Source organism: Cupressus sempervirens, chromosome 3, assembly GCF_028749045.1.
Source record: "Cupressus sempervirens isolate cs-2001-9-10 chromosome 3, ASM2874904v1, whole genome shotgun sequence".
Classification (NCBI taxonomy): Eukaryota; Viridiplantae; Streptophyta; class Pinopsida; order Cupressales; family Cupressaceae; genus Cupressus; species Cupressus sempervirens.
In genome coordinates this window covers 977,388,651-977,460,739 of record NC_143120.1, presented here as the reverse complement: position 1 = coordinate 977,460,739, position 72,089 = coordinate 977,388,651, and the positions used below count along the sequence as shown (strand labels likewise).

Here is a 72,089-nt window from a genome sequence, read left to right as displayed (position 1 = left end):
TCCATTGAATTTTGCTTTCCCATTGCTCCAACATTTGTTTGATGTATGACCTATCTTACCATAGGGACTGCAAGTAGATTTATTCTTTTGAGCTCCTTGCTTAGATGATTCACCTTCTTCTGTATATCCAATTCCTACATTCCCCTTTTGTTTGTAATGGCTTTTCTCATTCAACTGATTCATGTTTGCTTGAGATCATCATTCTTTCATTGATTTACTTTTCTGTGTTTAGATCATTCTACAATCTTTCATTCTCTGATCTTAGATTCATGATTTCTTCATTTGTTGAGCATATCAATGAAGTCTATTTGTTGAAGGGGCAGGTGTTGAATTTCATTGTTCTTTCCTTCTATCTCTTATCTTATCTTATTTTTATTTTCCATTCCTTCACACAATCTTACTAAATAAATTTCTTGCTCTCTTCTTAGTTTTCTTACTTCTTCTTGAAGAGTACCATTCTTTTCTAGTAGTTCTTTGATTGCTTCATCAACTTCATCTGAATTACTTGAATAGATGTCTTCAATTCTTTCTGCAATGTAGATTGGATCATTCATTTGGAATATAAGATTTTTCTTCTCTTTAGGGATTGAGAGAGTTGGTCTTTTGCTTTCTTGAGTTGTAAAATAGCAAATTCGAAATCTAACTTCTCATTGTCAATTGCCTTGTCAAGTCTGAATACCTCCATTGCCTTTGATCTTTGCTCAATCTATTAAACTTTTCTCTAAGAACCACAAAACTTTGATACTAATTGTTGGAAATATTATGAAAGGCTAAGTTACTGAGAGGGGAGGTTGTGAATCAGTAATTTTTAAAACTTTATCCTTAATTAGCAATTAATCCTTCATGTGAATTTTGGTCTAATTTCATGTATGAGAAACTAAAAACATTAAAGCATACATAACACTTTTGACACTCAATACCCACAAGCTTTAGTACTGCAATTTAAAGTTGGCCTGTTAAGGCTTACAAAGATCACTTCTGATGATATGCCTTATTAAGGACTACTAAGTCCACCTTGCAAAAGGATTTACAAACATACAATGAACTATGCACTCAGTAAAGAGATTTACACAAGACTGTTAGGTCTACCTTGTTAAAGGATTTGATTGGTCCACCTATTAGGATGAAATAGTAGCTGATCTCTTATCTACAACTTGGTTTGCTAAATGAGATTCCTCTGACTGTACAAATCACCTTGTTGTGATAGATAAACCTTTGTTGTTCCTTATACTATTGCAACCTTTGAAATTCGCTCTTCTACTCTTCTCTTCTTATTTCATTACTTTTGTTTGATGCTTTGGATGAGATACAATACATTACATATATACCAATCCAATTACAAAATTACAAAGTCAGCCACAATACAAGTTTACACAAATATTAAAAAGTTGGCCAAAGTGTAGAAACTCAGGTTCTGAAGATTGACTCAGTGAGGTTTTGGTACTTGACATCCACTGTCAATGCTCGGCATCATCATGCACTTAGTAGATGTAGAAGCTTGGTCCATATTGATTACTTCCAAGTAGTCTTGAACTCGGTATGCACTGGTGACTCAGCAAATACTATGAAACTAGGCATATAAACTAAATCACTTGATTCACACTACATAGCTCGATTAATGCTATCACTATGAGCTCGGTATAAACTGAGTCACTTGGTTAAGACTGAGTAGCTCGATTAACACTAGACTCTCATCACATCAACTACAAACTCGGTTTGCACTGGTAAACTCGGCATACATTGAGATGCTAGGTTTACCCTATTGATCATCACCTTAGCAGTAACTGCTCGTCATAAACTAGAATCTGTCCAAAGGACTCGGTAGCAACTGAATTGCTTGGTTACCACTGTTAACTATACAATAAACTTGGTAGATGTTTATAATCTAAATAAGTGTATGTCACTAATAAAAAACATGATTGGAATGTAAACACCTTGATGATAGAAAAGAATGTTGCTATCAAATACTAGAAGGAAGCAATCAACACTGTTCATACCTTGAATCGAGTTTAGTTAATGAAGGATTCAAATCAAACACCTTTTGAACTATGATATGGCTATAAACCTAAAGTATGTTATTTCAAAGTATTTGGCAGTAAATTTTATATTATGAAGGAGTCAAGAAAAGGAAATTTTGATTTAAAAAGTGACGAAGGCATATTTCTAGGATACTCTAATAAGAGCAAAGCATATAAATGTGTAAATCGATCTACTCATAAAGTTATAGAAAGTGTACATGTAAAGATTGATGAGTTTGTAAAAAAGAGTGAAGAACAAACCAATAAGGAACTTGATGACTACAAAAAGTTTGTTTACTATGAGCTTAATAGTATACCTAAAGTTCAAGCAAGTGACAATCAACAATCTTCACCACTCGAGTTCGCAAAGTCCCTAGTTCAACTCGAGTTGCAGCTAGTGCAACCCAAGTCATCAAAAGGACCTCAGTTTTAGCTAGTGGAAACTGAGTCATAGTCTGATGGACTCGAGTAATAGCCAATGGGACCTGAGCATGATTGAGAAGATCATGGTGAACCTAGTAATTTTAGAAAGGAGCGCAGACTTGTTGGATATGTCAGAAGGCATCATGCACTTGAGAAAATAATTGGAGATCAGTCAAAAGGTACAATGAAAAGAAAAAAATTGAAAGGTACATGTTTGTTTACTGAATTTGAACCTAATTTTGTAGAAGAATGGAATCTGGATTGAAGGAATGAATGAAGAAATTGATCAGATACAAAGGAACAAAACTTGGACTATTGTTCCTAGACCCAAGGATAAGAATGTAATTGCTAAGATATGGGTATTGAGAAATAAGTCGAATGAGAATGGAAAAGTTTCAAGAAATAAGGCAAGATTAGTTTGCAAGGGTTATGCTCAAGAGGAAGGTATTGACTATGGAGAAACTTATGCTCATGTTGCTAGACTTGAAGGTGTTAGAACAATCCTTGCATATGTAGCTCATAAAGAATTCAAAGTATATCAGATGGATGTGAAATCAATATTTTTGAATGGAATCTTAGAAGAGGAAGTCTACATTGAGAAACTAGAAGTTTTTGTTGATCCTAGCAAAAGGGACATTGTTTGTAGATTACACAAAGCTTTGTATGGTCTCAAACAAGCCCCCAGAGCATGGTATGAAAGGTTACATAATTATCTCATAAAGATTGGTTTTCAAAGAACTAATGATAACAACAACCTATACATCAAAGAAGGAACAGATAAGAAGATTACGTTGTCATTAATCTTTGTGGATGATACATTATGTTGGTCATGTTTTTGCCTCATGTTTTTATGAATTTTTCATTCTATGATTTTTCATGGTTTTATGAATAAATTAGGGTTTGGTCTTTTCAAAACCTAGTTAGCCCTAGGAAAAACCCTAATTAAAACAAATTTTTGTGCCCTAAGTGAGCCCTTTAGGTCATATGCCTTTACTTTGAAGATTGAAATATTATATATTTTTGGGAACTTTTAAAACAATTTTTATTGTTGCTTCATAATTCCCCGAAATGTCCCTCATCGTCAAATCTTTGTAGGATCTATAGTAGTCATCATGTCGCCATAAAAACTTGTGCCCTTTTTAATCCATGCAACATAGAGACTAATTAAGTATTATGCCTAGGACCCAATCAAATAAGCATGACTTTAATGTGTATTGCCCACGCCATGAGATCTTTTTAGATCAATGGTGGTCACTATGTCGCCACAAAAAAAAAATGCAAGGTTTTTATCGATCACGACATGGTAACCTCCTGCAAAAGGGAAAACACAGTTGGACCTGTGTCTAAAAGATGGCACTACGAATTCTATCTATCATAAATAAGTCATGTCAATACTATGGATTGTCAGATATGTCAGGCATAGTAAAGGAGGTGTTGGGGAAGGAACATGTCATTTTTTCTTTTCATGATGTCGGATCTCTGCAAAATCATAGTGGTTGCTATGTCACTACCAAAACCTGTGAGAACTTCATTGATAGTAATATGGTGACCTCCTATGAAAGGGAAACATGGTGGAGCCAACACTAAAGACAAGCACCATAAAGTTTTTTTGTCATTAATAAGCTATGTCATCATTATGGAGAGTCAAATGTGTAGTAAATAAAGTATTGTAACAAGAACGTGTTGATTTCATGAGGCCAAATTTCTTTGAAGTATACGGTGGTCACCATGTTGCCACTAAAAAATGTGAGGTCTTCATCAGTAGCAACATGGTGACTTCTTGTGAATTAAAAACATAGTGGGACATTATTTCAAAAAGCAACGCCAAAAGGGTTGATAGTTATAAATGACTATGTCAGCATGTCAAGGTGGTTTGATGTCACATACCACGTGGATCTACACTCAGAAAAGGATACATGTTGATTGGAGTTGTTAGATCAAAGATGCATCAATGATGGGCATCATGTCACTTTGGAGACTTGCTTGATTTTTAGTGCATGCAACATGACGACCAAAGGAAAAACAAAAGGACTTGCAACAATTGTATTAAAATGTTTGTAAAATATGCATCGTCAAATTAAGATAAATCAATGATGGTCACTATGTCACATGCAGAAGTTTCTTAATGTTTATGCATAATGGCATGGCCAGAGTGTGACACGTGTCGGCGAGCACCAATGGGTCCAGAATAAGTTGCCAGTAGTGGATGAAAAAGCTTACATGGAGGAATTTTATTGGATTGACTACCAACCTAGCACTTTGAAAGTGAGTCATTTGCAATTTCATTCCTAGATTTCAAAATTAGAAAGTGATGCCACCCTATTTCTCCTTACAATTCATTTATGAAAATTGAAAGCTCCTCGTGCGAACTAGAACCAAAGATATATTGCAAATATTTTGCCATTTCTTCCCTACACAAATGAATTTTAGGATTTTAGAGAGCTAAGAGCCATTAAAGAACTTCTCCTTATGTAATTAAAGTGTGAAAAAATTTCTAGTATCCACAACGTGTTGCAGAATTGCAGTGAAATAATAACAAATAGACAAGTAAGTATCCTAATCCATTAGACAATAAAGATTTATGGTATTCTGTGTCACTAATAAACATGCCTCCAAAGAAAGTTTTCTCAGGAAAGGTAGATTATGTAAGTAGAAATATACATGGTGACCTTCTTGAATTATTGCCTGAGTCTACAAATGAGTCTGTCTAGATGAAAAAGCTAATTTTTGTAAACCCTAGGCTCAAGATTGTGGATTGCTTATATGATAGAGGGAATTGGGTTAGTGATGCTGCTACTACTAAAACAAGGCTCCATATTTTTAAGAAGTGGTTCTTAGAAAGAAAATTGTTGGCTCCCCATGGAAAAATTTGGAATTTTGATTTGGGAAAACCAATGGTCCCTAGTGTTTTTATGGATTCTAACCTACTCATGGCCATTGCCAAAAATTATGACCCAACAACTAGAATAGTGAGAAGAATGGATGGGGAATGCCTGGTAAGAATAAATCCTGAAGAAATTTGAGAAGTTTTTGGTTTAGAACCATTTTCAGATTATCATGTAACCATTGACCTACCAAGACTAGAGAAAGAATACTTATCTAAAAAGGATAAGATCAAGTAGGGTGCAATAAGGGCACACATAGGTTCAATTGGAAATTTTCCAATGGTCACAACATCTACTAAATAGCCTTTTAAAAAGGAATTTTTTTTACTTCTAGAGCCATAGAAATATATATGGCTTTGTGTAGGGTTTTTGGGGAGTATGAGCAAAATTTTGTGCCAATAAAATTTATGTATATGTTGACTCAAATCTCCTTTTTTGGTGTTGATATTATTATTTATTTTCTATCATATATAGCAGAGGAAATCCATCTAGGGTTAGTTGGAATTGCGAAGAGCAAGGTGGAAAAAACTTTTGGCCATTATTCATTGCTAATGTACATGTTTCTATTTAAAGGGGTTACATATTTTGAAAAGGAGATGGTCCTAAACCAAAAGTATGGAGAAGAGGCTCTTCCAGTCCAGTTGTGGAGTGCATACATGACCTAGGATGCAGAGGAGGCTAGTTTTTTCAGGTTTGATAGGTACTTTGCATCTAGGTTAAGATGCCTCGTATTAAGGGACGATCCCAGAATCCCCAAGGCACTAATGGATTTTATCAGACCCATGGATAATCCTTCTAATTTGAAAGTATCATATAATTGGGTAGATATCATACCATACCATATTTCAACCATTTTTAGGGATTATGGTTTCCAAGGAACTCCTCATGTATTGCCCTACCAGGTGGCTTTAAAGATAAAGATAGCTGAGATGTTGTGGTAGCTAGGAGGATTGAAGGAAGCACAAATGGCTAGAAGAGGCAGAGCTTAATTTTTGCCACTTGTACCTGTGGCTCATCATTTCATAATAACAAAGGGTGGTTGGTTATTCTTGTATAAATTCTTGGACCAGTACAAGATGGATGTGTCTCATCCTCATTTTTGTGATACTGAGGGATTTTTTGATGTCTTCAAAAGAAGGGCTAAGGTAGGTGCAAAATGCCACCAATTCTATTTCCCTGAAGATATAATAAGGAACGAGTTCTCTCTGCAAGAGCAAGAGATCAAAAAGGAAAAATGGAGGGTTTATTCTAGGGTTTTAGAATTCATTCATTGTTCTGATAATAATTATAAGCCTCTAGCTAATGCAAAACATAGGCAGACAGATTGAATAAACCCATGACTACTTTTTCTGAAATCATGGAAGTCATGAATGAGAAGAAATTATTCTTTATCAATTCTTTTCCAGAAAAGGCCAAAGAGGTTATGAGGAGGTTATATTTTACTACTATAGTAGGATTAGGGCAGTTAATTGTTCAAAGGAGACATGGCTATAGTATAATTAAAAATAAAAGAGCCACTGTACATAAAGGTAAGAAAATAATGGGATCAACTAGTGTTGTTCTTGAGGAAAGACCTGATGAGCCCTCGCCCAAGAGGCAGAAAATAGAAAAGGAACAAACAACTCAAATTGAGGAATATTCACCTGCTCAATCCCCATTACAAATTAGAGATGAACAACTCACTAGGGAGTAGGTGGAGCAGGTGGGATCCCAAGGGGAAGTATTCATTACTCAAGTAGAATTAGAAGAGGGAAATCCTCAAGAACCTCCAATTCCAAGCCTTGAGTTAACAATAGTAGACTACACAGGAAAGGAGTTGGACCCTATAATGGAATAGGCTATACATGAATTCATCTTTGATGATAATTTTGTCAAATCTAGAGCCTTCTACCAATTTTCTTGGAGCACAAACATGGGAATGTTTGAAGAAAGACGCAATAAGCTATAAATAGAGTATCTAGAAATGGAGGAGGCAAATGTGCAAAATCAAATAAAGGAATATATGATGCAAGAATTCAAGAGCTTGACCCCTAAAGAAGGGAGACAAATGATAAAAGCATCTGGTGTTTTGCTGCTACCTAATTGGGATATTGCAGATGCTTTGGTTTTTAATTCTATTACATATAAAATGAGTATAGAGGATCAGGGGAAGAAAGAAATGAAAGGTGCCAAATTTAGTGACGACCAAGCTGCATTGGTTAGTGATGAAAGGATCTAGGACTAGCTCTTCCTAACCTGATGATATTGGGTTGATAGGCAGCCTATTTATGAAAAGAGTTGAAGAAACTGCTAGTGTAGAAGCTGCACATCTAGGTGTTGAATCAACCCACTTTACCTTAGCCACAACTCAAAGAGATGAAAGGGAAAGGTTGGAATTACAAGACAAGTATAAGAAAGTTCTAGCTGCATACAATAAAGAAGTTCAAAAAAGAATTAAACTTGAAAATAAAGTGATGGGACAATCCAATAGGCCAAGAATCACCTACCCTCACCCACCAGTGGAGCCTGTTAAATCCACTCCCCTCATTGAGATTCTAGATACACCATAAAGGCCACAATATTATACGACGATTTTGAAGAAGAAAAGAGAAAATTAAGCGCATTACATGTAGAACTGAATGTGCAATATGAGGATAAGCTAGGAAAAGCCCTCATGTTTTTAGTAGATATAATTGATTGGCCCTCATTTTATGAGAAACTAGCAAAGATAGTAAATTTATGGGATGAAATAAAGGCAAATGATGAAGCTTTAAAGCCAATTGTCAACAAATGGAGTAAGAAGAGTAGAGAGGTTACTCTTTTATGTTTTTTTGTCATCAATTTATCACATGAAAATATAGAAAAGACGTATGATATGGCCAATGATCTTTTAGAATTTCATTAAAAGTTGAGCTACAGAGGAGAATTGTCAGTTATCTGGACAAGTACAAGAGTGTTAAATTTGATTTGTTCCCACATGCTTTAGATAAAAAGACTAAATTGAAAAATAAGGAGGAATGGGCCCAAGTATTAGATGACCTATTTTGTCTAAGAATAAATAGAGTCATAAATGCAAAAGGAAATGCATGCTGGGCAGTTACTACTGAAGAAATTGTAAAAGTTCAGTTATTCTTTGATTCTTTAAGACAAGATTGTAGTCAAAATAAATAAATGTTATGTTAGTACTTGTTATTGTTAGTCAGGTTGGGTAGTTAGGCGGTAAGGAAATGTGTTGTTTGGTTTCCAACTAACTGAATCTTTATAAATATGTGGAACATTGGTATTGTACATGTATGATTTTGATATCAATAAAACAAACTATTTCCTTGCCTCCTGGTATGTCTTCTAGTGTCATGGTATAAATGGTATGTTCAATATTTCAATTCTGTATATTTATAAGAAAGGGTGATATTCATGTTTACATTTTTGGCGTCGTTGCCTAAGTTTGGATCTAAAGGTACCGTAGTGGTAGAATGGACTAATGGGAAGAATGTTTACACCTTGCATCCAAATTGTTAATAGTGATGGAGAGGAGGAAGAAATAACTAGGGAGGATTAGTTGACACGTGACCTAGTGACAGTGTGAGAAGTTGTGGTTGGGTAGTACATGCAAAAGGAAGCCCATGAGAGGACGATTCCTGAGAGCACGGTACGTGACAAACTCTCTGTGCCATTGGCAGTGTACAATCTCCCAGGATAGATTCCTCAGCTATTGGCAAGGAGCCTCCTAAATATTGAGGAGGAAAGAGCATAAATTGAGAGGGAAAGAAGAAGGCAACAAGTACTTCAATGGTTTAGAGAGGAGGCACAAAATTCTAGTACTAAGGAACCCAACAAGAAGCCAAAAGAGGGAGATAGGTCTTGAATTGCTTCATGCCCTTAATTCCAAATATATACTAGAGGATAGTTTCAGAGGATGAAACTGAGGAGGAAGTCACTCTAAGAACCCTATGTCTCTAGCAACAACAAGAGAGGCATCATAACTGGAGAACACGAAGATTCTCATCAAAATCAGGAAGGGTGGATTGAGCATACTATCAAGGAACTAGCCAATTTGGTTATTTCAGACACATCGAAAAGGCAGTCCACATGCGGGAAACTCGAAACTCCTAAATGAAAAGAACTCATAAGGGGTTAGGAGCCTAGTCCATTGAGAAGTAGTATTCCATTCGGAGGTAAACTTCCATCATGAAGTAGTGTTCCATCTATTCCATCTGATGGGGGTGTTCCATCTGGCACGGGCATTCCATCTGGCAGGGGTATTCCATCTTGAGGGGGTATTCCATCTGGAGGGGGAGTTCCATTAGGAAGTAGTGTTCCATCTAGTGGTGGTGTTTCCTCGAGCGGAGGGGTTCCCTTGGGAAGGTGACAACAAGCAAAGAAAATGGTTGTTGATAAACAAAAGTTGCCCAAATTTACAAGAGATGGATCAAAGGATCCGACTCGCCATTGCAAAACCTGTATAACTATATGGTAAGCCAATGAGGAGAATGATAGTAATGAATGGTTGAAGGCTTTCCCTACCACATTAAGAGGGATCTCCATAGATTGGTATGCAGACTTGGAGACCGATAAGAAAAACACATGGGATAACCTACATAAAACATTTGAAGAAGAATTCAAACTGTTAAGAGATGATGATGAAATTGTCACTGAAATCTATAATACTAGGCAAGACAAGAAAGAATTAGTAAAGGACTATACCAGGCAATTGAAGGAAGTCATCAACAAATTGGATAATAAGCTTGCGGATGGGCTAAAGAAAAGATGGTTTATTGAAGGACTCACCCTGTCCTTAAGAAAAAAAATGAAGATAGTTCCACCATCCACCTTTGGGTACAAGTGAAACCAAAACATCAAAGAGGAGACAATATGGAAGCTCTAGTGAGAGCTTTGTGGAGAGTGAGGAAGAATCCAAAACAATCCAAGCCTTGAGAAAGGGACCTCAAATGGCTAATGAAGGAGGTAGCTGACAATAAGGATGAAAGGAAGGAAGGTAAAGACCTTTGGTGTACAAATTGCCAAAAAGAAGGTCATACCAAAGGAACATGTCCGAGGAAGATGTTTTGTGAGATTTGTCAGGTAGGGGGTCATGCTATCAAGGACTGCCCTTATAACTTAAAAACCAAGAATGCCCAAGTATTGTTCGTAGGAGAACAATCAACACCACCAACAACTTCCCTAAAGAACAATAATACAGAAGCGTCCCTAGGGGGATACAAGAGTAACCAGAGAGGAAGTGCCAATAATAGTAATAACAATAGTAACACCAACACACCTCGAAGGGCAATCCAATATGATTCTAGAGGACGGCCCATGATCCAATGCCAGAGATGTAATGAATGGGGCCATTTTGCTCGAGAATGTCAAAATGGAGAGGGGTAGAATGAGAGATACTCTGCAAGTGGTGTGGATTGGGTAACCATGAGGATAAAAATTGCCCAAGGAAAAAAGGTGTAAATATGCTGGATATTGAAGGATTAGAAGAGGAGATACTTGCAATAACAAGGATGCAAGCCAAGAAAGCCATATACCCGGAGGCCACGGTGGAAAAAGCAAGATTCGAGGAGGCAAAAAAAAACATCCAAAATGAGTTTAGGGGGGAAACAATAGCTAAGCTAGCTAAGAGACCTAAGGAAAGAGGGGTACCGAACATTATAAAGAAAGTATTAGAAACTACCATTCTCATCTCCATTGGGGAATTACTCGATACACTACCCCAGTTACAAGTTGCCTTGACACAAGGAACGCGACCAATTGAGCAAGATTCCCAAAAGGAACCAGAAACAATAGAACAGGTGGACCCAGTGGAACCAGAAGAAGTAAAGGGGGTAGAGTAAGAAGAAACTTTAGTGGGAAAGGAAGAAAATACTTTCTTTACAAGAGGCTTGGGGAGAACGCCAAAAGTGGTGGAGATGGAAATAATGGGGTACAAACTTTCAAACACAATAATTGATAGAGGATGCAGGGTAAATGTTTTACTCGAAGATACTTAGAAGGCAATTGGAAAACCTACCTTGTGGCCGCCCAAATTCCAACTTGTGGGAGCAGATCAACATGGCATCAAACCGATTGGCACCTTGATAGGGCAAAAGGTAATAATAGGAACCCAATAGTTTATTTTGGATTTTGTGGTTATTACCTTCGTAAAGAAAGGATATGATGCTTTATTAGGGAGGGGATGGTTGGTGGCAAAAAAATATAATCACAACTAGAAAAGAAATACCCTCTCTATTGAATCAAAAGGAAGGAAGTACATTATTGATCTAAAAAACTAGTCAATGAGTCAGGACTTGGCATCTGATTCTAAAGAAGAAGAATACGAAGGAATGGAACCGACGAGGAAAGAGTACTCAGGTTGGGGGAGTACTTGGAGGATGACACTGACTCCCTGAAGGGCTTATTTCACTAGCAAATGGGCGATTATGAAGTCTTCCAAGCAGATTGCAACATGTTAGAAGAGGCAAAGGAACAATATCCAAAGGCATACACAGAGTACAAAGAAGGTGGAACCACTTTGGATACCACACTGGCCCACATCTTTGACCAAAAAGTGGAATACAAAGAGGCTAATCTTTAGGCCTTGAACCTAGGAGAAGAAGGGCAAACCAAAGAAATCTTCATAGGTGAGGATTGAGACCCTGTGCTCAAAGCCACAACCCTCAGAATCTTTATGGAATACAGAGATGTTTTTGCATGGACATACAAAGACTTGAAAGGCATACCATCAAAGGTGTGTGTCCACCAGATTCCACTCGTACCTAGAGCAAGGCCAATACAAAAATGACCTTATAGAATGAATAGAAATTATGCAAAGCGGGTAGAAGGAGAAATCACAAAGCTGTTGGATGCAGGGATAATATTTAAAGTTCAAACAAGAAAATGGGTTTCCCCTATTATGATATCACTCAAGAAGGATGGTACTCAGATTTGAATATGTGTAGATTTCATAAGCCTAAATGTTGTAACCATAAAAGACCCATTTCCCATTCCGTTTACAAATAGCATTTTAGAAGAAGTTGCCGGCCATGAGATGTACTCTTTTATGGATAGATTTTTCGGATATAACCAGATTAGCATTGTAGAGGAGGATAAGTTAAAAACTACATTTGTAATGGAAGATGGTGTGTATGCTTACAATAGGATGCCCTTCGGACTATGCAATGCACCAGCTACCTTTCGGCGGATTATACTACACATTTTTCATGGTATGTCAGTAGGAAACTTTAAAGCATTTCTTGATGATTGGTCAGTTTATAGTAGTAAAGAGAACCACCTTAGAATTATTGGAGAATGTTTGGAGAAATGTCGAAGAGTGAGACTTGCACTCAATCCTAAGAAATGTCGGTTCATGGTCCCACACGGTAGACTCCTAGGACATATAGTATGTAAAGAAGGCTTAAAGACAGATCCAGACAAAATAAAGGTAATTTTGGAAATGGAAGCTCCTGAGAATGTGATGGGTATCAAATCCTTTCTAGGCCATGTAGGGTATTATCGAAAATTCATCAAAGGATTCATTGAAGTATCGCTTCCATTGGAGAAGTTAACTAGGAAGGGGGAATGGTTTGAATGGAAGGAGGAGGAGGAAGACACTTTTCAAGAACTCAAAAGAAGACTTGTGGAAGCACTTATCCTCATCTATCCTAATTGGGACAAAGAGTTCCAGGTCCATGTAGATGCTTCCAATTATTCTATAGGAGCTACCTTGGCTCAAATAAGGAAGGAAGGGTTGGACCACCCTATATACTTTGCAAGCAAACTTCTGTCAAAGGCATAATATAACTATAGCACCATAGAGAGAGAAGCACTAGGTATGGTCTATACGGTACAAAAATTCAAACACTATCTCCTTGCTACACCCTTCACATTTTTTGTTGATCATCAAGCACTAATGTATTTGGTGAATAAACTAGTAATTCAAGGAAGAGTAAGTCGATGGCTGATTTTGTTACAAGAATTTACATTCAAAATTGTAGTGAAACTTGGGAAGAATCATGTGATTGTTGATCAATTGTCTCGCATCAAATCAGGTGAAACAGTTGGAAATGGGATAAATGAGGATTTTCTAGATACTTACATTTTCCAGATCGTGGTATTACCTAGATGGTACAAATAGATTGGCCAGTACCTATCCACAACTACATTTCCTCACAACATGCCTCAAGCAAAATGAAGAAAAATTGCCTTAAAAAGCTATACATTTCAATTAATTGAAGGGTTGTTATACAAATTGGGAGCTGATGGAATCCTCTAATGATGTGTGATGGAGGAAGAAATCCCTGGCATTTTGAGAGAGTCCCACGAAGGAGTGGCAGGAGGCCATATGAGACTAGATACCACTGCACAAAAAGTGCTCTTTGCAAGATTATGTTGGCCCACATTGTATGCGGATGCTGAGGAATGGATAGGAAGTTGTAATACATGCCAACAAGTAGGAAAGATGCTCAAAAGGGATTTCATGTCGTTGTTTCCATCTCAACCACAAGAATTATTTGAAAGGTGGGGACTGGACTTTGTGGGTCCTTTACCAACTAGCAAAAATCATCAATACAAATATATAGTGGTGGCCATGGAATACCTTACAAAATGGATAGAGGTACGGACCTTGCCAGATAATATAACTAGTAGTATCGCTAGATTCCTCTATGAATAGATAGTTACCCAATTCGGGATCCCACTATGGCTCATCGGTGATCGAGGGGTGCATTTTGTGAATCACATTATTTGAATGACGACCATTGAATAGAAAATATTTCATTCTTTCTCTAGTCCCTATTATCCAAGGGTGAATGGTCAGATAGAAGCCACGAATAAAGTATTGGTTGCTATCCTCTACAAAACTTGTGGTGTTGAAGGTCAGGACTAGGAAGAGCGAATTCCAGCAATAGTATGGGCATATAGAACAACCTACAAAGGTACTACGGGACATACCCCCTTCTAGCTTATGTATGGGCAAGAAGTGGTACTGCCAGTAGAATATGTGGTTCTGAGCTTAAGAATAGCCATTCAGAATAGACTAAGTGATGAGGAGAGTCTCAAGGAGCACCTACACTAGTTGCTCTAGTTGGAAGAAACAAGAATAATGGCCCAATGGTATACAGAGGTGGTTCAGAAGTGACACAAATTCTGGCATGACAAGCATCTCAAAATGATGAATTTTCACCCCGAACAGCTTGTATTACGGTACAATGGAAAGAATGAAATAAAGCCTGGTAAGTATCAAATTTGTTGGTTGGGGCCTTACAAAATAATAGAAATAAAAGGAAATGGAGCCATAAAATTAGCCACCCTTGATAACCAACCAATTAAAGAATTAGTGAATGGGTCCAAATTGAAAATATATAAGGAACGAAAAGTTCATGCCTACTTTATAAGCATAGAGGACTTCAACCAAAATCATTCTTTCATGAGGTAAAACAGAGGAAGGTGAATCTAGCCTGAAGGATTCCACAACATGTCTAGACAAAGGCAAAAGGCAATGTACGACCAATCATACCGTATGATGGAGAGAGGATTGCAATCGTACTTATCCACCATACAAAGGGCAGAGTACAACATTACCATTCCAATCCACATCATCCTTCCAATCATCTTCATACAGACATATTTTTGCCAAGAATAATTCATTGTATGACTTCATCTTCCAATGTACGGACAAGTCTTCAAGCTATTGATGTATAGAAGCAAGGACTAGATCACGTATAGATAGGTGAAAGGAAGACTATCCACGTATGGCAGGGGCAAGGACTAGGTCACGTACAAATAGGTGAAAGGTAGACTATCCACGTATGACAAGGTCATGTACGGATAGGAGAAAGGAAGGCTACTGACGTACAATAGGGTCACATATGGAGGCAAAGGAAAGAAGGAGAAGTACGGCTTTGAACATACAGAAGAAAGGAAGACAAAGCGTACGGACATGCACAAGGGAATGGCCATACAGAGTAGCAACAAGAGCATCTGTATGAAAGTTTGACTGTATCGAGCAGTAATAGTATGGATGCCATACATACAAGCCACATAAAGTACTTACAAGTTGAGACTCCAAGAGTGATTTCAAGAGGTCATTGGGGGTATTGTTGTACACGTTGGCAGTTGGTAAATTGGTCTGACATGGTGAAGTTAAGCATGGGGAATCCCAGTCGGGGCCATATTGTGGAGTCCAAAGGTACTAAAGTGACGACTGGTCAGGCAAAGATAAAAACTCAAAATTTAGTCATGGCATAGGGCAAGACTAAACCAACATAGAAGATCAATGCTTCCACTATTTGTTTTGAAGGTGTGCTCGGTAGTGAGTGCAGGGCATGGTGGGAAAAATCAAACACAAATCATCCTCTCCAGAAAGATTTGGTCACAACTAAGGTGGACAAGATTATCTTTATGCCAATCTTTGATTTACATGAATTTGAACCCATTCTCTGAGACTTGATTATAGGATACGATGGAGTAGGCCATCAGTCGGTCATACAGTATGCCCAGCACTAGGTAGTGGTTTCTTATTCTTTTGAAGTACTTAGTAGGGTTTTTGCAATCCCTAATCGGGGTTAGGAGTTGAGCAAAGGCCCTATGACAAGAGAGGATAAGAAGAAATGGCTCAAACTCCTATGCCACCCGAATGTTACAAATAAAGAATGGGAAGGTAATTTGAAAAATAGTTAGGGATTGAGGAAAGTTTTCATTACAAATGAGGAATGGCATTGCATGGTGGATTTGGTAAAAAGTAATCTTATGGCGAGTAGTTGCACCTCAGATATTGCTCTTTGGCTATTGCTAGTGGTGGAGGGCCTATCCTAAGGACAAGTTTACAACTAGGCCCAACTCCTTTCTGATAAACTGCGAGAATTTCTAGAATTGTGGCATAAGGCTTTCTACATGCCCCATCATGCAATGGCTTTGTTTTTGGAGGCAGTTCAGCTACAAATTAATGATGAACATCATGGGACATTGGTACTAGCAAGTAGAGTGGAGCCGTACTACCTAATAATGACATATTGGCTACATCTTGACACTTTGGGTTGTGGTGAACCTGCCAAAAAGAAAGTACACTAGGCCATAGTAGTGGAAGAGGATGAGGATCAAGGCAGTTCTAAGGACACTATAGGTAATACAAATTCCTCATCTTTTGATTCCCAAGAAGTAGAAATTTTCCTCAGTCACTTATAGGGCACACCAAGTGAAGTAGTGTTTCTACTGCCTACAATAGGACCTCTTCCGACTGGTGTCGCAAAGGTCTCTCAGCCGGCTTCTTCACCTAATGATGTTGTGGCACTGCCAGTTCCTTCCATTGAGGATTACAACTTGAAACACCTTCTGACATGGGGGGCTTCCAAGCTATCTATTCCAAGAATCAAGCCTTTTCTCTTGCCAGACTTGCCTAGTCGCACTAAGGTGATTGATTTGAGAAGGCAACTTCATTATGGACACAAGGTACGACTACAGACACCTCTCAGGCCAGAAGTGGTCGAGCCTATGGCTCTTGTTATTAAGTCCACTACAGGAGAGAAATCTAAGGATCCTTCCTCTCCAGGTACTCAGGTGACAATGGCAAGAGTAGATACGATTTTAGAAGAGGCTGACAAGCTACTAGAAGAAGAGGGGTTGGTGTCATCCCCTGTACTCTCGAGGCCAGAAGAACTAGTGGAAATATCGAAGGACCATGAAGAACCTATGGTTCCGACTTCTTTTACAGCTCACACAGAAGGATTCCTTACAGAGTCACGTGCTATGGAGCATTCTACCTGCAAATTCCTTGAGCATGCATAGACATATAACTTGGAAGGTGTACTCACAATAGATGCAACATTAGCCTAGTTCATGTGAATTGACTACTACACAGATTGGGGTCTCTTAGAATAGAGTAATTATAGCCAAGAAGAAATTGCCTCTGCCTGGACTAGTCGTGTTGTCATTCCCTAGACCCAGGTTGCTTTTTCCCCTCTCATGGCATCTCTAGTGGCTATAGAAATAGCTTTTCAGAGTATTTTTGTGGAAGCCCAGTAGGATAAATGTCTTCATTAGCAAGCCTAGGCAAAAAAGAGTACTCTATTAGCAAGTTGGCAATTGGAATGAGCTAAGTTGGAAGGCAAGTTGGCAGCAGCTGAAGCCAAAAAGATGGATGCTTTGTGGGTCCTTTAGGGTGTTCATACCAAGCAAAAGACAACAGAGCAGGAGTTCCAACAATTGCAAGGCCCAGGGATATCATCCAATCCTTCCTCTTGAAATTGATGTTGTTTTCTTCCATGTTGCAAAGTCGTCTAGAAGATGACTATTTTTTTAAGGGGGGAATAGATGTAGTTAGAATAAATAAATGTTATGTTAGTACTTGTTATTGTTAGTCAGGTTGGGTAGTTAGGCAGTAAGGAAATGTGTTGACTGGTTTCCAACTAACTGACTCTTTATAAATATGTGGAACATTGGTATTGTACATGTATGATTTTGGTATTAATAAAATAAACTATTTCCTTGCCTCCTGGTATGTCTTCTAGTGTCATAGTATGAATGGTATGTTCAATATTTCAATTCTATATATTTATAAGAAAGGGTGATATTCCTATTTACAAAGATTTTGTTGAAATTGTCAAAATTGATGAATATGTGATTAAGAAACAACATGATATTCTACAATTTAATTGGCCAAATGACACACTTTTTGACAAGTGGATGACAAATATTTCTTATGGTGAGTAGTTAGAAGATGCTGAAACTGATGATGATGAGGAAATGGAACAAGATGAGGTACAAATAATTGACACATCAACAAGAGATAAAAAAGAAGAAGAGGACAAAGGTATGCAACCAATTGCAGTTGCTAGCACAGAAATCTAGATTGATGACTTTGCAAAAGAGAAAATAGAGATATCTATTATCTTATCAGTCCATGATGATATAAATGGAGATCCTCGAGTTGAAGTAAGTTTGCAAGAATCAAAGCTAGAAACATCACTATTAGTTCCATTAACCACATCTTCCAAGGAGCCACAACAACAATAAAGTCAATCATCATCCTTTTTCATCAACAAAGAAAATGCAACAAATGGTGTCATAGAAAATGGTCCCACCAAGAATATTATGATGTAAATTTTCTCTTGTTGCACAAATTTTGTCTTTTATGATAGTAATATTGTAAATATTTTTTTTGTCTTAAGGACAATTGTCGGTTCTCTATGCCTGAAGCTTGTTGCATCTCATACTATATAAATGAGATTCCAGGGCTAGAGAAAGGATCTGAGTTATTACATTATTTCAATTTTTACTAAGTGTTGTTCAGTCCAATCTTGATGCAAACTTTGTGATGTATTTTCTCTACAAGTATCTGAGAATACATTAATGTTATAGGATCTAGATGTCTTATCTTGAGTCATCTTGAGTTCTATTACAGTTATTATACAATCTTCAAATGAAATTAATATAAAGATGAGTTGTCCCCATATCTTTTCTTCCTGAATCTTGTCTCCAATTGTTTAGAAATTGTATAAGCAAAGCTTGTTTAATTGAATGTAGTTATGTTAAAAATGTATATCATTTTCACTATTACTTTTAATTCAATGAATTAGGTAAATTCATCAATGAAGTTGATATGATTTCCATGGTAGTAGGAAGGATGTGTATAAGTATGAGTTTCAGTGAGAATTGCTGACAATATTGATTGTAATGTAGTCAATTAGGTTTGGAAACTGGATAGACTCTAAATCCCAATGGATGAGGCACTAATCTATTAATTTAGTCTACATATGAAGAAACCATGAATAAGCATCAAGCTTAAATTCAAAATCAATTTTACTTTAATGTTTGAAGAATATCAAAGCTAATCAACACTTGTTTACATTTAATTTATGAGTTTTAGTTGGCTACTATTGCCCAGAGTTACCTGTAAATCTTAGAAGAATTATGACCAGTCTGCTATAAGGGATGTGTATTGTTGTAGAATGTCATAAAATGAGTGAAATATGTGTGTACTATCATGTTGTAAATATTTCGTCCCTCAGGCGCACCCGCCTTGGTTTTGTAGAGCCTAAAGAGAAGAATTTTTTTATGATTTTGTTGAAGTTGGGTCCAAATTTGAAGCACACATAACTGTTTATGGGAATTAGCTAATCCCTAGGTTGTTGTGATCTTTTTGTCTTGGTATCAAGTATTTTTTCTTAATAGTGTAAAGACACCAATGCATTATTTATTGGAAATGATGATCTATGCAAATATTTTTTTGATGAAATGAGAAATGAATTTGAAATGTCAATGTTTGGAGAGATCAAATTCTTTGTTGGCTTGCAAATTCAATAGAAGAAAGATGGTATCTAAATTACTCAATCTAAGTACATCAAGGAGATACTAAAGAAGTTTAGAATGGAGGATTCTAGACCAGTTGGAACACCTATGGCTACTGGACATAAGCTTTCCAAAGATGATGATTCCAAGGAAGTAGATCAAACTACATACAGATCAATGATTGGAAAACTTCGGTATATAGCACATAAAAGACTTGATAAAGCATTAGCAGTTGGAATGGTTGTTATATTCTCTACGAATCCTAAAGAAAATCATATAATGGCAATCAAAAGAATCATGAGGTATCTAAAGGGTATTGAAGATTATGGTTTGTGGTATAAGAAAGGAGGCAAATTTGAATTTTTAAGCATTCATTGATGTTGATTGGGTAGGAAGCATTGATGATAGAAAAAGCACTAGTAGTGGAGCATTCTTTATTGGAAAGAGGCTAGTATCTTGAACATGCAAAAAGCAAAATTGCATTTCTTAGTCTACAACTGAAGCAAAATTGTATATATTAGTCTACGACAAAAGCGTAATATGTTGCTATAGTAGTCAATTGTTCAAATATTGTTTGGTTCAAACAACTGTTGACAAGTATGAAGGAGGAAATCAAGGATCTGACTATTTTTGCAGTGATAACATCGGTACAATTAACATTTCTAAGAATCCTCTGATGCATACCAAAACCAAGCACATTACAATTAAGTATCATTTCTTGAGAGAATTGGTATAAGACAAGGAAGTAAGATTGGAATATGTGAATACAAAAGAACAAATTGTAAACATATTCACCAAGCCATTACCTAAGGATGCATTTCTGTATCTAAGAAGCTAGGGGTCATTCCCCTATTTGAAGCTCACTAATCAGATTTTAGTGATGCATCAACTAAGCATGTTGAAGATCAGTCAAGTTGATGTAATATTGTAAAGGGCAGATTGCATATAAATTCGTACATCAGGCACATGGAAGTTTATTGAATGCTATCTTTGGCATGAGATGTCAAAGAGGGAGTTTTTTTGTCATACATTAGATAAATTTTATGTTTGATAGGGAGAGTTTGTTGCCATATATCTAAAAACTTATATATATGTTAGAGATGTCAAAGAAGGAGAATAAACTTGAGTTGATATCAAAGAGGGATAGTTTGATATTGCAGTCATTGCAATCAGAGATTAATGATAGAGGGAGTTCATACTGATAGAGGGAGTTCTCATGGATGGGAATCAGAATAAAACTAAGGATATTATCCTTACTTTTATTTTGCTCTAAAATTTCATTGTATTATGACATGTGGTGCCATCAATGCCAAAGAGGGAGATTGTTGAAAATAATTTTTCAATTGTATATTGTCTCTGATGTTACACAAAATGTCAAGTCTTTACTAGTTAGTGTCTGTCGAGCTCACTCAGGCAATGAAGATAGTTTCTAATGTTTGTTGAGTGTTCCAAAGTTAATCAAGTTCATAGACAGTGTCTGTCGAGTTCACTCGAGCACCAAAGAGAAGTTGGCAAGGAACTAGTTTAACAGAGCTCACTTGGTTAACAAAGGGAATTTAGTTTAGGATGCAATGTTAACCGAGTTCATAGGGTTAACAAAGGAAGTCTGAAGAAAGTCTTCTTTGAGTTAGTGTTGACTGAGTTGGGTCAACTAATGAAGAATTTTCTTGAATGAACATATTTAGTTTGATAAATTTATTTGTTAAGTCTAGCCAACTTAAAGGATGGATACTGAATATTTGAAAGTGTATTCAAGTTGAATTGACAAGGTAAATGATATAAGGTCAAGTTGTGGGATTGAAAGAAAAAAAGTATAGGATTGAAAAGACAAATCAAGGAAGCGAATTGGAAGGATAATAGAGTGTCCTGAGTTGACCGAGCTACAAAGTTTTATCTGATTGAGGAGGATCAAGTATTCAAGCTAGAACAAAGATCTGAAATCAACAGTTCAGTTGTATCAACAATTAGATCATATCATTGTTACTCTTTAATAATTGTAGTAGTGTATCAAATCTCTTAACAGAGTTAGCTTAATAGCTATTTGCCAAATCCTCTAACAAGCTGGCATTGCTAGATTGAAGTGTCTAAACAAATCTAACAAGGCCACTCCTAACATGGTGATTAAATCCTTTAACATGGTCACACCTAATAGTGTGTTTTGTAACCTTTAACAAGGTTGGCTCCTAACAGGGCTCACTTCAGAAGAGTGAAAAATGGTAACTAGTTGCAATTGGTGGTTTTTCGTTAATTGGGTTTCCACGTTAAATCCTTGTATCATATGTGTTCATGCTATTTTCTTTGTTATTCTACAACTAAATTAATTAAGGTTAATCACATTAAACATCTTAAGAAGCATTTATTTCAATAATTGTCAAGTAATAGTAATTCTTAGTGTTTGTCGAGTTGATTAAGTGTTAATTGAGTTACAATAGTATTTTAGTTTCAATAGAGTTTGGTTTTGATTTGTATTGACATCTAAGGGATTTGGATTTTTTTTTTTATAGTAACTGATTCACCCCTCCCCTCTTAGTGACTCCTCTTATATTTCCAATGCATAGTTCCTCTGCCCACCGCTCTAATATGCCTCATTTCTAGGCCCTACATAGATAGTCTAGTGAGAAAAGAGATTTTAAGCATCTCTACCTAGCCTTGCCACCTAAGAGTGGCTCTATTCCTAGTTGGCCTACTGATGGTTGTTGTCCCCTCTACTCCAGGTAGTTATGTCTGATTGGGTTCCAGAGATTGTAGGTAGCCAAACTCTTTCAAATGTCTCCCTCAACTTTCTTTAGCTATCTGTCTAGCCATAAAGGAGAATGAATTTGAAGATGATACAAAGGAAGGTTATTCCCTTCTAGACCCCAATCCTAACCCTACTAATGTATGAAGAAAGAAGGATGGTTGTTACCATCCACCTTTTATGGGCACTATTCTAGTTGCTTAGAAACTTGTTTATGTATCTGAGTTGTGCCTGTGCTTCTATGTTTAGGTGGATTTCTAAGCACTTCCCCTATGACATCTGTGGTATGATTTCATATCCCACTACTTCTTTTTATGTCAATAGTGTATTTTTCCCTAATTAGTATTAATGGAAGGAACTATTTATAAAATAATATACAATATCGAATGTAAATTTTTTTTTAAAAGGTTGTTTTTTTTAAAATAATAAGGTAAAAAAGAAAGAAAAAATAATTTTAATAGTGGAGATAAGATTTTGGATAGGATCCTACTAATGAAAATAGTAATTTTTAATTAAAAAATAACACTTTACAACCTAAAAGTTGTGCCTATAATCACTATTTTTAAGCCAATAAGAATGAAGAAAAATGATTTTATAATTTTTAAAATAAAAAATGAATGGTCTATCAAAACTAAAATTAAACACACATTTTGCCCATTCCACCTCAAGATGCAGGTTTATCACTACTGGATCTATTATTATATAGCCTAAAGTGACCCATTTTGCCTAGTGTATTCTTTTCCAAGGCTTTCCTCTAGGGTTTGGTCTCAGACATTTGGTAGTGCTATATTCCCATTGCTCTTTTTGTGGCCATCTAATATCTTTTGTTCACATCTTTTGGTATTGTAAGCGAGCCCAATACTTTTGGGGTCGGGTTCATGATTTTTTTCAATCATTTAAGCTTGAACTCTTCTATTGGGATATGCTCTTATTGGAAGATTCACCCAAACTCCCTTTCAAATTCACACAGATACAACATGATTTCGAGATGAAAATTCTCTTAAGCATATGGAAGGATATAAATTCAAGTTTATTTGCTCATACTACTATTGATGTAAATACCTCTTTATATATTTAAACATGTGTTTTTAATAACATCAAGACACAATTACAAGTACAAACTAACAAGTTGTCCCACCTCTAGGAATTACATCAACATTGGGACAAAACCTTGTATAGTTGCAAGAGTGTTGAGAGATATCCTTTGTTTTGGTGAGCATTCTCTGCTTTGTGGTCCCCAATGGGGTTGCAACTCCTTTGCACTTCGCTCCCACCCACCTTGATCCTAGGCTCCTCACTCTTTCACTGGGTGAAGAGATTTTTGCTGTTGCCACTCCATTTCACCATCTCAAGGCAGTTTTGTGACTAGATGACCCATAGATGAGGTTGGTCCCTCTACTCTTAGAGCTACAAGTTGGGGCTTGAGTGGAAATTTTGGCTGGTATAATTCTCCCAAATGGATTTCATAACTATCATTGGCTATCTCTCCCACCAGGAGGGATGGAGCAAAAGAAGAAGACAGAGTTTGTTTGATCCCTTCAAGATCTTAATGCCGATCCCATTGATGTGAGGGGGAAGAAGGATGATCAAGATCCTTGTCCTTTTGTTGGCACTAGTTACTTAGCGATATTTTAGTTTTTGGCTGGTTCCAGGCATGACCTCGTTATTTGCTTTTTGTGACTTTTCAGTTCTCTCGTGTGATTCTCATAAAATGACTCTATATCATTTGTCTTTTCATTTTTGTAAATAATGGTTTATACTTTTTAATTAATGAGAACGAACTATTTATATTAAAAAACTTTACTAAAGTGAATACAATAATAGTAGCTTAATGAAAAATATTGAAAACTCCCAAACATAACAAACAATAGTTAACTGAATCTAAATAATTCTACGAGTAAAAATTTCATCAGTCTAGAGTGATCTTCCACTAGAAGAGAGTAATCAGAAGAGAAAATAGTACTTTCAAAGCTCTATCTCAACTTCTAGACAACACAAACAAGATAGTAGCTATGAATTTAGAGCTTCTCTCAGAAAAACTTTAATTCACTCATCCTAGCGTGAATCAAGTTATAGACGATCTGATTAGTGATAGAGATCATAGTGGAACCTAGAGTATTTACAACCCAAAGAGGACTAGATCTCATTTCTTGAGTTTTAAGTATTGTGATTATGTTCTTTAGCCACAGAAAGGTATCATTATAGCCCACACACCTACACAACTTCATAACTAGGATGAGCTAGATGTTTCTGAATTTGGATTGTTTACAGAGGTTCTTCGAGTGCTTATTATGGCTGAAGCTTTTGGCTTCTTCCTTGTGCAACAACACGCTATATTGAGGCTTTTTGGGCCGATTATTGGTGACGACTTATCAATGAGATTCTCTTTAATGGTTTTTTCATGCCCAAGAAATCTGTAGATAATGATGATAACATTTATAGTTCTTTTGGTTCTCTTATAATATGAAATAATACTTCTTCATAGTGTTTACTATTTTTAATTTGAGGCTAATAGATAAGCATGGCTTTACTTTGTAAAGCAACCAAAATCTTGATACTACGTAATGTAATATTAATATAATTTTAAGTCTATAACCTTTTGCTTAAAAAAACAATTTAAAAAATTTTCAATATAAAAAGTAAAAGATTACGATTATCTCTAAGATAAAATAAAACTACTATACATCATTTTAAAAAGTTCTATGAAATATACGAACAAACATTTTCCGATCAATATGTTTCAATTTTTAAATGATATACTACTTTTAAGTCAATAAGATTGAAATACAAAAGATATAAAACTAATATGGAATGTAAGTGATGAATGAGACCTAGAATTTGACGGTCGCCCCTGCCTGTCATATGATTTTTAATGATGGTTAAATTTTTTTATGCCTTTCACTTTACGTTTTAAGAAAAAAATTGATTGTCAATTTTTTTAGTTTTAAGATAATTTAAGAGGTCATTTTAAATTTAAATATTTTATTATAAATAAAAATAATAAATATTAATTAATAATATGTACAAAATTCTTAATGAAGAACTTAAAATTATAAATTAGTAATATATAAAAAATCTGAAATAAAAGAAGTTTCTAAGTTCATGTTACATTACGAGATTTTTAAATTAATAAAATTATGTAATAAGTAATATAAAAATAAGTTCTTAAAATTCATTATATTCTTATTTCAACAAAGCTTCGGAATTAATATAAATATACAATCATCAAAATAGAAACATCTTTAAATAGAAACAAACAAAAACATAGAAATATATATAAAATAAAATATAAAATAAAATAATACATATTTATCATACATATATATTATAAAATCATATATTTTTTAATATATTATTAAATATAATACTAAGTTGCCTATAACAAGTATGACGGTTTACTAATAAATTTATTTGTCATATTTACGGTTCTTAAAATTTTAGCCTATCAATTCATACACTCTTATAATTTTTCAACTTGTCATATACAATTAAAAAGTACAAATATGGCCAATACGACCATCAAATTCCAGACCTGGGATGAATGATTTGCATTTGTTATTTTTCAACCTTTTGTCGTTGTCAGCGCCGTTAGATACGGAATTTAAAAGAGAAACCGATTTATCAAAAAGCGGATTAATTTTTTAGTATTTTAACTGAGCTTTTTTGTTTTGTTTTTATTTGATTTTATCTGAATTTTTTTTGTTTTGTTTTTATTTGATTTTAACTGAACCGAGGTGAGAAATGCATGTGCATGACGCCATCAAATGGTCCTAGTTTGAAAAAAATTCAAAATATTTTATACCACGACGAATTGGCGGAAGTATAAACATCTGTTTAGAGATATGCCTAATCTTAGATAAAAGATAAGCGCCAGGCTGTGAAGGGAAAGGCTTCATTCGCCTGCAAACATTTTTACTCAAACAACCTTCCCTTCAAATCCAATTCAATCAAGTCAAATTACAAGTTTTCCGATACTTATATGATTATTTCTTCTATTCGGAGAGGAGGACAAACAGATTTATGTTTTGAAGTTAAAAGGATCCCTGCGTTCAGCCTTTCTCTGGAAGGATGTCCATTATAAGTTCAACTTTCTGAATCGGAATATTTATTGTCAAGAGCAAACGTGAGTTAGAATATCCCATCACCAGGTGGATATGTTTACGGGGACTGTTATTCTTGTTTAAATTCTAAGTAGCTCTCAGGTTGATAACTTCAGTTGGAGGTACATTGTGTAGATCTGTAGAGAGGATGAGCATGAGCATGAGGGAAGACTTTTGGTGGGCAGAAGGGGATGAGCCCCATGCGAGTCGCAGGAGGGAGATTTTGGCCGTCCATCCAGAGATCAAGGAACTCTTCGGATCCGATTTATGGGCATTCCCTAAGGTTCTTTCTGTTTCTGTTTCACATTTCATTCACATTGCTTGATTTTACCAGTTTTATAGTTTATTTGGAGTCCGATTGTTGATTTTGATCATGCTCAGTTGCCCTTTAATCACCCCTTTAAACTTTAGCACCATCCTGTCATGGAAGGTGAATTTTTCGCTTTTTCAAATAAAGACTAGAAAATCAAAATGCAATGAAAGAAAGGGCTAAGATCTGCAAAAGTTTCCAAGGATACGGGGGGACTAAGATAGATTTATCTGTAGGCGATGCTGATAAAATATAGAAGCATTTTTCAGGAAATCGGTTCCATTGTGTGGTAACAATTTAAGTAGAAGCCAAGAGTATATGTGAGAAATTATAGAAACTGTACGAATATCAGACAGTATGTTTTCTTTTTAAAATGTTATAAATTTAAGGACATGTTTGCGAATTGCCACACAGCATAGAAGTCCCTAAACTGGTGGGGGGAACTTTCAATACCCCAAGCCCAGCTTGAAGCTTATAGCTATATATGAGGATCTCCCATTGAATAGATACAGATCTATTTTAATTCAGTATCTGTACTTCCTATTTCCATGGAACTGTTCTCAGAGTAAAAGTAAGAGTCCAAGCTCCTTTCACGGAACCTACTACCACAAATCCAATTAGTTGAACTTCTGAATTTTTTACAGTAAGTTTTTTCATATAAAGTACTATCTTTTACTTTTTGAATGAGAGTAGCCACCCTGGCCAAATGGTGAGACAAAACATTTACCAGTACTATGACCCAGGTTAAGCCCCACTGAATATGTTCCCCATGCTAAACTTATCACACCATACGGACAAGGACTGTGCATGTCCTAAGTGAATTTTGGAAGAAGAGAGACCCCTCAGATGGGAATTTAGCAACTGATGGGTGAGTATTAAGACATTCACCTATCCTCCAGAAAATCTATTCTTAGGTGATGAGAACTCAAGCCAGTTTAACCTAGGAGATACTTGAAATAAATACGCTAGGAACAAATCTTTTTCTAAGTCAGGGCATCCCAATGTCAAGGAGGTAACATTTACGGAGATTGTTCTCCTCGACATTTTTAGCAGCTATTAAATTTGTTAGCTTCTATTTATATTATATTAGGGTCGCTGAAACATTGGGTAATAGATGTGGATGCAAGTATGATCGCTGCATCAGGGTAAGTGCTTCACACTAATCAAGGGTCCATGGTTGGCTATTTTGTAGGATTGGTGATCTTGTTTGAAACTAGTTATAGGGAAGATTCACTTTTCTTAATGTGCTTGCTACATTTCATGTTATCTATTTTTTCACAAACATGATGTACTTACTGGTTTGCACAGCATGGGCTTTTCCTCAAAAAACACCTATGACTTGTGGCTAATTATTTGTGTTTTGAGGTTACGAAAGCTGTCTATGCCCATCAATTCATATGCTCCTTATTAGACTTTTTTTGATTATTTCATTTCTTAACTCTGAATTTACATTCCGATGAGAATAGATGATAATGTTCCTTTAATGGGTTTGGCCTTTTAACAATATCCGGAGAAGCATCGTCAATTTTTGGGCTCATAAGGTGCTTAGCAAATGACTGTACTTTATTGTGTGAGAAAATAGGCTTCAACCTGTCTTCTAGCAGGTAGATCTTTTGTCCTGAAAACAACCCTTCTTTATATATAGAGGAGTCTGGACTTTGGTTCAAATGATATGCACAAAAGAAACACTCAAACATCTTGGAAACCCACCTATTGTAAGTCAGAGCTTGGTCTATATGTACCTGGTCAGGTTGCTGTGATCCTGAAGTTATGCTGCTATAGGATATTGTAGTAGTTCAGTTTAATTTTTGGCCTACTATCTAATTCGGTGTGAAGGGTTGAAATTGCCAACTACCCAGCCTTGTTTAAAGGCTTTTTAAGTAATTACAGACTTCTTTTTGCTTATAATTTCCTTCTTGACTGAGTAGACTCAGCAATGCCATTACTAAATAGTAAATTGGCTATCAGTATTACTGACTTGAGCACCCTTGGTCTTAGGCTAATTACACAGAGTTCTTTTTGTCTATAAGTTCCTTCTTGAATGTTTAGATTCAGCAATGCCATTACTAAATTGGCTACCAGTTTTATTGAGTTGATCATACAGGCAGACAACTATGGTAAACCTTGTGTCTCCCTAGCAGATTTGTGACCTCTTGTTCTTGACAAGAGAAAGTTGACTATACCATGGAACTTAATATTGAAGTGCCTGATGGGATATGTTACCCAAGTACTCTGTCAGCGTTATAGATACCAGTCTGAACCTTTGTACCACAAAGACTTAATGGACCCCTGGAATTATTAATCTAATATTTTGCATAAGTTACTAATTAGCCATACTTATGAAAGATAAAACTCAGGTCAACTGTTTTAAGCTCAGTTTCTAATGCCTCTACAGTTCAAAAGAGGTCTAGGCTTGTAAAAGGGAAGAGTGCTCGTGATTGGAGATGGTTGATTGATTCAGTAATATTTCCAACAACTAATTCTAATAACATTCTTACCCACCGAATGTTCACTTTGCTGCAGAAAATAACATTCATAGATTTTCTACTAGATTCTGCAACGACTATAGAGACCCTAGAGCATCTTTTTTTCTTTTTAACTGACCACTGTTAGAAATATTACCAATCACTAACAAATATTCAGTTTATTTAGCGAATGGTTGGTATCTTATAAAACACTGTTAGGGTATAGATGTTTGTGTTACTGACCATATTGAAACTTTTATGTATATTTATAAACCTTTGTGCTGAAGTACACACAAAACATTCTCTCTCGAAGCTTGTGTATTTGTTTTAATGATATCTATCTTTTGGTATTAGAGCCATCTCCAGTCTTGGTGATGAAGATGACCATGTAAATTGAGGAGCTTTTAGTGTGCAAAAATGTTGGTAAACAGATTGTTCTTTTTCACTTAACTCTTTAAATACCCAGTACCTATGAACAATGACTGATTACAACAGTTGGGAAACCGTAACTAACTGACTAATTTCCCTCTGAATTTATAGGTACAGCTCCCTTGAGTTTATGATTCACAATGAATTTCTTTGTTTCTAATTCTAAGATGGGGTTTGTTCTTGACTAGAGAACAGGAGAGGAAAACCAAGTTAGGCCTAGACAAGAACTAACTCAGGCTAGAATTTGGGTCTTAATACTAACCAAACTTGTGAATCCAAATCTTATGAACTCGCAAAATCTGGTGATGCAATAGTGAATTCTATTTATTTGAATAAGATGATTAATAGAATGATTTTAACTCTAAAATGTAAGAAACTAACTTAAGAAATAATACAGGGAAAAGTCTCTTTTAACTCCTAGCAATACTACCATTATCTTCAGTTTTGCTGTATTAAAATAGGGGAACAAAGCTCTGTTTGTTCATTAGTTTCATTCAACTCAAAGAGATGTTTCTAACTAAGACATGCAATGGAGCAGTAAATAATTAATACAAAGCACATTCAAGTTGTCTCTGCAATCTGAAGCATTTCACACCAAAATTTAGCCGACCTTTCATTAATTTTTCAATTGAGTACATATAGGATTCCGAGATGAACTGTTACAAAAAGTAACCAAATTGGTTCATCTTCTCAAAAATGACAAATGACAAGAAGCCAATTATCAATTACAAAGTCATATCAAAATACAAAACAAGTGGGAGTGAAATCATTTTCACTTTCTTTCCCTTTTCCAATTTTGCTTTATAGGCCTTGGTAACAACGATGATTGGAATGAGCTCCTTGTGTTTGTTGATGTGGAAATTGGTGTATCTAATAAGCCACTTGGAGTGTTCCCTGGCCAAGTCTTTGATTGCGCTCAACCGCTCTTGCATTTCTTCTGTTGCTACGTGTATGCATCCGTTGAGCTGTTGGAGATCTGACACTCTGTCTTGATGGCTAGAAGATCTCTCTATTAATTTATCTAAGTAGCTGGAGAAAACCTTTTGTGTAATGGCAACTCCTACTACTCCTTTTCCTTGTCCACTTGTTTGGGATTCAGTGTGTAGGCCTTCATCAACTCGTAATTCTTGTCTTGCTCCTCTTTAACTTTGCTTTCTGTCTTCTGCAATCCTTCTTTTGCTGAAGAGATCATGTTAGCTTTGAATTGCAAGCTTTGTTGCCATTCAAACAAAGGCTCGTCTCCTTTCTGTAAAATCTTGGCTTCAACTGCTTTTTTGGCCTTCATTTGGATGATCATGTAGGAGAGAGATGTAATCTTCACATTTTGCCTTTTTCTATTGACAGAGTTGCCCAATTAGCTAGGATGTTATCCTTTTCTATCTTGAGCCTCAACATTGTATTGCCAAGTTGTTCTATAACTACAAGTCCTTCAAACTTGATTTTTTCACTCCAGTTTCCGCCAATTTGCCCAAAATGTTTGTCCTTCTGTAGCTGAGAGATGATGGCTTGAATATTTATAGCTGTGGGATCACTGGTAGACAGTATCCCCGATACGCTTGCTAACAAGGCAACTAATTGCTTGATGAAGTAGTTGAGCTCATGGATCTCCACCTTAAACCTAACCTTGGCAAGCTTGAGGTCTTCAAGTTCTTCTTCTATCACTTTGGTGGTTGCTTTCCATAAGCCCACTTTGGTGGCATGCCTAATCGCTCCTAGATCCAGAGACTGTAATTTGAAGTCGGCTGTTGTAAAATCCTCAATCCTACCTTCTTTGGTGGGCTTGGTGATCTCCATAGTGAGGTGTCCTGTGTTTGGATCTTGGCTAAGGATAGACAAAGTCTACAACTTCTTCACTTTGCTTAATGCCGACCTAGAGCGGATGGCCAAAGATAGAGTCTCTTTGTTCAGAGCCCCATCTTCTATCTTCTTCCTCTTCCTGTCCAAAGTGTTTTCGAGTCATGACTTGGTGCCGATTACTTTGGATGCAGTTCCTAGTGTATCCACATTGAACATCTTTCTCCTAATAGGAGTGAAGACCTTCGAAGATGAGGAGAAAGGATTTCCCGGAACAAGGGAAATGAATTTCGGAACCTCACTAATCTTCTCTACTTCGGATGTTTTCTTCATCGCTTCATCCAACTCTGTGGATTCACTTTTGCTGCTCCCACCATCTCCAAGGTCAACTACCTGTATCTAAGGACTACTTGGTAAGAGTAGTGTCGCCCTTGTAGATGAGATTGGACTAGTTTGGGATTGTAGAGCCACTGGAACTGTAGTGTCCTTTGGTTCTTCTACCTTCTTTTCAGCTTCTGCCTCTATCCCGATCACAGGTACTGAACCATCTTGACAATTTTATCTAATGGGATGTTCTTGTCAGGAGGCGGCTCACCTCCACCAATTGGTTGGGCTAGTCCTTGAGCAAGAGATGGAATTGTGTTTGCAGTGCCACCAGGGGAAGATGATGTTGCTACTACATCTGGGGAAGGCTGAGCGGATGCACCTTTGCTTCTTCTTCGCAGTGCCGTGGTCCACTCGACCCACTTCTCGGTCCTCTTGTAGATTCTTGCCATCATCATCATCACGTTCTGGTCCTCTACGACCTCTCCAACCAGTTCAGAGCTTATAAGGGTCTTTTAAAATTTGGTCAAGTAAGTTGTGCTATACATATTCTGACCATCATCTTCAACCCCCTCCACATCTATGTTCACTTTGTATAGCTTAATTTGATCTATTGTCAACCTTGCAAAAGCACAATTACGACTTTCAAATTTATCTTTGCAGTCGGCCCAGTAGTCTTCAATTGTGCTAACATGCTTTATCACACTCCTAATCTGCAAGACATCTTTGGCATACCCGTTAGGGTCAAACATAGGTCTTAAGACCTCATACATATCCAACTTGTATTTCTTCTCAAAAATCTTCATCATGTTCTTAGCATCAGATCTGGAGTTACATCTAAATGCTCCAACCTTCATGGGAAACTCATAACCTTTCTTTCGTAGAATCCCGCTCAAGACATTCACCTGCAGAGCTTGTCGAATGATCTCGACCAACACTATAATGTCACTCGGATATCTTAGTAGCTTCAGGGGAAAACTGTTGAAGGCTGCAAGACGTAGGTAAGAAAAAGATGAAAATTGGATAAAATAACAACCAAATTGGTTGATGGCGGCCATGGCTTCAGGGGAGAATCTCCGTTTTGGGCATCCCTCCAATTTGCTCTCAATCTGTGCAGAAGAACCAGAATGGCGACTATCTCCGATTTGAGGTTGGATCCGAATAAGGTTTTGGGGACTTTACTCTTGTCGTTCTGTGGCTTCTAGAACCACGTCCGCATGATCTCCTTCCTCCAAATCATCTTCTTCGCCAATAATTCCGAAATGGCCTCGTTGACTATTAGGTCAGAAAACTCCTCCTGTTCTGGCACACGAAGGAAATTCACCACCGTTTGTCTGTCAATCGAAATCAATACAGTGTCATCAGGTAGAACTATCTGCTTTGTTTTTGGATTGTAATGGTGGACACATTCATAAATGAGCTTTGGGGCTTGAACCATGACCAGGAAACCAGTAGCTTCAACTAAACTGCTACCCCATAGTTTTTTAGTAATAGGGTGAACATGTTCGGCTTTTACCTCTTTTGGAAATCTGCCATATCATAGAAACATAGGGACGTGTTTGTGAAGTCTTGTAGTTGAGACTTGATCCCAGTCAAACCGTGGAAACCCACAAACTTAGTGGCCATAGCTTACAAATAGAATTTCAAATTAAAAGGCGAATAAGACAAAAGACTTCTACAATCACCGGCTTTCAAAAGCTATGCGCACTAGTAAAAATGAGGAATCAAGAAAACAAAGTAACTTATTCAATTGTTTGTGTGTGTTTATATAAGGACCCTGATTCATCCTTTAAACTTCATAACTCATGCCACACGAGTGATAATTTAAGGAAACATCTGTTAAAAGTAAATGCAAAGGTTCAATGGATATTTAAAAGTCTTTTCATCATTCCATTGGTTGTAACGGTAACTTTATATTAAACCGTTATTTACTTTTCCGTTTTCCTTTAGTTTCGGAAAATTCCCCCTGGAGTACTCCATTAATGAAAATCCGCCAAGTGAGATCCTGATCACATCTTCTTTCCGCAACAGTTCATTTCGTTCCAATATCATCCTAACATGTACTAGATTCAACATTGGAACCAAATTTTCCTTGTTAACTTGATTTCTTTGCATAGTCGGAAAATTGCCTTCATGGGTTGAAAAACTGCCGAGGAGAAGGCAATTTCCATTTTTCCGCCAATGCTTCCTTATTGGTTGAATCTCTGATAAATGTATTTTTGATTGTTCAGGATATTTAATTAAGGTATATTGCTACGCTTAGATGTCACTTAGCATCTTGCATTTCACTTATATTTGTTTTGCCGAAAATCGTCTTCATGGGTTGAAAACCCACCGAGGAGAAGACAAACCGAGGTTTTCCGCCAAGACTTCGTATTTGAGTGCCAGTGAATCTAGATTATGCCGGGAGTCTGATCTCAGATTCAAACATCAATTTACTTAGGAATCCGTGACTTTTGAATATCTTTAAGCTAGATGCATCTTCAATTGAGCTCCTGCAGAAATTCACCTTCATGGGTTGAAGACCCGCCGAGGAGAAGGCAACATGAGATTTTCCACCAATGTCTTATTTTATCGGCCATCGATATGACATGAAGTTGCTTCACTCGACTGCCGATTCTTGCTGAAATCATAGTGATAGATTTTCACATTGCTAGTTTTGTAAAGACATGTAATTTTATAGAACTTTCAAGAGCATGGGAACGAAGTAGTGAGTATGGTTCATCTGTAATGAGTGAAAAATGATCTTTATCGGATTGGGTAGTATACCTACCTGATAAATTACAAGACAACAACAGCAATCTGCCCAGCTTTGAAAACAGAGAAGGCATTTTGGGAAAATCCGATAAAGACCGCCTAGCCTTTAGGGATCTAGACTTAGACTCAAACATTCATGGGAACAAAACTGACTTCGACGAAAACACGTAGCACTCACTTTTGCCAATAATCTTAAAAAAACAAAAGTAGGGCAACAAAAAAGAAGATGAAGAAAACAGAATGCAGACTTATGACAAAGGTTAGTGAGGGAGTCCACAAGACACGGCTGCTATCGTGAGTGCTGAAGAAGTAGCCAGAAAAAGGCAAGAAACCCATAAGCTTCTAGTTGCAAGAAGCTTGAAGTGACTCTTTCTAAAGAGTTTGAATCTGCTCAATTTTAATTTTAGACTGAGAACAGGGTACTCTGCATTTGAGGGACAAACATAAGGCATCACTGGGAGCTAACAAGACACTCTTTGTGGTGGCAAAGGTGCTGTCCAACAGTTACTGCTACTAATATGAATGAAGAGAAATCAAGTTCTCCCAAATGCAAGCTTGTTATGGCTCTGATTTACCACATAAATGAAAATCAAATATTTTGGGGTTTAGACGCTTTGTGGTTTTTGCCCCTTGTTCCTGTTGTTCTTGCAGAAACAAAAATTTCTGCAGGGTGGTTGTATATATGAAAATGCACGTTCAATCAGTGTGACTTCCATTTGAAGCATAGAAAAGTCAGCCAACTAAGGCTGAGTTTGTTGTCATGGAAGGTGACATTGTTGTAAAGCAGTGATACCTAGGTGTTTGTCAATTGATGATTCAAAAGGAAAAGCATTGGAAGGAGTGTTACCAAACGTAGAGAAAAAATGTGAGAAGATTGCAACAGCACAAATAGCAAGAAGAAGGGAAGGTGAGTGAAGATATTGGTCAATGATGTAATAATTGTTTTTCAACTTATAATTGACATGAGATGCTGCAAATACCTTTTTCATGTTCATTTTATCAAGACAAGCTAAAAAACATAAATGCAAAGGCTTGATTTATTATATCTCCTTGAGAAAAATATTTGACTGTTACATAATTTTGGTCTTGAGGAGAAAATGGGCCCATCCTAGACTGAAAGGAACATCATTGTTGGATCTACCATGGCCAAAGTCTAAAAACCTAATGAATGCCTATCAAATCATTTGAATTGGAGCAATTTAAAAACATAAAATATTCTAGCTATAGGACCCTTGAACAGAAATTTGTAGATTTGCAAGCATACATGGTTCAGATTTTCTTAGAAAACTTAAACTTAAACTTGAAAAAGAAAAAGAAAAAGAAAAAAAGCATAAAAGCTTTTTGTGTTTTACACTTGTCTAGGTGTCCTATACTTCTCAATTTGACTTGTTGGAATCAACTCCTGACCATAGTTGGTTGACACCTTTCCACAATCAAGTAGAATTCTGGTTGGTACCTAGAACATATTTGGTAGATATTCTGACTGACATTCCATTGGCAGTGACCATTAAAGTCAGTTGCAAACTTTCATCGGCTTACATGATAGAAATTCAAAAAGGCTTTTCTTGAGAGAATATTTTTGGAAGCAGCAAAACATTTTGAGTATATATTGGCAGCAAACCTGACAATGAGAATTCAGGGTAACTACAAGCATATCCCGACAAATGGTGCTTTTTGGTTATTGTTGTCACAAAAGTTTGCACCCTTGCTTATGTGAGTGTTAATGACCTAAACAACCTTGTGAAACATGGAAAAAACCTCTTAAGTGTAGGACTATGTCGTAGGTAAATATTGGGTAGCCGACGGGTCCCTTCGGGAAGGTTCTTGTTATGTAGCCGATGGGTCCTTCGGTAATTGTCATGTAGCCGACAGACCCCTTCGGGAAGGTTTTTCGGAAAGTATTTATACCCCCTTCGGGAAGCATTGTATTCATCTTATCTTATGAAGCATAATGTAATGTTTTGGCATATGCGAATAATCTAAGGAGTTCTACTATTCGTGTTTTCATTATCTGTATGCATTGATTTATTTTACCCAGACGGTAAACATTTGGCGCCGTTGCTCGATGGACCTGGTACACAGACAGACGGATGAAGATTAAATGCTGAATCAGTTGAACAAGAATAAGATTAAGTTGAAGGAAAAGGATGAATTATGTGCAGCACAAGAAACTTTAATTTTGGCACAACAGGCTGAACGCAGACGGAGATTTCAGCAAGTTACCGATGGCCACAGAAGCACTGAAAAATTGTTGGAAGAGACTCGACAACGGCTCGATTTGGTGGAAGAAGGGAGGAGTTTCTGAACCTGTGTACGCCAAGGGAAGAGAATCCAGATGGAAGGGGATCGACTTGCACGGCTCGGAGTGCCGAGGGAGCACGAGCGTGGAGTGAACTCTTCGTCTGAGATATACTTCTGGAACAGACAGCTTTAGTTGACAAAAACCCTTCACCAAATAGTGCGACCGTCGAAAATAGCGCGGGTGTTGGAAATAGCACGGGTGTCGAAAACGGCACGGGTGTTGAAAACAGTGCGAGTGTTGGGAACAATGCGGGTATCGAAAACAGCGCGGGTGTTGGAAACAATGCGGGTGTCGAAAACAACGCAGGTGTTGAAAACAGCGTGGGTGTGCGGAACAACACGGGTGTACAAAACAGCGCAGGAGTGCAAAACAATGCAGGTACACAACAAAACCCACAACATCTAGTAATGATGGCAAGACCAAAAGAGAAACTGCTGAAGTTCGATGGTGATGGTACCACGGATCCCATTCGACATTGCAAAACATGTGAAATGATCTGGAGGGCAAATGGGATAACTGATGAAGATGATTAGATGAGACAATTTCCGGCCACCCTACGGGGCGTGGCAATTGACTGGTTTACTAGTACAAATCCGCAGAAGCTAGACAGTTGGAATAACATTAAAAAGGAGTTTCTCGCTGAATTCCAATTGTTGCATGACGATAATGAAATTGTAGCAGAGATCTTCAATACTAAGCAAGGGAAGAACAAAACTGTTCGTGTCTATGCCAGGAAATTAAAAGATTTGATAAACAAAATGGAAAATAAGCCGGCGGATGGACTTCAGAAAAGGTGGTTCGTGGAAGGTCTACGCCCAAACTTGCGGAAGAAAATGAAAATTGTGCTGCTGTCGTCATACACAGAAGCTTATAACAAAGCATTGAACCTCGAAAGTGAGCAAAAGACAAAGAAGAAGAAGAAGACTAGCTCATCTGATTCAGATGATGATGAGCCTTTCAGAGAAGATAGCAGCGACGATGAAGGCAGTAGCAAGAAGGTTCGCGCCCTACAGAAGGACATGATCCGCATGATGGAGTTTAAAAATATGCAGAAGGAGACAAAGAGCAGTGAGCTGTGGTGCACAGAGTGTAAAACCGACGGTCATACTAAAGGATCTTGTCCAAAGAACCAATTTTGCGACATTTGTCAGATCATGGGCCATTCAACAAAGGAATGCCCCTTTAACATGAAAACCAGAGGATCTTCGTAGGTGCTTCTTACACAGGCAGCTTCCACGTCAGGAGGGAACGGAAATGCAAACATTGATGGTGCCACTTCGGGTGGGTACAGGAATGATAGCAGAGGGCAAAACAACAACAATAGCGGCAACAACAATAATGGCGGAAGGAGTCGAATTTAGTATGATGCGAATGGTTGGCCAATAGTTTAATGCCGCGCATGCAATCTGTGGGGTCACTTTGCCCGAGAGTGCACAACGACGAACACACCGAAGTTGCTATGCCAATGGTGTGGACCTGGCAATCATGACGATGCTAAGTGCCCGAAGTCTAGAGTAAACTTGATTACTGTCGGGATGGACGAGGAAGAAGTTCTGGCAATCACTTGAAAACAGGCAAAGCTCTACCTTGATCCGACGGAGGAAAAGAAGAGACTGGAGGAAGCCTGCGCAGAGATCCAGAGAGCAACGCAGGTAGAAACGACACACCTGAAGGACATGCCTGGTACCTCCGTACGGAACTACGCAGAATAGAACATTGTACGACAAATATTACAAGCCAAGGTACCCGTCAGGATAAATGATCTGTTGCTCACTATGCCTCAGCTCCAATCGGCACTCACAAACATTGTTCCCGCTACTAAACTACCAAGAGAACATGGAAGGGAGCAGGAAAGTGGAGCAAGTACAACGGACAAAAAGGAGAAGGAAAGTGGTGCAAATGCAGAAGATCCGATGCTAGTAGCCCTCTCATTCGGACGCCATCCGACAATCGTCGAAATGGGAATTCTCGCGACTGTATTGACGGAAACGATTGTGGACGGAGGGTCTGGTGTCAATGTGTTGCCTGAAGACACCTGGAAAAGGTTGGGATAGTCGACATTATGGCCGCCTACATTCTAGCTGCTAACGGCCGATCAACATGGAATCAAGCTATTGGGAGTCCTGACAGCACAACCAGTGACGATTGGAACACAGCCTTTCTTGTTGGATTTTTTCGTGATCCCACTGAAGCGGAGAGGATATGATGCCATTCTGGGCCGAGGGTGGCTGATACAAGCCAAGGCAAAACACGATTGGAAGAAAAATACTTATTGCTTGAAAGCAAAGGTCGGAAGTACGTCATCGATCTACACACTCAAATGGTCGGGGAAGAAGCTCTATCGTTAGATTTCGAAGAAGAAGAGGATGAAAGGAGGCAGAATATGGAACCAGATCAGGAGGGAGTCTTGCGGTTGGAAGGAGGATCGATAGATGACGATTTGGATTCAGTGAACGGTCTTTACCACTAGTAGATAGAGGACTACGAACTCTTTCCGAGTTGTAATATATTAAGGGTTGACGAAGGTAAGAAAGAAGGAAATGAATGTCCGAAGGAACACAAAGAAGCTGAAGAAGGAAATGAATGTCTGAAGCAACATAGAGAAGCCGAAGGAGAGGCGGGTACGACTGAAGTTGAAGGGAAGAACACACAGTATGAACCCGAAAGGAGGAAAGATTCCATTGTAAGACCGCGCAGGAAGAAAGTATTACGTCGAACCACAGATATAGCAGATTGGTGCCAGCAGCAAGGAAGACACATCATAAAGTCTGTACGGGAAACAAAGCGGAAGGGTTTAATAAAAGTTGCAGCAGTACGGAGTGGATGTGTTATTAACAGCTAGAAGGGGCAGCTGATGGAGTCCATGGTATTGAGCTTCGGCAACAAATCGGGCGATATGGAAAACTGGATGGAGAGATCATGTACCTTAAATAAACTTGATGAGCAATAGTTGCAGGAGTGGGCTACGAGGGTGACATAGAACAGGTGTAGAGCATGGCATGATAAGTACTTGAAACTGAACAGGTTTCTGTCGAGGAAATGGGTGTTAAAGTATGATGGCCAGAATGAGATCAAGCCAGGCAATTTCAAAGTTAAGTGGGTCGAACCATATCAAATTCGGGAAGTGGGTGATAATGGAGCATTAAAACAATGGATGCTAGACGGAAAGGAAGTGTTTGATGTAGTGAATAGGTCAAAGTTGAATGTTTGCCATGAAAGAAGTAACGCACTTCCGTGGACGAACAATTGAGAGAAGAAGATTGTAAGTGCTGTATATATGTAAATATTGTACATAGTTCAAAAAAAAAAAAAAAAGAGTGAGAAGTCATTGTATGGACTTCCCAGGCTCGTACGGCTTTTACTAGCTCTCCACCGTACGGATTTTATCATATTGATGCACTGTACGGTTTCTTTAGAAGGCTACCGTATGGTTTTAACAGAAGGATGCCATTGTACGGTTTTTAAAGGTGCTACCGTACGGTTCTAAGAGACAGTTGCTACACAGTTCCATACGGATTTGTGGAGACATTGTACGGTTTTCTAATAGTGTACAGATTTCTTGTTAGTAGGCACCGTACGGATTTCGGGTTCTAGCCACTGTACGGATTTTCAATATAACTTTGTGTACGGGTTGTGAGGTCATCATGGTGTATGGATTTTTCATTATATCATGGCTAGCGTACGGGTTTTTAAATCATTGAACGGGATTTAAAGTTGCTCACCGTACGGATTTTAAAATGAGGATACTGTACTGATTCTAAATAAAAGCTACCGTACGAATTTTCTAAAGATTGGTTGCTGTACGATTTTTAGGCATTGTATAGGTTTTTGAAGGAGTCACTGTACGGAGTTTGGAGCTCTCATGCTACTGTAGCCGTACGGATTCCAAAGCAAGGAAGTGAAGATTCAATTTGTCAGAACAGGTTGCCGTATGAATTGAACAAGACTAGGTGTAGTATGGATTTGAGGATTGAACCCCAACCTATCATGTACGAACTTTAAAGGCGTCAAGCTTGAGGGATGGCATACTTGATACGTCCAGCCTCTCCTGTAGCCTGGTAGCCGTACGGAATGAATGGGTTTGCAGGAAAGAGGAAGTAGAAGAGCTATAAAAAAAAAATAAACGTCAACAAATCAAGAATGCTCAGAATGAGTATCAGATGATGCCATAGGGAAGGGGAAGCACTAGCGGTTGCCAGAAAGATTGTGGGATTAGGAGAAATTGTAGAAATAGCGTGTTCCGTGCATTTTTCTATGGGTTTCAGAGTGCTAATTTGGTCGTGGCGGCGAGGGGCGCTGCCCCCTAGACCCCCAGTTGTTGCGGATATTAGTCATGGGAAGTGGGACCAGTTGATGAAACTTGGAGCTGCTGCAGGCATAGTGTGCCAGAGGTGGAAAGATCTACGAAACAAGCATTTCGAAAGGGGTGTTACACTTGGAGTAGGTTTTGGCCGTGAAGTTGTCTTGGTGGATGCAGAGAGAGCTCGGGAGGAGTTGATCATCCAGTTGAAGGCAGTTCAACGACACTTGGCTTAGTGGACCCAAAGTTGGAAGTAGATAAAGCAACACTAATGGCTATCAAGGTCAGCTTGACTTAGGAGACAATGGCTACAGATGCCATGTGGGCTGGAGACCAGTTTGGTTCAGGCACAGAACGAATGTGAAAGTGATGTGACAGAAGCAGATTTATCTTGTTGAAGTTAGTCAGTTAATGTATTTTTTTTTGTAATTGTTGTCCGGAGATGACTTTTTCTTTTGGGGGGGATGATGTCGTAGGTAAATATTGGGTCGTCGACGGGTCCCTTTGGGAAGGTTCTTGTTATGTAGCCGATGGGCCCATTCGGTAATTGTCATGTAGTTGACGGACCCCTTCGGGAAGGTTCTTCGGAAAGTATTTATACCCCCTTCGGGAAGCATTGTATTCATCTTATCTTATGAAGCATAATGTAATGTTTTGGCATATGCGAATAATCTAAGGAGCTCTGCTGTTCGTGTTTCCATTATTTGTATGCATTGATTTATTTTACCCAGACGGTAAATAGACTAGAAATGTGAGGTTGAGTCTATGGAGAAGGTTGACTTCCTTACAATCAGGGTGCACCTAAAACTAAGCTTTTGAGGGAAAAAAGAGAAGGATATGTTGAAAGGGAAAAGGGGCGATGCACCAGATTGAAACATGGATCTCTCTGCCTATCACTTCACAAGACATTAATAAAACCTTCCAAACTACACAAATCTTGGCTCTATTCTACCCTCCAAGGATTCATGCACAAGTCAGAATTAATAAGATGGCAAAAGGAAGAGCAATTTTCACAACTCAACATCCATGAGCACATTAGATGCAATATATAAATCTGAAAGAATGAACATAGGCATTCAACAAAGGCAAACCATGCACAAGGTAGTTAAATGACAAGAAAAGGTAAAAAACAAGGATTTCTATTAATGCATGACGAAAGGAAACTACAATTGCAGAGCCTAAGCTACTGCAAAGAACATGAGAAGAACCTAGAAAATATGTGCAAACTTTGCCTTTATAGAGTTCAAGCATAACTTTGATTGCACATGATGTTCAAACCCTCAACTAGGATTAGGTCTTCAAAATATTTGATCATGAGAGATCATGAACAAATCTGATCTTGATCCATGTTGAAGTGACAGAGCACAACCAAAATTGAATGCTTTGTCCCATAAAATATTCCTTGCATCGTAGAAGTCTCCACTTGCAACCTTGTGCAACAACTATGGCACCAAAAATCTTTGTACTTTCATAAATGTGCCTTTGAGATAACAAAAGGCATGTTCAAGTTTTGTGAGTAGAGAGATGGAGTTAAGAGAATTGATATTTTGCAGAAGGAAGTTGAGAACCTATTTCAGCCTACTCTGAATTGATTACAAAGTCCTAGCTGGCAAAAAACCTCTAAGGGTGAATGGTCATGGCTGCCTTTGGACCAAAATGCATCATTATCATTTGAAAAGCCCTTTTAGAAAGGATTTGATTGATTAAACAATCGATCTAGATCCTAACCTCATCATTGCTGGCCCTTCAGAAACTGTTGACTACAAGCCGCAAAGTCACAACCATCTTTTGACTGTTAATATTCAAATATAGCCTCGCCACCTTTGTAGGTTAAAAATGTCAAATGACTTCGACCAATGAAATTGAAACATGTGGCCCATGGTTCCACTGCCCTTGTCTGGTTTTGCTTTAAACAACTTTCACTATTTTGCGGTCAAAAGATTTTAAAAGGCAGGGTATTTTGCAAAATGGTAAAAAGCCCTTGTCTTTAGCCATTATTGTTGTTTCGTCAATAAACCATGAATGGGCCCACCGTTGCCTTTGTGAAACAACAAAGAGCTTAGCCCTTTGCTACCTCACACCAATTAATAATATCAAAACACATGGCTACCGCTGTAGATATCCTTTAAAACTCCCTTTTGTCATTTCACGGTCATTATGAATTGACCGAATTGCATCTTTGCGAAATGTTGAAAAACCCTTTTGTTTATGAGCTTGGGCCCACCATCTATGTTTGCCTTCGTAGTTTCGCAGTCAGTGGAAGTTGACCAATATATGCTTTTTGTAAATTGACAACAAGTCTTTGTCTTGTCTACCATGGACCTTGGGGAAATGTGTCCACATTGTGCTGTTTCACAAAAAAATTGACCAAACCCCACTACACCTTCAACAAAATAGTAAAAAGCCGTGTCCATCTTAAGTTCTAGTCCACCATCCATGTGGCGACCTTTAGCTATTTCACAGATGAGAGAACTAGGTCCCCATATACCCTTTGAAAAATGACAAAAGCCATTTCCCTAAGGTGTGGACCCCTCCATCCTTCGTTGTGTCGTAGTCAATGAAAGATGACCCATTTGGCACCCTTGTGAAATGGTGAAAAATTCTTTTCATTAACCACCATCACCTTTACACAATTGTTTGATTATATGGAAAAAGACCGCTTGCAAAATTGTGAAGCTGTTAAAAAGGAGAAGGGGCTGATCATTTGAAGATATAAAGGGGGCATCAATGAGCTCACTTAAGTGATTGTGACCAGTTAAAGGTAGTCAACTGCATAACAAAAACAAAGTGAATGCTTGCTTGGAAAACTAGGGTTTTACTAGGGTTTAGGGGGCTTTTGGGATTTGGAAGGGTTTCAAATTGGTGATAACATCTGCATACACTTTTACTCATTGTGCAATTTGATCCTTCATGGAAATTTAACCCAAAGGGTTAATGGTGACCAAAAAGTCAATAGTTACCAATGTATGTGAGTATATATTTGGAACATTTTGTTGATGTCACCTATACTATTGGACCTTGCCCTTCCCTAGCTCCCCTTTTTGGCCTAAAGGAGCTTTTTTTCTTTTTTGTTATAAGTTGAATATGTGCTGTCAAAAGTGGGCAAACAAGATCAAAAAGCAAGTTCTTAGCTCTTCACTTCCATCCATGCACTTTTTCCAAAGTCAAGTATATTTTATTTAGTTTTTTTTTATGATAGTAAATTTTGGTGTATTACATAGATGTTTCGGCACTTGGAAATAATTTGTTTGCATGTGATGGCTTCATTTTATTTGCTTTGTATGCATTAAGGTTGCTGGTCAATGATTTTTTCATTGAGGAGGTATCATGGATTTTTTGTTCGTCCTTTTGTGGTCATTCTGACAAAGGATAATTATGGGACTTGGTGAAATGACATTTTAACACATCTTAGGTGGCTTAATCTTTTGCCTTGTCTTCATGGACTCATACGTGAACCAAACACCAAGGAGTACATCAGCTTGAGATATTAACAATGATCATGTTGTAGGTTTGTTTTGTTCTAGTGTTTATTATGACATTTTGTGTTGTATTGGATGTTGACTATCTCGACACACATTAGACTAAAGTTAGGGAGATCTATGGAGAACTTCATATCTCTTTGTTCCTTGAGGATCTTGCTGCATTTTGTTTCATTTTGTTTGATGACGCATATTGTACAACTTTTGTTAATGATACGTTAGGGAGCTTGAGTATATCACACATCTTGCATGTCAAGATGGTTCAGAGGATCATCTCGTTGTTCCACTCTTCATATTGAGCCAATCTCTTATCTATTGTTGTCCCTGATCAAATTGCAATTGCCACATCCATGACCCCTATTAATTTAGTGCAACAGGACATTCAACTTCTGTCAGACATGGGTACTTTGGATTCTTATCTTGCACAAAAACCATCATTGGTTGTGGAGTCTAATATTGCAGATCTGGAGGATTATATTGAGGACATTCATCTCTTCACTCATGACAACCACATCACTAACCATCATCATAGGCTTTGAAGGTTGCTCTACATCAGGCTTTACAGGATTTTGGATTGACATCATCTCATATCGTCATTTGGGCATTTGAGCAGCTTTTAGAGACATCATTTGGATTTGGATTCTTGATTCATCTAGTTTACGGAACTGGCCTCTGTGTTCACTAGTGGTTTTGTTTCTTCTTAAGGGAACACATGTTAGTAGGCAGCGTGTTGTGTTATGTCTTTAGGCTTACATCATAGGCACAAGAACTATTTCTTTATGAGGGGGTTGGGGGTTCACATCCTCATTCTCTCTCCTATTTGGGAGACATTCAATGTACATATGTGATAGAGGCAGCCCTGAGGGCGTCACATTTAGTCTTCCTATCCTTATTTTACTAGTGTATATTTATTGTATGTACTCTCTTTTGGAGAGGAGTCTTTTCCCAGGTGGTTTTCTTCTTTTCTTTAATTATGAAAGAGTTCATTTGTTTGTACATGAGTCCCTCACTAGGCCTTATAGCTGGGACCCATCTACACATTCATCCATCATTGTATTCTTTAGTTGGTTTTAAACTTCTCCTTCGGTTGATCCTTAGGGATGAGTTTTGGAATAAGTGGGTTAATCACCTAGTAATTAATTAATCATCAACGCTCTAGATCCTTTTTACTTTATTACATTTAAGATAAAATTAGGAGTGTTGTTTTTCCTATATTTAGATTGAGCTATTTATAGGCCACGTCGACACAATTCATTAGATGAGGGAACTTGTTATGATCTAATCCAATCCTTATCTAGGGTTTCATCTAGGATTTTTTAATAAGCATTTATTTGTACATTGTTATTATTCAGACGTATTCATTCAGATCAATCAATATAGAAGCCGTGATGCTTTTCTGTAAATCTCTCTGTCAAGGTGATTTGCATTGTAGGTGATTTTTAGGAGGGGCTTACCCTCAATTCTCATCAAATATTTGGTCAAGAACCATGCATTGAGATGTGAAAATATGAAAAAAATATCATAACCAAGTCTTCTTGTATCAGGTCAACTTTGATTAATTTTCCAGTTTGGAATTTTAATTAACTTAGCACTTATCTGATTTCACAGGAACTGTTAGTTTAAGTGTGCAATCTAAATGTCATTTCTTTTTACAGAATAGGTTGCTACGCTTTCCAACTTAGTGTTCCTCCACAAATAAATATCAACAGTTTGAAATCTTCAAGTCTGAAAGAATTGAGAAAAATATACACAAATGTTGAGTGTGTCAAATTACTCTACACAGAAGATTTTTTTAAAGACAATCCCATGTACGAGGATTTCTTCATAATGCTAATGTCAAAAAGGGCAAAAATGTGATTGGTGAAGCAAACTTACTTCAATAATGAAAACTGAAAGGTCCTTATCCTAATTATGATCTCAATTGATGGTAGAGAGCTGCTGCAGATTCAAAACTCAAACAATACTATTGCAGCCTCGACAGACATGAAGTTTGTGTTTGATCTAATCTATAGCAAAGAAACAGTTTTCTGGTGAGAAAATTTGCAAATCAAAAGTAGGATATTTTTTACTAAAAAAACCTGTTTTTTTAATATAAAAATTGAGAAGAGAATTGATTAAAAAAATGAAAATACTTCGTGGTTTATGTTGTTACTGGCGATTACATTGCATTGCACAATGCATAAATAATAAGTAGGTGCTAACCATTTTCAAAAATTCAGTCACTGTATAATTTATACAAAGTTAAACTGCAAATTGAGTATAAAGTTCCAAAAATAGATGTAGCCAATGAGTCTATGAGAAAGAGAACTACACTAAAGGGCTGTAATTCTATGATGAAGTTCTTGGGTTAGAGTTTCTCTCGAGTTTTTCAACTATATCATTATCATAGCTACACTGCTTAAGAAATCATAATCATCACCATCAAGGAAATCATCAGTTGTAGTCCAATGAAGATCTAGATCAATCTTGTTGAGGTCAATTGGCTGGTTTTCCCCAAATGTTACCAAGTTATTCATTAGCTTTTGCAGTTAAAATTGAAGAAAAGCAAAGATTGCAAATTATAATTATGATTGTGAGTACATAGGGCTGGAAGCCTGGCTCTATTGGCAAGAGCTTTTTGTTATAAGGACGAGGGCATAAGGTCCAATCCCCCCCCAAACCTATGTGGTACTGGAGAATGTGTCGTGAACGTCCCCTGTCATGTTAAAAAGTTTACCCGGTGTATTACAATTTATAGGGTGTGCTATACCCAATGTCTACAGTCTAAAAGAAATAAAAAAAATGATTGTTAGTATTTCAATTCTCTTAACCTTGAGCTTTCTTTAGTTTTAGGAAAAGGTTGTGGTGGACAAGCACCAAGTCAGTCATTTGTTGTCATGTTAGATGTTTGCATTTCTTGAAGTTGAAATGTATGTACTCCTAAGTATGTTCACAAGTAGATGCACTACATGGCTGGGTCAAAATGTACATAACCATCTGTTGAATGTTTTTGGCTTCTTGGCTTGAAAATGTTTACTTCTTCATTGAAAAACACAAATTATTTTGAGATGATATCATGTAAGATCTATAAAAAAGTTAACACCTTAAATTTACATGACCACAGTAAAAAATTTATCAAAAGTTTATTGCCCCTTCCTAGTTGGAAGGTCTTCTTGCCTTGCATGATAGCCTTCTAGAAAAAATGTACTTTGCCATTTGTTTGATTTGTGAAGGGAGACTCTATCTACTCATTTGAAATGAACGTTTGCTTCAAATTCATTTTTTTTTGGCAAATTGTTTGTAATGCAAGGACTTGTGTAGTAATTCTTGTCACTACTTGTTGAACTAGCTCCTTGCCTTTTGTGAAGGAGTGCATTATACATGACACTCTCCTGTTATTATAGATGGATTTGGCAACATTATGAGCCTTTTGAATATCTCGTTAACCAATATAATTATTTCAGTGTCCTCTAAGATTAGGAACCTCCTCTTAATAACACAAGCAACAATATTGTCTATAATAAACTAAACCATATTTAGTGGCCCTACATCCATGATGCCTTTGGGGAACAACTTGAACAATGTAGTTTTATATTTGCTTCTATATGATACATCCATGGATTTCAAAATGAGCACGTTAATATCACAAGAGACAAGGAAGTTGATGTGAGCCAACAGCTCCTATTTGTCCAACCTTTGATATTATGGTGCATTTGTTGGGAATGGGGGAGATTGTTGACAATTGATGAGTTGAAATTGTTGTTGACATGATGGTTTGATCACAGGTCTTGTCATTGATGTCAACATATGTTCTGTAGTTTTGGAATGAGGTTAGACAGACTCAGATTCTGTATGTTGCAGGCTATTGATCAGTACAATACAGACAATGTACAACAGTCTTGAGCATGCAAGCGTGGATTTGTGTTTCAGGTTGAGTGTAGACCTTATGGTTACGGTCACAACTCTTTATGTGCTGATTTTAGTGAGTTACAGTTGTTTTGGTGAAGATTGGTTGCAGGCTAGTGACAAAGAATTATGCCAAAGGTAGTTGCAGTATTTTGGGTATAACTTGATTGTGAGTATAAAGAATGGTAGAAGACTTGGTTTGGTGCATATCTTTAGATTTGTTGGTCATTTGGTTCTGTTTGGATTGATTGCTAGTGTGTGGCGTGTGGAATATCATTTTGGTAGCAGACAGAATAGTGTAGCATGTTAATTGATGTGGTGAGCATTAATTATGGATCTTGACGTGTATCTTATGAATTATAGTTGTTGTATATTTTCTTAAGAAGGCTGGTATGCCTTAGCATGGGTCTTATTCATTTATTTGTGCATTGGGGAAGTCCTAACAAACCAACCTAATTACATGGTTGTAACCTGTATAAAGGAAAGTAATTTCTTCTTTAATAATGTATGGAATGATTATTGTATGCGTGAGCCTTGATGCTGAAAATCAGAGCAGACTGGAAGGATTCTCAGATGCTTTGAAAAGAGGTATGAGTGGAATTTTAGTTTGGCATTTTTACTTGTCTCCATGACAAGCCGAGTAAAACAAAAGATTGCCTTGCATTGTTGGTCTGTACTTTTCATGGTGTATTGTTGATTGATTTTTTTTTTGTGGTAAATCCCCATGTACTGATTAGGTTGTTGACTTCTTAATCATTTGTGTTGATCCTTAAATGTTCATATGTTAATTTGGAAAAGAAATTATTTACTTCTTGTAATCTACCTGTATTTTGGTTGGTCAATCAGGTGGAGATTGTGTGGGAAAAGATCTGCAATATCAAGTTGTTGTCCTGAATGGAAAATTTACTCAACTGCCAAAAATATCAAAACAACACACTTCAGACTGTAGTTTTAGGAAGACAACAAGCAGTTCTGTTGATAAAGCCAATGAATAATTTGTTTAGAAAGCACAACCACCACTCATTACCCCTTAGTACAACTTTTAATATATCAATTCAGTGAAAGCTAACAAAATAATGAAAATGACCACAGTCTACCTGATCGGTGTTGTTTGGGTTTAGTCTTTGAAGCGTTTTCCTTGGAACATATATTTTCTTTTAGTATAAGTTAGGAAAGTGAAGAGGTAGGATAACTACATTATGCATGAATATAACTACAAAACTCAACAATCTTTGCATTGCCAAAAAATGCACATGAATGGTATTCTCTAATGCTACAAAACTAAATAATGGGTGTCAAACTCACAGCCTTGAAATTATATTTACCTTTGTTTATTTGTTTGACAACCAACCTCAGTGAAGTCACAAAGGAATGAAGGCCGCAATTGCAGTTGCAGAGAATTCATTGGTGCCAATATCTGCCAATATCTGCCCTAATCGACATTGAGGCACCTAACATTGTAATGTTGGGAAATAGGGTTTGCTAGCTTGTATGAGCAAACTAGGAAGCTTAGGGCTATTTCTGCTTTGATTAATTTGGAGGGAAAGACTCCAACTTGATTTAAGATGGCTCAAGCATAAAAATGAATCAGTGGTCCCTCATGATAGATTGAAAGGTGAACATGCAATTGTGAAAGAAGGATGCAAGATCTAGGCAAAGTGGAGAGAAAATATGTCTTTTTGTATGCATGGGAAAATAGAAAACTGGCAGGCAGATTCCAGTAGAAGATCATGAAAATTCATATTTTCATAGACCCGAGGCTGAATCTTTGACAAAATTAGGACCAAGGTGCCCAAGTGCTTGTTTTCAGGACTGAGGTGCCTAGCTCGACTTGTTCCGAACAGTTTCAATTATGATGAACTGTAATTGCAGCTCTCCTGCTTGTTTTGTAATTTTTGCTGTGCGTCTGCCACTTGTTCTTGCACACAAACACAAGGGAAAATGTTGTGTAGAAAAGAGGTTTTTCTAAGCCAAACCTTGGTTTTGGAATCAACCATGATTGAAATAAATTGAATTGAAGAGGAAACTTACTTAGTAAAATTATTTCATAAGATCTAAATGGGAAATCCTGAACACATGCTAGTCTAGAGGTTGAAGTTTTCCACAATGCTGGTTTTGAAGAATATGGTGGGACAAAATGCCTTGAATGATTCAATCCTTTCTCTTGAGGAATGGAGTGCTTGAATGAATTGGTAGCTTGAGTGTGTGTATCTTCCAAAATAGTGGAGGATACCTTGCTTTAATACTCTACCAAGCTTTTTAGGGTGCAAAACTTAGACCAAGCTAACATGAGTTTGAAAGTTCCGCTCAAATAAGCTAATCATTGAGCAATTTAAATTTGGGTCCCCAAGTTGGCACACTTCTAGGAGTGGGGTGCCCAATGCACCTTGCTCCCTCCAATGTAGTCCTATTCCCAAATTAGGACTTGAGGTCCAAAATGAAAAGGAGAAGCCAAAATTTAAGATGGAATTGAACTAGGATGAACAAGACCGAATGTGGGAGGTCGTACATGCTAAGATAGGGCCTAGTCAAGCAAGAAATTGCATAAGGATGCAATTAGGACGTTACATTTAGTCTCCACTTTAGTGAGAGTATGAGCATACACACATACTCATAGTAGAGTAGAAGAGAGAGACATGGTCAAAAATAGGAGGTAAGGCATGAGTAAGTTCAAAGGAAAAAATCCACAAACCTAGCATACCCAGAGTCTTAACTTGTACATCTAAATGCAAGAACACATAAAACGAGACAAAATAAAACAAAGGTAAACAAAGACAAAGACAAAAGACATATAACAAAGGGGTTAGTACTAAAAACAAAAGCTCCAAGTTAACTTAGTTGAAGTGACCTTGTAACATCCATTTTTCCTGGGTCTAATTTATCATTCAACATACTCAAGGAATACAGTTACTACTTCGTTTCATAGGAAGACAGTTATATCATTCATGTTCATGTGAATAAGATTTACCGTTAAAAACAGTTATACAAAATTCTTAACTAAAAACTTGAATTACCATCAAATGAAATTACTATAGAAATTGAAAACCACATACCTCGGAAAACTGAGTTCGAATCAAACTAGGGATGCTTCTGCAACCACCTGGGTTAGTTTTCAAATACACTATAACAATTTCACATGACAACTATCATCTAACAACCACTATCTTATAATAAAGGATAAATACAATTAAATACTTTTATTATTTTAAATTAAGGCATCACATACCACTATATCAATTAGGGCATCATTTACCACGGATTCAATTTAGGGCTTTTGCGGTTACGGTTTCAATTTAGGGCTCCCGCGACGACGGATACAATTTAGGGCTTTTGCGACCATAGATTCAACTAGGGCTTTCGATACCACGGATTCAATTAGGGCTTCCAATACCACTGTATCATTTAAGGTTCAGCTGTCGCACAATCAATTAAGGCTTCAAATTTCTTTTCCTTCCGATTACTTCTCTGTGACAGTAACTCAAGATTAGAAATATACTTATATTCGATATTCATATATATAAAAGTAAAATGATGATAACAATGAAATACTTTAATTTAATCTTACCTCCTCATAAATAAAAATTATAATACCTGTTTTCGATAACAATTGAATCCATAGCTTATCTCTATCTGAAGCATGTCCAACATCTTGAGAGAGGTGAAACATTGCAGGGGCTTAACCACCCAACCTCGGAGCACAATATATCCCCTCATGATCTCTAACGAGAAAGGCCCTCCCTATCTAGAATTGACAGGGAACATCATTCTATCCACTGGGCATCATGATATATAACACGCCATATGACTTGGCAGCAGGACTGGTTCATATTATTGATGATTCCTTTATCACACCTCATCACCCATCTTCTTGGCTATACAGTTGGGTGAGTCCTAGGTATCCCGAATTCTCAAAACAGTTGGTTCAAGAATGTTATAGGCATCCAACATTTCACTCTCTGTGGTTACACGATTATGTTCTTTAAAGATTTCGGGATTGATTGTTTAATTCTTATATCCTTCGGCATAATGATAATGGATCTATACTAAATTTTCCTTGGTTTCAGCAAAAGATTCATATTACTTTCATTCATAAGAGTACAAAAACATTTATATCCACAGTCATTGTAGTGTACCCGACCTGGGTCTATGGCTTAGCAAAGATTAAAAATTTGCTTTGTAACCTATTTACTAGTTCTTCCTGAGAGTACTATCCATTACCTCAGAGGTAGATGGGAAATACTTTCGTATAGGCTTGTATTGATATGAACTCCTTATTAAACAAAATTCTGTTACAAATTCTATATTCTAATATGGAATCTACATTCTGCTTTATAATCTTGTTATTCAATACTTAAACTTTTATACAGCCATCATGAAAAACAAAGAAACTTCTACAAAATTTACATGGAGCGAAACAAATACTGAAATTAATGGTGATAACACTGGCATGATTGTTGATCCATGGATTTCATTTTATTTCTATCTTACATATCCATTACTGGAAAAATCTTATGCTTATTTATTCTTTTTGGATTCAGAACACAGAAAGCCTTACATGGTTTTATCCAACTCATCTCCTTGCTTCCGTGGCGAGAGGAAACCATCTCTTGTTCAATAAAAATAAAGCACAAAACAGAAATCAGTTGCATGATTAATGACCATGGAAAGCCATCCAACAAGCGTTACACGATGACTAGCAAACATAACTTGAAATAGTGTCTTCTTTATGAGTATTATCACTGACTTAGTAACTGACAACTTAAGAAACAATATCGCATTCAATCTTTGCGGGGAATGAATATGAAAAAGGGTACATGGGTTGGTCTTACGTGACTCTACCGAAAGTCTAAATAAATATAGACCTTGATGTTTGGTATGATTCCGCCTAACATCTCTGAGATCTGCGGCTTGATAGTATTCAATCAATGGCACAATATGGACTCGGGTTCACTTTGGGAATATCTAACAAGGGTTTGTTTGCCAAGAGAATTGAATTTTGAAAGAGGAAGAAGAAGAATGGATGTCAACAGCCAAGGAAGTCCATAATATAGATTGGGCCAGACCTTACGGCTACCTTCGGTTACAAGGAACCTTTGGAATGCCAAAACAAATCGAATTTCAAGAGGGAAAAGAATAAAGGAAAAATAAGAAGTTGAAAAGAGAAATTGGAAAATTATAATAATTCAACTATTATAATTTAAACATTACTATTATAATGTACAACTAAACATCATTCTAATAAATTATTTAAATACAATGATGCCAATTCATTTTAATATTTAAAAGCACAAATTTAATTATTTACAATTAAAATCCTTTAAGATACGTTTTATAAATAATTACATTATTTTAATTAAATTATTTATTAAATAACTCAATTATTTAAATAAATTATTTATTTAAATAACTCATGCAGTTCCACAGATGTAATCTGTTTCAAATCGCTAGGTCGTTTACCCGTCTGCTAGTGATGGTGATGCCCTGCCTAATTATTTTCTGACAATGCTTCCACCCCTTCGACATACTCCCTGCAAGGAATTTTTCCATACTTAAATTATAAATTATATAATCATAAATAATCATAACAATTAACCTTTCGTATTAATTCCATGAATTCGCGATTAACAATCAACTAACATGTCATCTTCACTTGAAATCATAATGACCAATCATCTTACCATTTTGCTAGATTATATCAAATTAAATTACCAACTGACTTCATGTGAACCTCAACGGCTATATTTCAAGCTAGGTCAAAAATTGGGGTGTAATAGACCTCGATAGTCAAAATGTCTCAACCACTAATAGTATGCTTGAAATGTTATTACAAGAGTATATGTGTTCACATGGAAAAGATAGAGCATACATCAAAGATGAGATGAGACACCACGATCCAATCATCTAGCAAGGTGTGTTACGCTAAGAGATCATGGAGGAAAGAGAAGGGAAGCATAGATTACATGGGCTAGCAAGTCGTGTTATGCTAGGCGGTTCATGGAAGAAGCATCTATACCACGGGACAACAAGTTTTATTACAAAGTAATTGGAAAATATTTGCTTGTTATTAACAGTGATCAAGAGATCAATTTATACAAGAGATTGAACGATGTTTCCTTAGGAAACAATCGTAAAGAATAGAAACATAAAACTAAATATTATAATCTTTCTAATATTTACAAGAGATTACAATAGATAATCATTAGTTACTAAACAGAGATAATAGAAATTATCTATTATCGTAATACCCTTCCTTAATGGTTAATCTATCCAGAGCACGAAGCTATCAAAAAACGTAAAAGGCATATTTTTTCTACTTAGAGTGCTCCGTACTGTTTGCTGTGGGCTGTGAACCAGATTGCTTAGGTAGGAAAGCTAACCGCTTCTGACATTCAACCTTCATGTACCCATACTTGTGGCAATAGTTGCATTGAATGTTCCTTTTCCTAGAGCCTTTTGAAGCTAGAGCAGAGGACCAGAAACACCTTATCATTGTTGCGATATTCGAAGATGATTTGCATATGTTGTTTTTACGTGCCATAAGTGCGATCGTTGAACTTCTGATTTCCCTCGAGCAAAATATTAGTTAGAGATGCCATAACATGTTTTTTAGTGAAAAAGCATGAAAATCTGTGAAGGCATGTACTTCAAGGCAAAAAACAGAAGGCCCACAAAAAATGAAGAGGTACTAGAAGAGAGCTCGAAAAACCTAGGAGGAATATGTTGTCGGATTCTAGACCTGCTCGCTTGAAAATCGAGGCGCCTAGGAAACACAAATGATAAGGCAGTTGAGCTCTCAAAAAACCCATCAAGAATCTGTAAATTTCTTTTTGATTTGGTACAAAAAGTTAGGGTTTCGAACAAAAATGGCCTTGGCTACAAAAAGCTTAGAAAAATGGCATTATGTAACAATTAACCATTATTCTTTGTTTAGTTGAAGATTGCTGCTTATTACTTCCAAGAACTTACATTAAATTTTCTTTTCAGTGATATATAAAGCTAATGGAAAACACCTCGCAATCCCAATAAGCAAGGATATTATTACAACCAAAATTTGTACTCACACATAGAACTAGATTTTTTTAAGCACAAAATAGAACCAACAAATGATAATTCTACTCAGAATTTACTTTGCAAGACCATCCCAATAATATACAATATGGCTAAAACTAGAAAAATAAGTGGATAAAGCACAGTGCACACAAAAGGATGAGTAGAGTTACTAGCATGGACATGTCCAAGAGGGCGAGTGAAAATTCATTGATTGAACATAGTCCATTTTTATAACTTTTTATTGTTTTCAATCGTAGCTCCCTTGACATATTTTACCATTCCTAGAAAATGGGGAATTACACTTTATGATTTCTCATAATAAGAAACAATAAATTTAGCCATAATTTTGCCTCGTATACACATCACCATCTCCAAAGTATAATGAGTACTGCAGCATCAAAACAAAATTCATTTCGACATTCTTTAATGTCACTTTTTGAAGGGGATTGGTGGCTTTTTCTGGGACTTTGATGTCCCCAGCTGTTTGAGGGATGGTCAGCTGTTCTCTGTAGTCTCCTGCCCCCCTGTTTCGGAGTTGACTGCTGTTTCCAATGATTTCCCAAGTTTTGGGGACATCCCCTAGGTGTCACCCTGTCCCTCAAACGTCGTGGAGTTGAAAGGTCCAAGAAGTTTCCTTGGGTTTCCTTGAGGCTGGAGGACCAAAAAAGTTTGTAGGACAACTTCCAATCTTGAGTTTGCTGCAATTGCTGTGAGGTTAGAGATTGGAGTAATTGTGTTAGTAGCATTTGGTTCAGAAGAATGTTTTCAGTAAAGCCTAGACCAACTGAAGACCAAAATATATGTCAGGAGAAGTCCCATGCCACACTTTGAATGGCCAAGTTTGTCTGTATTCACAAGATGTAATAAATAAAATTGAAAATTTGAAAGCCATTCCTACTTATCATGTGGTCAGTTGTGTGTGTCCCTAGTCACAATGTGCTGCAGGCAGTTGTGTGTCCGTGTGGACAACATTCAAAACAATTGATTGTGTCCTTGTTCGTGCATGTAGTGAGACCATTTCTACTGAAGTAGTGTAGTGAGGCCATTCCCGCTAATGCTTGTTGTAAGTAGTCATGTGTCCTTGTTGGAAGCTACAGCATTCTGTTGTGAATAATTGCGTGTCCCTATTTATGTAGTTGTGTATGGATTGTAGTGTAGCCCTAGTTCATGTATTATGAATGTTTCTCAATGAACTGTAGTTGTATCCAAAACCATTGATTGTATTTAAACATCTGGAACTGTGTTTATGTCCAAATTACATGAAGATTATTGTCTCTGATTCTTAGGACTAATGCTAGAAATTATTTGCACATGGTTTGTTTATATAATGTACATTTTGGTAAAGATCATAGCCTACAATATAAAGTTTGTCAACCATAGGTTAGGTTGTTGGGAAGATTACAACACACGTAGAGAACAGACAATACAATACATAGAAATAATGGCTTGTTATGACACAGAATGAAAAGATCACATTGTATTTCTATATATTGTGTTGTCTATTCTCCGACCAAATTCAATGTCTTACAGAACATGCAATCTTAGTAGAAGATAATGGTAATGAGACCTTTATGCAATTATTTATGGACATAGCACTAACAACATTATATTACCTTTCAACATGGTTGAGACAGATAAGGCACTGAGTATTTGTCAAACCTAATGTGGTCTTCATCATTGCCTTTGTTAGGGTTCTAGACAACTAAAAACCATTTTGCAAAGGGGCCTTTCACAAGATGTATTTCAGAGTGCCGACAGTGCTGTGACCTTTGTTCTCAAAAGGGTGAAGCTCTTTTTGTGTCCACCAAATTCATCCTTTACATTTGAAACCATTCAACATAAGTGAATAATCAATAATCATAAAAAAAATAAAATGCATGAATTTCCAAAGCAGTTCTTTTTCCTTTGCAGATTTGAAAGATAGACATTACTGCTCTCTTGAGAGATACAGAATGCATATATTAATATAGTTTCATTTGTCCTAGTTATTACATCTTTCTTTGGTTACCATTCAACATTAATTTTGCTTGTGTTTATAATACATCTAAATTCACACAGTAGACTGTTGTTCCTTGAAGTCTCACTAGGATTTGGATCAGAGTTTGCCCTGGGAATTGATTCAAAAGTGTTGCGTAACAAAAAGTAAACAATTTTTTTTTTGATGGCGAGCGGTAGCGGTAGCAGTTTGAAGGGTTTGGGCGGGAAAGAGATTTTGAATTTTGCGTGATTTGTGCCAGGAGTGCGATCCCTGTCAGCTGGAGATTCCTCTATTCCTGGCGATGTTGAGGATGGAGGTACTTTGGAGGACCCAGGTGGAGGCGGGATTTTGGAGGACTTGGGAGGAGGGCCCAAGTTGATTAAAAAATGGTCAAGCTTGTTTGGAGTACGCCCCACTGGTAAATCCGTCTTTCCGCCGGTCAAAGATATGTTAGCGAGGGATAAAGGTAAGTTCTCCATTGAAATCCCTGATCAGATTATTGACAAAAACATTTCGATCATGGACTCAACTTTGGTTGGGAGATTTATTGGGGCGAGACCCAACATAGATGATGTGAGGAGTTTTGTTCGTAAGAAATGGAGCTTGAAAGGTCAAGTTGATGTTTCAGCGATGGCTAAAGGGTGTTTCTCTTTTTGTTTTTCTTGTGATGAGGACAAACGGGATATCCTTTGCAGTAGCCCTTGTTTGATGGGGAGGCACACTCTGATTCTCCAGAAATGGACTCCTAACCTTTACTCTCTGGATGACTGTTATTCAAGCCCTAGTTTGGGTTCGTTTATCGGGTCTTCCCCTTGAGTTTTGGGCGGAAGATGTTTTTCAGGGCATTGCCAATACCTTTGGGGAGCTCCTTTCTTTAGATCCAATGACTGTGTCTCGGAAAAGGATGAACTATGCCAGATTTTGTGTTGGAGTTACACAAGGGGTGGATATGCCTGAATCTATTTCTTTAAAGTCCAAATTGGAAATATGGGACCAACGTATTGAATTTGAATCTATCCCCTTTGTCTGCTTTCAATGCAAGAAGGCTGGGCATTGGGCCAAAAAATGTCCCTCCTTAAGAGATAAGCCCAAAAAGGCTAAGAAAGTGTGGATGAGGAAGGATATTAACAGGATTGATGGGTCTGCGAAGGATTTTGGGGGGGTTTTAGGCGGGTCCACTTCTTCTAAGGAACGACACAAGGTTTTAGAGACTGCTAAGAGTGATGAGGTGGGTTTAGGTGAGATTGCTTCTCCGAAGGAACAGAGTATTGGCCTAAATAATGATGTAGGTGGTGGTGTGATTGAGCCTGTGAGGAATCCTCCTTAGAAGCAACAAGATAGTATTGATTGTGATGTGGGGGTTGTTCAATCTAGGTTGGATCCCCCAACGGTGAAGGAGAGAGGTATGATGATTTGTGCTCAGAACATGCCGGTGATTGTTCATAGGGATAGTCTGGAGAAGATCCTAGCTGATAAGGATATCATTCCCAAGGATGGGAAGGGTGTTGTAGAAGATGGGACCCAATCGGTGTCTGTTTTGCCTTTGGGTACTGTAGCCAAGGAAACTTTAATGGAAGGAAACTTTGTTAGAGGGAAGGTTGAGGACCTTCTTTTTGTTTCTCAAGATGAGGAAGCTTTGTGGGAAGAGGAGGGTTTTGTAGATAATTGGATTCCCGTTGGTAAAAATGCCAAAGGCAGAAATAAAGGTAGGAAAAAGGAGGAGGAGTCTGTGCCTACTAAGAACATGAAGAAAGGACCCAAGGCAAAAGGGGAGGTCCTAAAGAGTAGGACAGAGGTACTTTCTTCTAAGACTCATAGAGCTACTATTAAGAATGGGGATGTTGGATCTTCTCCCTCTCCAGTGGGAAGACCTTCCAATTTGCAGAAGAGAACAGCTGAAACCAACAAGAGCATTGGTGATGGGAGTCAGAGAACCATCCTGGAAGCAAAAAATTTCCATAAATTATGAAGATAATCTCATGAAATATTCGAGGGTTAAATAACCCTCATAAACATGATATTTTGAAGAACATGATAAGGGATAACAAGCCGAATATTATTGTGATTCAAGAAACAAAGATGCTAAAGGATAAGGTGGAATGTCTTCCAATATTAAGGGTGGAAGGATTATTGGAAATGATTTGGAGGGAGCCTCAGGTGGTATGGCAGTTTTTTGGATAAATAGATGGATTCAAGGGGAGATTATCTCACAAAACAAAAACATGATGAATGTTAGATTCAAAAATTCTAAAGATGATTACTTTAGTTGGGTCCTCACTAATGTCTATGCTCCTAACTCCAAATGGGGAAGAAAGGCATTGTGGGAAGATATTTCTAATAAGAGAAAACTTTTTGCTGATGAGAACTGGATTGTCATGGGGGATTTCAATACTCCGTTAAAAGAAAATGAAAAATGGGGAGGGAGCCAAACTATTTTGGACAATAGAATTGATTTAATGGAGTTTATTGATCAACATCTTCTTCATGATATTGATCTGCATGGGATTGAGTACACTTGGACAAATAGAAGGTCTAGTAAGGATCTTATACAGGTTAGGTTGGATCGTGCTCTCATTAGTAATGACTGGCTCCTTAAGTATAAATTTAATCTTAGTGCCCAAGTTAGGGTGGGATTGGATCATTACCCAATTTTTTTGGTTGTTGAAAAGATTAATTTTCATAAGAATTTCCCATTTAGGTTTGAAAAATGTGGACTCTCCATCTAGGCTTGGAGACTAGGAGTGGTGGGGTATTCAAGTTGAAGGTACAACTATGTTTAGAGTTGTGGCAAAACTGAAAAATGTTAAGAAGAATATTAAGATTTGGAATAAACATACATTTGGCAATATTTTTGAGAACAAAAAAAAGATTTTGGAGGAACTTAAGGACATTCAAGCTAGGATTCAGATTGAGGGTTATGAGACTGTCTCTAGGGAAGAGGAAAGTGGCAAATTGGTTGAACTTCATGACATCATCTCTAAAGAGGAAACGTTTTGGAGACAACGCTCCAGAAAGGTCTTTTTGAAGGATGGACACTGTAATACTAAGTACTTTCATGTTACTACACTCAAGCATAGGATGGCTAACAGAATCTCCAGAATTAATACGGATGAGGGACTAACTGATAATGAAGAGTATCAAAATTGAGGTAGTGGATTTTTTTAAAAATCTGCTGCAAGGGTACAATCTGGATCTGGAGAAGTAGGAAATGTTCCTTGGATGCATCCCAGCCTGTGTCTCTGAGGATCAGAATGTTCTTCTCTCTTCTATTCCGTCATCGGATGAGATTTCTAAGGCTGTTTTTTCCTTTGAAGGAGACAAAGCCCCTGGTCCTGATGGATTCCCATTCCTGTTCTTTCATAAGTACTGGCATATTATTGGTGCTGATATTTGTAGTGGTGTGAAGGAATTTTTTGGGTCCAGAAACATCCTTAAAGAGCTGAATGGTACCTTTCTTGCCCTTATTCCAAAGGAGCCGGGTGCAGATAGAATGGACTTGTTCAGGCCTATCAGTCTGTGTAATTCTTTTTACAAGATTATTTCTAAGGTTCTTACCCTTAGAATTTTGTCTATTCTTCCCTTTAATAATTTCTAGACAACAAACTGGTTTTGTTCCTAGTAGACAGATTGTGGATTCCATTATTACAGTGCATGAAAATATCCATTCTCTCTCAGTGTTTAAAAAGGAAGGTTTTTTGCTCAAACTTGATCTCTCTAAAGCTTATGATAGAGTTGACTGGCACTTTCTCCATCGTGTTCTAGAAGCTTTTAGTTTTAATAAGAGATTTAGGAATCTTATCTTTATGCTGGTGTCGCCTGCTTCCTTCTCGGCGCTTGTGAATGGTTCCCCCACTTCTTTTTTTAAGGCATCCAGGGGCCTTAGACAAGGAGACCCGATTTCTCCTATCCTTTTTTTATCATTTTGGTAGAATGTCTGGGGAGATTTGTTGATAATATGGTGCTTAATGGGGACTTTGTGGGCCTTAATCCTTCCTTGTTTGCTTCAGTGTGTTCTCACCAACAATTTGTTGATGACTCTATTGTTATGGGAGAGGCTTCGGTAAAGAATGCAAGGAATATTAAGAAGGCTTTGGTGGACTATGGGAATGCTACAGGTCAAATTATTAATTGGAGTAAAAGTCTGATTTATTTTATGAATGTCAATGAAGACAGACAAATGAAGATAAAAAAGATTATGGGCTGCGAGATTGGTTCTTTGCCCGGTTCTTATTTGGGATTACCTTTGGGGTTATCCCCTCCTAACAGCTTTTGGAACTCGCTGATTGATAAAATTCACTTGAAACTTGCTGGCTGGAAAGGATCTCTTCTTAGTCAGGCAGGTAAGGTTGTTGTTTTGAAGTCAATTTTGGAAAGTGTCCCGCTTTATGCTTTGAGTATATTTAAAATTCCAAGAAAATATGCTCTTGCTATTGAAAAAATTCAGAAAAATTTCTTGTGGATGGGTACGGAGAATAAAAAAAGACTTCCTCTGATTGCTTGGGAAAATGTTTGTATGCCTCGAAAGAAGGGTGGGCTTGGCTTACGAAGAGTCACATCAATGAATGATTTATTATTGGCAAAACTCTTATGGAGATGGCATAAAGAGGTAGGGGAATGGAAGAATGTTTGGACTGATAAATACAACAAAGATAACTTTTGACTTTAACTACTTCCTTAATAGTAATATGGATCAAGGGGGGTCTCCGATTTGGAAGAATGCTCAAAAACTTATAGAAATTATTAGAAAAGGGGTTAAATGGAAGGTAGGTAATGGTACTAGAGTTCTTTTTTGGGAAGACATTTGGATTTTGGATTACCCCCTGTGTGAGGATCCAAGATGGAATAGGTACATGGATCTTTGTAAGACTCAGATTGGAACTCTTGTGGCGGATTATTTGAAAGAGAATAAATGGATGGACCTCAATGGAGTGGACACCAATTTGGGTTGAACTCAGTAAATGCCTGAATGTGTTTTTCTTAAACCAAAATGCGGATGAGTTGATTTGGAAAAATGATCCCAGTGGTGTATTCTCAATTGCCTCTGCCTATAATTTTTCCTTTGATGATTATGAAGAACCGTGTTGGGCTAAGGCTTGGTTGAAGGGTATGACACCCAAAGTCAATATTTTCTTTTGGATCCTTTTGCAGAATAAAGTCCTCACTCTTGATAATTTTAAAAAGAGAGGGATAATTATTATTAATAGATGTGTTCTCTGTAAGAATGATGGGGAATTGCTGGACCAAATCACTTTGCACTGTCCTTTTACTAAGAAGATTTGGGATAAAATTTGCAGCCTCTTGAATGTTGAGTGGGTGTTCCCCTTCACGATTCAGCAGTTCTTTACTAGTTGGAAGGCTCCTTCTAAGAATACTCTGATTGCTAAACTGTGGGACTTCATTCTTCTGTATATGGGATGGGGTATTTGGAAGGAGCGCAATGATAGGATCTTTAGAGATGTGGAATCCAGTCCTAATCAGGTCTTCCATAAGATTAAGATCCTTATGATTGAGAATATTAAAACTATGGGATCTGGACAGAAACCATGTAATGAGTGGGAAGCCCGTGTTCTTCATAATTGGAATCTAAAAAGTTTGAGTATGGGTGTTCATAGACCTAATCCTAGGGAACATGCTAGGTGGGATTGTCCTCCTGAGAATTGGTTTAAGATAAACTTTGATGGGGCCTTGAAAGGAAACCTGGGCAAAGCAGGGTACTATATTGTGATAAGAAATACAAATGGTGATAATATGGGATGTATGGCTATACCAATTGGAAATCAAACAAATCACGTTGCTGAAGCCTCTACTGCTCTTCATGGTCTTATTTATGCTAAGAAAATGAATATGAAAAATATATGGGTGGAAGGGGATTCACTCAATATTATTAATTGCCTTAATAAAAACTCTATACCTTCGTGGACAATTAGTAATATTATCTTTGAGGCTATTAACATTATAAATTCTTTTGATAATTGTGTTATCACTCACAATTTCAGAGAAGCTAATGGTACTGCTGACTAGGCAGCAAATGTGGTGTGTAGTAGTGATCAAATTAATGATCCTTTACCTATGGATGGACGCCAACTCTTTTATCATGACAAATGGAGGTCATTGCAAAAAGATTTTCATATATGATAGTGTTAGTACAATGTAATAATGTGGAGATAAGTGGCTGCGGGTGTTGGGTTATTATCTTCAATGATATTAGCTTTTTTTCGCACGGATTCTGGGTCATTTTTGTCTTTCTCCTCTTCGTTTTCTGTGAGACTCTTTTTGTCACATTCATTTGGGGGTTTCAGACGAAGAAGAACTGAGTTTTTGGAGACAGGAAAATGGGAGGTAAGAGGAAAAGGGTGGAACCAGTGAGTTGTTCGGAGTGGATGAAGGAGGAGGTGTGGGATATGCTGAGGTAGGGTAATTTCACTGAGTATATGGAGAGGCTTAACGGTAATAACCCAACCATTACACATCAGTTTATTAAAACATGGAAGGAGGGCTCGATTATGGTGGGTAATCAGTGTATGGAGATTTTGGAGGAGGTGATTGTTGAGGCCATGGGCTTGGAGTTCGATGGCATTAATTTCTATAGGGAGCAAAAACTCTCAGACAGAACTATCAAGGATTTTGTGGAGTCCGAGCACGAGAAGAGCCATCTCATCAAAATAGGTAATTCCTATATCAATCCGGCCTCTATTTCTCACCCATGGTGTTTTGTTTTGTTTGTGATAATGGAGTACTTAACTCTTGATGGGAGATTCACGAAATGTTATGGGTATCATTTCATGCTGGCCAACCACTTTCGGCACAATGTTAAGATCAACTTTCCTTACTATTTGAGACAGTCTCTTAGCATTTCTGTCCATGCTATTCAAAATGACCCGAATGGCGAACATGTCTGCCATGAGGGTCTCATGGTTCTCATCATGAATGTTTTAAAATCTAAGAAGATTGTGAGGACTAGAGGCCATCTGAAGGATGCTGATTATGATACAGAAGGGAGCATTCCAGAGAAGGGTTATGATTTTGAAACCCAGGATGAAACCAAGGGGGGTGAGGAGAATTTGAATAAGGGCATTGGGGGTAGTTCAAAGAAGAAGAAAAAAGTGTTGGTTCTCTCTGATTCAGAAAGGAAAGTGATTTTATGGAGGATTTGGTGAGGGATTATAAAAAGAAAAGAGAGAGTAAGGGAAAGAGGAATAAGGGCATCCTTGCTATGAGGGCTTCTTCCCCTTTGGATGATGAGCCCTTAGCCCGAAGGTTGGAAAGGAAAAGATATCCTTCAAGATGTCAGGAGAAGCACTTAAGGTATAAAGGGGAGTCGGATAATGAGGAATTTGAGGAACAGGGGATACACCCTGATTTTGTTGAAAAGTCTGAAGGTATGCTAGGGTCTACTAAAGGGATGCATGGTAACCCTGGCACAATTCTGAAAGAGATTGGGGTTATGAAAAATCAAATACAGATGCTTGGAAGGGATATGCAAGCTTTGAGGAAAGAAGTTGGGCATGCTAGCAAAATAGCTCGTGGTGAACGCATACTTGGACAACACATTGATAGATTAATGGAGGTGGTAGGGAGTGCAGAAGATGTTAAAAACCTAATGCAAAAGATCCCGCAGTTCGAGGCAAAAAATAGGGCAATGGACAAAGAGTTGAATGCCAACCAGGGGAAGATAACAAAATTGGAAGCCAAGAGGAGCAATCCAGAAAAATTGGTCAAACAAATTGTTGAGAATGTGAGCACTCTGCTGAAGAAAGTGGATATTGAGAAAGGTTAGGACTCCCCTCAAGTTGTGGAGGGTCAGGGTCCCAGCAAGCGTACTCGGGCTCACTCAAAGCAGATTGAGGACACGGGCAAAAAGGATGAGGTAAAGGCAGTGGCTGAAAACATGCACATCCTTGTGGACCAAGCGCTGGACCTGATCAAGTCTTCTTAGCTGGCTTTTTGCTGTCTTTTTGCAGTTTTTCAGCAGTTCTCTTAGTGACCTCTCTAGCATTCTTTTTGGAGGTCTGTTTCATGTATGCTCTAAGTTGCTTTCTATGGTGCTTTATTCTTTGTTTCTTTCTAGACTTTATGTAAAAAGGTTTCGGGTCCTTTAAAACCTGCTTTTACTTAATCAAAACAAAATGTTCTGTCAAATGAGCATAAAATTCTTGTACCCAAAAGGATGTCTTGTTTGCGATACAAAAAACATGGTTCAATAAAGATTTGACTAAAAACTATACAGTTGAATCCCAAAAAAACATATAATTACTTTTGATTTTATTTATTATAAACCTTAATATCTATCTCCCATCCAGTAGGATGGAGATAGCGCTTTTCTGTTAAATATGCTGGCTAAGTTGCTCTGTGAGTTAAATGATATTATTTCTTACTTTTCAAGGATGTCTGACACTCTCTTCTGGTTTATTGCTCTACAGGACATTGATAAGAAATTGTGTAAGTGTGCAGATCATATTCATGGATATAAATGACAATGAAATTTTATTTTGTTCTGTATGTTGTTGACATGAACTACATTAGCTAGGTTTAGAACTTGGAAGCTGACTTATTCTGTCTTTTTGCAGATTGTGGCGGTAGTTTCAATTCAACTATGGACTGCTACATCCCTGCTCGATGCAAATTGGCTCAAGATAATTATTGTGGCATACTTCTTTGGCTCCTTTATGAATCACAATTTGTTCCTGGCAATTCATGAGCTTAGTCATAATTTGGCCTTTTCAACACCTACATATAATCGTCTGTTGGGCATATTTGCTAACCTTCCAATTGGTGTTCCCATGTCTGTCACTTTTCAAAAATATCATCTTGAGCATCACAGATACCAGGGAGTTGATGGGATTGACGTGGACATTCCCACTTATACAGAGGGACATGTGGTGTCAAATATGTTTTGGAAAATTGTCTGGGTTTTACTACAGCTGTTTTTTTATGCTTTTAGGCCATTGTTTGTGAATCCAAAGCCTCCAGGGATTTGGGAGGCCAGTAACCTACTAGTGCAGATAACCCTTGATGTGGTTCTTGTATACTTCTGGGGTTGGAAGTCCTTTGCATACCTTATTTTAGCAACATTTCTGGGCGGGGGTATGCATCCCATGGCTGGGCATTTCATTTCAGAGCATTACGTGTTCCAGAAGGGACAGGAGACCTATTCATACTATGGTCCACTGAACATGTTGACATGGAATGTTGGATACCATAATGAACACCATGATTTTCCAAGGATATCTGGTAGCAAGCTTCATAAAGTTAGGAAGATTGCACCTGAGTACTATGAAGGCCTAAGTTATTATAAATCATGGACACAAGTAATTTACATGTATGTTATGGATCAGACAGTGGGACCTTTCAGTAGGATGAAACGAAAGCTTCAGTCCAATGGCCGTGAAAAGAAGAACTGACAATTATTGTGAATTCTCTGGTAAATGATGCTTTTGATTCTGTACTCATTTGCCACATTTTGTAATAGACAGGCTATCTTTGTATCTATTTTTGGCACATACGGCACACGTTTCTTAATTTTATTTTGATGGAAGTGCATTTCTTGCATTTATCATTTTTCAATTCATGGAAGTTGAATTCTATGGTGATGGTTGATGGATTTTGTTCAGACAGTGGTACTATGTTCTAAGGTTTTACTGTTTATAAGTACTTTTGTTTTCTTGTGGTCAAACTTAAGAGAAATTGAATAAGAAATGTGGAGTCAAAAACATCCTCTGTTTTTGATCTAAATTTGATGGAGCTAGCGTATTTTATTATGCTAATCACATTCAATCTATGATCTTTTAAAATTATTGCCTGGTTTTATCCAAATGGATTAAATTGATGCAATCTAGTGCATGTATTTGTCTGAAATAAATCTGTATTACTGATCGGGTTACTTTGCTAAGAGGGAACTCAATCAGTTTACTGTTAAATTTATATTTTCAAAAAATGCAAAGTGACCAGACAATATTTTCATGTTTTCTATTTCTAATAGTTTGCACGATATCATTGTACACATTTTCTGCAATATCTGCAAACTGTTGCAATTTTCAAAATCTCATTTCAGGGAACTGCGTCACCAATATATTCTGTATTGTGTTCGTACAAGGTACATGTTTGTCATAAATGTTTCATAGCTATAATAGCATGGTAGTTTTGTCGTATTATTGTAAATGGCATTTGATGTAACTTGCAAGATTATTTGAATATCTTTCCTAAATTCTCTCATTTTTTTGACATATGTACTTTCTTCCAGTTACCCGTTTCCTCATCAGTCATTAGAGCAACATCTCAATTTTAGTTTGTTTATGCCTCATTTGAAAAGCTATCTATCTATCTATCTATCTATCTATCTATCTATATATATATATCTTATAATTCTGCGATAATTCTGTAGTTGGAACTGTCATTTGCTAAAAGAGGGGTAAACATTTATTCAAAACAAAGAGAAGAACAAAGCAAGAATGACAAACTGCCCTGTAGAGAAAATTACCTATTTTCTCACCATTCATTACACTAACATTTCAATTTTAGTTTGTTTATGCGTCATTTGAAAAGTTATTTTCAATATCTTTTTATATTTTATATTTCATATTTTCGTATGATTCTGGGATGATTCTGCAGTTGGAACTGTCGTGCTAAAAGAGGCTTAAAAGTTTATTCATAACAAAGAGAAGAATGGCCAACTGCCTTGTAGAGAGGAGAGCACTACACAACCCTAGTTTTATCCACTACCTGATCCAACATGTGAGACAATTACAAAGATATTTGTCACCTATCCACATCATTCCAACCCTACATTTGGTTGAAAGTTCATTTGGCCAAACAACCTACAATTTCATTCCACGCTTTGGGAATGTGAATAAAAGTAACAGATTCTAGAGAGCCATACAACTTGAGAATTTGTTTAATAACCACAACTAAGTGCCAACTGATACCATCTAGTCATTGCTCATTTAGCAGTCACCACTATCAATGATTTAAATTTATAAATAATCCTTGTCCAGCCAAGAACACAAAATGACAAGAGCTTCCATGTAATTATTTGTGTGAAGGCTCTTATAAATAGAAAAAACAAGCTGAACATCTCCAACACTTTCATGCCTTACTCCATCAATACATGCATGACAAGGGTTCACATGAGAAGAATTGTTAGTGTTAATTTGCATAACTCCTTAAAGAGGGATCCGCTGGCCCTACCACTTTATCTTCCTCACGACCTTCCTACCATTCCTCAGACTAAGAAAAGGATTATCTCCTTGAAGAGGAAAATTGAGGCGATTGTAGATATCAACATTTTCAGGACTACACCTCCAAAAAGTCACACCTTATCAAGACAATCTCACAAAGAGAACGAATAATTTTGCACAATTGTTGAACAACCATCCTAGCATCATGAAAAATCCTTTGATTCCTCTCCATCCAAATATGCCAACTAATGAAAGTGGGTCCTAGAACTTAGGCAACTTGAGGGGAAAAAAGTCTTAGGTAGGGGCTCACACCAGTAGGTCCAATCTCAATCAAAGAGGAGACATGCCAATAGACTTGATCCCAAACTCTCCATCATAAGCGCCAAATTTCCTTAGAGAAAGAGCACTGAAAGAAAATAAAAAGAATGCAATGCCTCGCCTGGATATCCTTGGAACAAGGATTCAATACAAGCCAAGATTTTAAGAAAAAAAGAAAAAGTATGGATGCATGCAACAATCAACATACGAGGATCACTAAGATCGCAATGGAAGACTTAACCAACAATCCTGACATCCAACGAATCTCCAAATGCCATTACCAAACTGACACACACAAATAGAAAACAAAATCCCAACACAACAACAGAACATAAAATCTTAGATTTGTCAAAACAAGGAAATACTAGCAATCCCAAAGGGTACTCAAATCACCAAATTACGTTCTTCGGAACACATCGGAGATGCCCCCTATTTTTTGCGCAAGAAAACACAACTGACAGTCTTGTGCGAGGAAGCACCTTATTGCACGAGAAAGTGCACCATGCCACATGAGGAACTAACCTCTCACACAAGGAAATGCTTGGTGCAATAGCTAGAATACACTGCACTTGTGTTGAGGTTCGCGTGAGGAAGTACAAGGGACGACGCGAAGAAATGCAAGGCTGTGTGCGAGGAAACACCAAGTCTCGCACGGGAGAGTAAAATCTCGCGTGAGGATTCACAACAAGCAGCAAGGAAAACACTAGACGATAAGATAGGTAAAACAATTCCTCCACACTGGGAGTACCAGATCCATGAGTCGAGGCATAGACACTCGAACACAATAATTGCAAAATGGAAATTGCATCTAACGATCTAAACCATAGCAGTAAAGGAAAGCACTAAAGCAACATCACAATGAAAGAACATAACAAAACTCATGTGCAGTACCTTCCAACCATAATAGCATCATGAGACCTCGAAGGTCCTAGCGATCCTCTGCGTGTAACATCCCAAACTGCCAATTAGATAGTCAGAGTTATCTTATGAGGGCATCATTGCTAAAGTGTAATAACATCACAAGAACAAGGAAATCTAATATGCTAACAAGTAAAGCAGTAGATATTCCAAATTAATCAAAATACATCATCTAAACATATGCTAAACATCATAATATAAGAATGCATCAATTAACTAACATCATCTAAACATGATATCCAAGCATTCCAATGAAAGCATAAATCATAAGGAAACATACTCCGGATAAATTGAAATACCAAGTGAATATCAAGCACCGGTTGCATTGGAACAATAGACATTCTCTATACACCAGTTCCAAATAGTGGTATAGGTAGCTACGCCTTCCAACAACGTGAAAACCTATAGGTCCACTCTTGTCGTGCTGATGGAGATATTGATCCAACCAAAAGCGCACATAAAGAAAATGTCCATGGCTAACACTCATGCCAGACAATAAAGAGGACTGCAACCAAAAATCATGCGACAATGCAAGTACAACAGGTCTTGGTTAGACACTCTATGGGTCAACTATGTAGGGACTTTGGTGGAGAGTTGGTGAACATGCTAACAAGCCGTTCTCCTCGATACACCCTTGGGAGGCTGATATGCTGTGTCCTTGGCTAAACTGCAAAGACTATGAATAATTGACCATTCCCCTTAGCACCACCCTCGGGAGGTCGACACTGTATTTACAACCATTCCCCTCGGTACACCCTCAGGACACTGACAATGTATTTCTTATCTTGTTAATTTTCTATGAACTAATTAGGTTATCACTTATTAGAAAATTCTACACATACACCTTGTCGAGGTCACCACACGAGTTATGAGAGAAGCCCCTCCACTGACTTACCCTAAATACCCATGCACATCTCACGATGAGTGCCTGAAAGTATGCATATTCCCAACTCAACCCCAAAAGAACATAACTCCATTAAAATACAAACGAGAGATCGAGCCTCGCAAGTCACCCAACAAATGCACGCGCATGTACTCGTGTGTGGTGCAAAACTATCATGAAAATCATAACACAAGGGCTGGATGAGAACACAATGCAAAAATAACACTCGATCGAAAACAAACTCAAGAGGATGAATTCTACACAAATCCCAAAGAACAATTAAACTGTACATCATGATCTTACTCAACTAGCCTCAACCCAAGAGTATGAATTCTACATGAATTCCAATGATGCAACAAGACCAAATATCATGAACTCACTCAACTAGCCTCAATTTGGGAGTATGGATTCTACATGAATTTTAGTGTCCGCTAAACAAATAACAAGGGTCCAAAAGAAAAAATAACACCATGTATAAAATCACTCAACCAAACACAAAGTCGAGAGTACGGATGCAACACGCATCCCAATGCAACATAAAAGTGAAACAATGGTTTGACTGACATCCTACAAATAATCCAAGTCTACAACCAAAATCATGCCAAGAAAACTAGAGAAAACTAGGTGGCACACAAATAGAGGCAAAAAATCTCAAAAAACCCAACGTTGACAAAAATTAATGAAAATAAAACCCATTCACCCCAAGAATGAATAAGCCACAAAAATCCAATAAAATTCGAGTTCGGACACCATATGCAAAAATGACCAGCATAATAGTGTGAAATCTCAAACCCTCATCCCAAAAATCAGGGAAATGCTCATACCCACCCAACCAGGTAGAGTTGGCATACAAGTATGTTGGGGAACACTAGTTCTCAGCCTCCTAACAAATTATTACCAAAAACAGAAGTAGAAACAGAGTTGAAACAATAAAAAGGGAGAGCCCCACTTTGCAACCAAAAGGGAAAAACAAGAATCTGAACTATAAAATAAAAATCCTGCATAAGTAGCCAAAAATCATGACAATACAAAGTCTCCACAAGCTGGATCCAACGCGACCAATCTCATGATGATCTCACACCTGTGGCTCCCACAACAAACATAACAATAATTCCTCATGAAGAGGATTTTGGATTTTATTCTCAAACTTTCTAAATCAAAAGTGAGAAGTGAAGAATTAGATTCCTTTTTGGATACTTATTCACTTTTCCAGTGAATAATTCATTAGGGTAAGTAACCGAGTAACCTAGTTAAACTTCGAATCAACCCAAACGGAAACAAACTATTCCAAGTAATTGGAATTCATCTATGAC

The 72,089-nt window shown here is 37.4% G+C and overlaps 1 protein-coding gene across 2 annotated transcripts; it reads left to right on the top strand.

Moving 5' to 3' along the window:
- Positions 1-26,164: 26,164 nt before the first annotated feature.
- On the top strand, positions 26,165-67,047 carry DES-1-LIKE (fatty acid desaturase family protein). Of its 2 annotated transcripts, XM_089822682.1 has the most exons (3): positions 26,165-26,433; positions 26,546-26,693; positions 66,051-67,047. In XM_089822682.1, the coding sequence occupies exons 2-3, from the start codon at positions 26,559-26,561 to the stop codon at positions 66,882-66,884; spliced, it is 969 nt and encodes a 322-aa protein (XP_089678808.1). In that variant the 5' UTR covers positions 26,165-26,433; positions 26,546-26,558; the 3' UTR covers positions 66,885-67,047. The 2 variants fall into 2 exon arrangements, with proteins under 2 accessions (XP_089678808.1, XP_089678807.1); XM_089822681.1 differs by having other exon boundaries at positions 26,420-26,693.
- The last annotated feature ends 5,042 nt before the right edge of the window (positions 67,048-72,089 follow it).

Excerpts from the sequence above, each read along its gene's own strand:
- DES-1-LIKE (XM_089822682.1), top strand. The coding sequence starts at position 26,559 with ATGAGCATGAGCATGAGGGAAGACTTTTGGTGGGCAGAAGGGGATGAG. Across the intron at positions 26,694-66,050 it reads ATTTATGGGCATTCCCTAAG|ATTGTGGCGGTAGTTTCAAT; the intron begins GTTCTTTCTGTT and ends GTCTTTTTGCAG.